A 72,089-nucleotide genomic window follows, 5' to 3' on the forward strand; every position below is an offset into this window, starting at 1 on the left:
TTATGAGAGGGAAGATTTGGCTGATATGATACAAGAAGAAACACGAGTCAATTGAGAAGATGTAGGAGATCCAGGATTAGAATCAGATTCAGAATTTAAGTGAGCTTTGGAGGACTTGACACCAATAAGGCAGAAGGGACAGGTAACATTCCATCAGCAGTTCTAAAATCATGGGGGAAGTGGCAACAAAACGACTATTCACGTTGGTGATATCATCCACACAATTCCGAAGATTGGAAGAGCTGACGTGTTCCAGAATATCGCACAATCAGCTTAACAGCTCATGCATTCAGGTTTCTGACGAGAACAAAATACAGAAGAATGGGAAAGCAAATTGAGGATGTGTTAGATGACGATCAGTTTGGCTTTAGGCAAGGTAAAGGCACCAGAGAGGCAATTCTGGCGTTGTGGTTGGTAATGGAAGGAAGACTAAAAAAGAAAAAAAATCAAGACACGTTCATAGGATTTGTCGACATGGGGGAAAAGCGTTCGACGACATAAAATGGTGCAAGACATTCGAAATTCTGAAAAGAAATAGGGGTGAGCTTTAGGGAGAGACCAGTAACATACAATATTTACAAGAGCCAAGAAGGAAAATAAGAGAGGACGACGAAGAACGAAGTGCTCGGATTAAAATGGGAATAAGACAGGGATGTAGTCTTTCGCCCCTACCGTTCAATCTGAGCATCGAAGAATCAACGATGGATATAAAAGAAAGGCTCATTAGTGGAATTAAAGTTCACAGTGAAAATGTATCAATGATACGATCCGCTGATTACATTGCTATCATGAGTGAAAGTAAAAAATAATTACATGATCTGCTAAACAGAACGAATAGTCTGAGTACAGAACATGGACTAAGAGTAAATCGAAGGAAGGCGAAAGTAATGAGAAGTAGCTGAAATGACGACAGCGAGAAACTTAACATCAGGATCGATGGTCACCGAGGAGGTGAAGTTAAGGAATTCTGCTGTAAAAAATTCAAATGTGTGTGAAATCTTATGGGACTTAACTGCTAAGGTCTTCAGTCCCTAAGCTTGCACACTACTTAACCTAAATTATCCTAAGGACAAACATACACACCCGTGCCCAAGGAGGACTCGAACCTCCGCCGGGACCAGCCGCACAGGCCATGACTGCACGACTTAGACCGCTCGGCTAATCCCGCGCGGCAATTCTGCTGCCTTTTTTTTTTTTTTTTTTTTTTTTTTTTTTTCATCAGTCTACTGACTGGTTTGATGCGGCCCGCCACGAATTCCTTTCTTGTGCTAACCTCTTCATCTCAAAGTAGCACTTGCCACCTACGTCCTCAACTATTTGATTGGCGTATTCCAATCTCTGTCTTCCTCTACAGTTTTTGCCCTCTACAGCTCCCTCTAGTACCATGAAAGTCATTCCCTCATGTCTTAGCAGATGTCTATCATCCTGTCCCTTCTCCTTATCAGTGTTTTCCACATATTCCTTTCCTCTCCGATTCTGCGTAGAATCTCCTCATTCCTTACCTTATCAGTCCACCTAATTTTCAACATTCATCTGTAGCACCACATCTCAAATGCTTCGATTCTCTTCTGTTCCGGTTTTCCCACAGTCCATGTTTCACTACCATACAATGCTGTACTCCAGACGTACATCCTCAGAAATTTCTTCCTCAAATTAAGGCCGGTATTTGATATTAGTAGACTTCTCTTGGCCAGAAATGCCTTTTTTGCCATAGCGAGTTTGTTTTTGATGTCCTCCTTGCTCCGTCCGTCATCGGTTATTTTACTGCCTAGGTAGCAGAATTCCTTAACTTCATTGACTTCGTGACCATCAATCCTGATGTTAAGTTTCTCGCTGTTCTCATTTCTACTACTTCTCATTACCTTCGTATTTCTCCGATTTACTCTCCAACCATACTGTGTACTCATTAGACTGTTCATTCCGTTCAGCAGATCATTTAATTCTTCTTCACTTTCACTCAGGATAGCAATGTCATCAGCGAATCGTATCATTGATATCCTTTCACCTTGTATTTTAATTCCACTCCTGAACCTTTCTTTTATTTCCGTCATTGCTTCCTCGATGTACGGATTGAAGAGTAGGGGCGAAAGGCTACAGCCTTGTCTTACACCCTTCTCAATACGAGCACTTCGTTTCTCATCGTCCACTTGTGTGTGTCTTATTACGAATATCTTATTACGAATATCAAGTAACGTATATGGAACGACAGTTGTGGCAGGTAGTATGTCGTTCGTAGGAGTGGCGCCACAGTAGTTAAAGGGACGGAATAGTTGTGCGTTCGAGGCAGCAAGAAACTATATGAAATCATCAGTGTAGCCAAGTATACAAAATTAAAAGTAAAAGACGCTCAAAACGTTTGATTATTGATTACATTACTCTTGATTATCTCTTGGTTGTTGTACATATTGTATATGACCCGTCTCTCCCTATAGCTTACCCGTACTTTTTTCAGAATCTCGAACAGCTTGCACCATTTTATTTTGACGAACGCTTTTTCCAGGTCTACAAATCCTATGAAAGTGTCTTGATTTTTCTTTAGCCTTGCTTCCATTATTAGCCGTAACGTCAGAATTGCCTCTCTCGTCCCTTTACTTTTCCTAAAGCCAAACTGATCGTCACCTAGCGCATTCTCAATTTTCTTTTCCATTCTTCTGTATATTATTCTTGTAAGCAGCTTCGATGCATGAGCTGTTAAGCTGATTGTGCGATAATTCTCGCACTTGTCAGCTCTTGCCGTCTTCGAAATTGTGTGGATGATGCTTTTCCGAAAGTCAGATGGTACATCGCCAGACTCATATATTCTACACACCAACGTGAATAGTCGTTTTGTAGCCACTTCCCCCAATGATTTTAGAAATTCTGATAGAATGTTATCTATCCCTTCTGCCTTATTTGACCGGAAGTCCTCCAAAGCTCTTTTAAATTCCGATTATAATACTGGATCCCCTATCTCTTCTAAATCGACTCCTGTTTCTTCTTCTATCACATCAGACAAATCTTCACCCTCATAGAGGCTTTCAATGTATTTTTTCCACCTATCTGCTCTCTCCTCTGCATTTAACAGTGGAATTCCCGTTGCTTTTAATGTCACCAAAGGTTGTTTTGACTTTCCTGTATACTGAGTCTGTCCTTCCGACAATCATATCTTTTTCGATGTCTTCACATTTTTCCTGCAGCCATTTCGTCTTAGCTTCCCTGCACTTCATATTTATTTCGTTCCTCAGCGACTTGTATTTCTGTATTCCTGGTTTTCCCGGAACATGTTTGTACTTCCTCCTTTCATCAATCAAATATTTCTTCTGTTACCCCTGGTTTCTTCGCAGCTACCTTCTTTGTACCTATGTTTTTCTTCCCAACTTCTTTGATGGCCCTTTTTAGAGATGTCCATTCCTCTTAAACTGTGCTGCCTACTGCGCTATTCCTTATTGCTGTATCTATAGCGTTAGAGAACTTCAAACGTATCTCGTCATTCCTTAGTACTTCCGTATCCCACTTCTTTGCGTATTGATTCTTCCTGACTAATGTCTTGAACTTCAGCCTTCTCTTCATCACTACTATATTGTGATCTGAGTCTATATCTGCTCCTGGGTACGCCTTACAATCCAGTATCTGATTTCGGAATTTCTGTCTGACCATGATGTAATCTAATTGAAATCTTCCCGTATCTCCCGGTCTTTTCCGAGAATACCTCCTCCTCTTGTGATTCTTGAACGGGGTATTCGCTATTACTAGCTGAAACTTGTTACAGAACTCAATTAGTCTTTCTCCTCTTTCATTCCTTGTCCCAAGCCCATATTCTCCTGTAACCTTTTCTTCTACTCCTTCCCCTACAACTGCATTCCAGTCGCCCATGACTATTAGATTTTCGTCCCCCTTGACATACTGCATTACCCTTTCAATATCCTCATACACTTTCTCTATCTGTTCATCTTCAGCTTGCGGCGTCGGCATGTATAACTGAACTATCGTTGTCGGTGTTGGTGTGCTGTCGATTCTGATTAGAACAACTCGGTCACTGAACTGTTCACAGTAACACACCCTCTGCCCTACCTTCGTATTCATAACGAATCCTACACCTGTTATACCATTTTCTGCTGCTGTTGATATTACCCGATACTCATCTGACCAGAAATCCGTGTCTTCCTTCCACTTCACTTCACTGATCCCTACTATATCTAGATTGAGCCTTTGCATTTCCCTTTTCAGATGTTCTAGTTTCCCTACCACGTTCAAGCTTCTGACATTCCACGCCTCGACTCGTAGAGTGTTATCCTTTCGTTGATTATTCAATCTTTTTCTCATGGTAACCCCCCTCTTGGCAGTCCCCTCCCGGAGATCCGAATGGGGGACTATTCCGGAATCTTTTGCCAATGGAGAGATCATCATGACACTTCTTCAAATGCAGGCCACATGTCCTGTGGATACACGTTACGTGCTGCCTAGGTAGCAAAGTAACCAGTGACGGACTGAGCAAAGAGGACATCAGAAGCAGACCAGCACTAGCGGATAAGGGCATTCCTGGGCAAGAGAAGTCTATCAGCACCAAAAACAGCCCTTAATTTGAGGAAGAAATGTCTGAGAACGTACATTTGGAGCAAAGCATTGTATGGTGGTGAAACATGGACCGTTGGAAAACAGAAAAGAAGAGACTCGAAGCATTTGAGATGTGGTGCTACAGAAGAATGCTCAAAATTAGGTGTGCTGATAAGGAATGAGGAGGTTCTGCGCAGAATCGCTGAGGAAAGGGATATGTGTAAAACACTGAGATGGAGAAGGATGGTAGGGAAAAACCTCCATCGTACTAGAGGGAGCTGTAGTGGACAAGAACTGTAAAGGAAGACAGAGATTAGAATACATCCAAAAAACAACTGATAACGTAGATTGCAAGTGCTACTCTAAGATGAAGAGGTTGGCACGGGAGAGAAATTCGTCGCAGGCCACATCAAACCAGTCAGAAATTTGATGATGCAAAAAAAATTACTTGTCAAATATCACAGTATTTTAAAATGTCTGCACACTGGAGACATCTGGAAAATATATTGGCTATGTAAAAGTACGCAATGTTTATTTCGATAATCACGATGTTTTCTGCATGTATCACGGTGTTATTTTCCACACCTTTACGTCAGACTGGTGTCTATAAAACATTACTGTGAACTCTAAAATATATCTGAAGGGAGCGGACGGCGAAGATAAGCTACCATCAGAAAAAATAATCAGTAACAGTTACAGAAAATAGCTGGGAGCTAGATCAGTTTAAGTATAAAATGTTGCCCGCAGAGTAAGACTGAAATTAATTATTTTACCTCAACTATGATGCTTGTCAAATGCCACAATTCGTCATAATGCAATAAAGTGTAATTTTTACATTGCAACTGTATCTAAATATGTAAACTGTATTCAATGTGATTATGTGTATTGCCACCACCTTACGTTTTTTCTCAACAATTTGGGATTGGTGTGAAGGTAATGTATCCCTAGAGAAAAATACAACTAATGATAGGTATTATGAAGGAATGAACCAACTGGTACATTCGGAACTGTAGCTTGCTGAAACTGTAGGCAAATACACCAACATCTAATAAACGTATTATCGCACAAGCGCAACACGACTGTAGGAAGAAAGGGCTTGTTAGATTCTTTCTTAAGGTATAGCACTAACTGAAGAGCGATATGTTTTGTTTATACACATTCGCGAGACGCTCAAAGGTAGTGACAGAGAGACACCTCTGACGAGAGTGTCAAGGACGATATGGAAAAAATAAGATTATTTTTAATTATTTCACTATATGTAGGATTTCACAAACTTTTCAAGCCAGTTAAATATTAATGCTTCTAGATTGTCTCTATTATTTAAATACACGTAGCTTGCTTGTTGGTACTACCAATACTACCAGTACTACCGGTAATTCTACCATTTACTAAGTCGTTTCTGTACTGTACCGAAACTACCGAACGGCAGTTTTGGTAGATTGAAGCGGTATTGTCACTCCCTCTCGCGTATCATATCCGTGACACTACCGCCCCTGTTTCGCATTAATACAAGACTAGCTGCCCTTCTTTGAGCTTTTTTGATATCGTTCGTCACTCCTATCTGGTGCGAACTCCGTACAGCGTAGCAAAACTATTAGAGGACGGACAAGCTTGATGTAGGCAATTTCTTTAGAGGATTTGTCTTCTAAGTTTTCTGCAAATATAACTGAAAGTTGTGTTATAATTCAGTTGTGTTATAATTCCCCATTAATAAGTAGAAAAAACAGACTGGTGCGCTTCAGTGAAAAAGCAGTTCTTTGATTTTGAGACTCGCGGTTTAAGGTGCCATGTCACGGATTACGCGGCCCCTCCCGCCGGAGGTTCCAGTCCTCCCTCTGGCGTGGGTGTGTGTGTTGTTCTTAGTATAAGTTAGTTTAAGTAGTGTGTAAGTGTAGGGACCAATGACATCAGCAATTTTGGTCCCTTAGGAATTCACACACTTCTACGTCTTGCGTTATGGCCTCTGTAGGACCACGGGTAGCCCCTTCGTGGACTGCATTTTTCTCTTCTTCTCCCAGAACTTCTTCATTCTTTCATTTCTTCTCTCCCGCTCTTCTTCCGAGATCTTCAGCGTCCTTTTATCCTGCCAGCTCCACTGGTGACACTCTAATCTTTTCCTGTATTCTCCTCTGTCGTTGAGCTCCGCCACATTGGTCGTTGTATATTTGTTCCTCCAATTTTCCTTTCCTTCGACCTTGATCCCCAATTCCAACCAGTCCTTCCGAAGTTCAGCAACCCACTTGGTTCCTGCCTTTCCCCTTGTCCTCCCTGTTGTTTCCCACACTCTCTTCGTCATTCTGTCCATACTCATCCTAACTACGTGTCCAGCCAACCTTGCGCTTTTCAGTCTGATTTCCTCGGATATTGTTCTCATGTTCCGATACAATTCTTCCCTAGGTATTCGCATCCCTCTCTCCACCTCTTTTAGGTCCTAGTATTTTTCTCAGTATTTTTTGTTGTGTCTAGACAAGACAGCCTAGACACAAGGAGAGGAAGCCCAAAGGCACGTGCTTAAACTCACGCAGGCTGGCGTGAGGTCTGAAACAGGATACGTAATGAATGCTATAAAGAAAAGTACGTGGCTTCTGGAATACTTAACTTTAATCCATAATTGTATAACATCGCTCTTGATGATACATGCTTCATAATATTAATTAGCAATTGAATACGGCGCCTTGCTAGGTCGTAGCAAATGTAGCTGAAGGCTAGGCTAACTATCGTCTCGGCAATTGAGAGCGTAATTGTCAGTGATCCCCTTCTGGCAAAGTCGTCTGTACAACTGGGCGAGTGCCAGGACGTCTCTCTAGACCTGCCGTGTGGTGGTGCTCGGTCTGCAATTACTGACAGTGGCGACACGCGGGTCCGGCGTATACAAATGGACCGCGGCCGATTTAAAGGCTACCACCTAGCAAGTGTGGTGTCTGGCGGTGACACCACATTTTTCTCTCATCTTTCTGTAGGTGTTCTGCCCCATTTCTTTCTAGTGGAATCGTCTCAACAGCATATAATACTGCATTCCTCGATGTTGCCTTGTAGTGGCTTATCTTTGCCTCTGTGGATATATTCTTTTTATTGTATATCTCTCTCGTCATACAGAAGGCTGACCTCGTTTTCTTTATCCTCTCTGTTATTCCCTCCTTGCTCCTGTTCCTTCTTGTTATAAATTCTTCCAGGTATTTAAATTTGTTCACCATTTGCACAGTGCGTTCCAGTGTTTCCCAGTCTGCAGTGGTATTTAATGTCTTTATCTTGTTATAGACGACCCTCAGTCCCACCTTTCTGGCTTCCTTGCTCAAGTTGTCGAGTTGTGTCTTTGCGTCTTCTTCCGTCTCACTATTGCTATGTCATCTGCAAAGGCCTGGCAGTCCACCTGAGCCCTGTTGTCCTTTTTGTCCTCCCCCCCACCCCATGGGTCTTTGGTATTCCCATTTCCTCGTTTATTGCTCTCCACTGCCTGATCACTTCGTCAATTGCTATATTGAACAACAATGATGACAATCCATCTCTCTGTTTAACACCAGTCTTGATCTCAAGTGCTTCTGACGGTGCTCCTCTGAATCTCGCCCTTGCTTTAGTGTCTGTCAGAATTTCTTTTATGAGTTGAACATTGGTAATTTTGAAATGACCAATAAAGAAAACCTCGTGTGGTTCGTAATCTCACCCTGCGCTGGTAGTGCTACGTTGTCGGAGGCCAGCGAGCGCTCCACCCTGTAGCTGTATCGGGGTATGTGAGAGAAGAGGGTGTGACGCGAGAAGCGAACGCCCTCGCGACGTTGCCGATACGAGCGGGGCGATAATAACTATTCAGGCGCAGCCGCATGCACCTCTGGGAAGTATTCGCCAGGCAGCGGCGCAATTTCTCTCGCGCAAGAAAGAGCTATGCGAGCCGCAAACTTAAATTGCCAAAGTTTTACCAAGACACGCTGCAGCTAAAAGGTTTTGCGCGCTATGATCCCTGCCAACGGGTAAGGAGTTCTCACTTGACGTAATGTTTCTATAATTAAAACCATAACTTCCCCACCTCTTAATTACACCGTCGGTGGATCTGTCACCAGTTATTCTTTATTAACGCTTACTGAATGCCTTGCCCTTTGTCTTATTTAACTTCGAAGTTTATAGCGGGGACATCTGCATAGAGGATAAGATATTTCAGTAGTTAGCTTGCAGTCTGCCAACTTGTCAGCAAAGTTTTCGTCGGGCATCATCTCTTCCTAGTAAATGGTGCGATTCTTTCTTTCCCAAACTTTATCTTCGTTGTTGTAAAATAACTTGTCATCTCAGTAGGTGTTGAAGCAGATATTCCTCACACACATTTGATTTAATTTTTGTTAATAGTCGCATGGGAGTAGTAATGACTGATTGTTTTATTTTCATTGCCAGTAGTTGTCTGCGGCAGCAGAACAGATCTAAAGTAATCTGCACCACAAACACGATACGAACTCCCTCTTTCGCCATGTGTCTAACGGTGCGAGCGCCACAATAACCCCAAGGCACTACTTTCAAAAGAATCAGTGTCAAGTACATATATCGTTTCTTTGTTATCTGCAACTACTACGATTACTCATCATTTCACAGTTAAGTACCTGGCATAGAGTTCTTCGAACCACCTTCATGATATTTCTCTGCCGTTCCACCCCCGACCAGCCCACTGGAAAAACGAACACTTAAATTTTTCAGTGCGAGCACTGATTTGTCTTACTTTATTCTAATGTTCATTCCTTCCTATGTATTGTCACACTCTGAGGACATATTTGGTGACTGAAATTGCATGAAAAGATCCTGCAGCAAAAGAAATAGCTTTTGCTTTAATGATTGCCACCCCAATTCGCGTATCTTATTCCTGGCACTTTCTCCCCTATTACGTGATAATACAAAAAGAACTGTCCTTCTCTGAACATTTTCGATGTGCTCCGTCAATCCTATCTGATATATGTCCTACACTGCACAGAAGACGGCGGACAACTTTAGTAGACCTGTCGAATTTTCTAAGAGTTGTACCAACAAATCGCAGTCGCGGTTTGCTTTGTCCACAACATTAGCTATGCGATCGCTTCATAGTAAGTAATCCGTTGAGTTTACAACCTTTAGATTTATGTTTCTTATCCTTTAACCGAAATTTACCCGATTCCTTTTAGTAATCGTGTGGAAGACTTCCCTTTTCATTTATTTATAGTCAATGGGCACTTTTCGTACCATAACTTCTCTAAACAGCTTTGCAGTTTGTTTTGGTCATCCGATAACTTCATAAGACCGTAAATGACAGCATCATCTGCAAACAATGTAAGAGACCTGCTCACGTTGTCTCCTAAAACGTTTGTGTAGATTAGAAACAGTAGAGGGGCTGTAACACTTCCTTGCGGTAGGCCAGATATCACTTCCTCTTTACTCGATAACTTTCCGCCAACCGTGACCTTTCAGATAGGAAACCGCCTGTCCAGTCGCACAGCTGAGACGATACTCCATATGCACTCAATTTGATTACACGTCTCTTGCCAGGAAAGCAAAGGTGTCAAAAGCCTTCTGGAAATCTAAAAATATGGAATCAGTTTGACATCCCTATCGATAGCACTCATCACTTCGTGAGAATTAGAGCTATTTTAGTTCCACAGGAACGATATTTTGCCTACACACAAAACAACAAGTTGTGTGTGATGTTTAGTGTGTGTGAGACTCTGCACAAATGGACCATAAGGAAACTGTAAGTTCAAACTGTTCTAAATTTCACCACTATCTTCACAAATAGATCGGCAACCAACTAAAAATCGCGTGTTTTCTTATATATTGCAGTAAAGTCAACGAAATGGAGCAGAATCTCACACGTCGACAACATCACATTGGAAGTACATAACAAACACAAAAAGCGCACTTGAAAATGGGAATCATTTCCCTAAACGCGTCGTACGAAAAATAAAATAAAGAAAATCGTGAGTGGTAGAAAACGGTTATTTATAAACAAACGTAACCAACAAAATATTTGCACACTCTGAAAGGAGAAAGCTGGTGATGGGAATTTCATGAGAAGATACTGCCGCAACGAAAAACGCCACTATGACACCGGCCGTGGAAGACTACGTTCTTATAAAAACGCCTTTGTTGTAAAAACTGCCACTCCAATTCGCTTGTCGTATCCGTGGCAGCCGATCCCATATTTCGCGAAAATACAAAACGAGCTGCACTTCTGTCAAATTTTTACACATCATCCGGTAATCCTATGTGATGTGGATCCTGTATCGCACAGCAGTGCTCCAGAAGAGGACGGACAAGCATGGTGATAGCCTCTTTAATTGACATGCTACAATTTCTGAGTGTTCTATCCATGTGATCGTTCCACTGCAAGTTATCCGTAATTGTAACCCTTAAGTATTTATGTGAATTTATAGCATTTAGTGTTTTTTTCATTCCACTGCAAGTTATCCGTAATTGTAACCCTTAAGTATTTATGTGAATTTATAGCCTTTAGTTTTTTGTGGTCTATCGTGTAAACGAAATTTAACTGGTTCCTTTTATTACTCGTGTAAATAACTTCACACTCTTCATTATTTAGAGCTAATTGCCTCTTTCCGAACCATACAGATATCTTTGCTAAATTATTTTGCAATTAGTTTTGATCATCTGATGACTTCACAAGACGGTAAATGACAGTATCATCTACAAACAATATAAGAGCACTCCTCAGGTTGTCACCTAAATCGTTTATGTAGAGGCAGCCACGGATCTACGATATTTCCGAACTGAATCAAAAACTTTATAGTGGCGCCCCCCCCCCCCCAATCCCCCCTGGAGGGGTTGAGATAAGACGTCATTGTTTCAGAAAAATTGATATTTCAAAAATATGTTATTTTATATCGCACATCTTTCAGAAGAGCATGATATACAAGACATATATGTTCGAAGAGATGCAAGACATTTTATTGGGTCTTAGCTGTGCGAAAGTGCTGTGCCGCGCCTCTCCACACAGCTTTCTTCTATTGTACGTCACTGTGTTTCGCTCTGTACACTTTAAGCGTGTATGTTTTTTAATGAAAACCATCGAACCTAAATTCAGGACAATGAAAATTAAAATGTCCTCTGGTGCCTCTCCTGCTACCAGTCGGTCGCTTTGACGTCCCACCACCCTCCCACTAAAAAATAGTCGCAATTAATACTGGGCGGGACTATTTGTGACCGGGAGAATAAGAACTCTTCAGAAAATGTGCACTATTTATTGTCTATTACCTAATAGTTTTCTTTTTTGTGTGACATAAAATTAAATATAGCAAACGTAAAACCAGCAAAGACAAAAGAAAAGCAAGACAGTACATATTTCTTCAATCCTTAGAGCCCAGCAATTTTTTCCCTCCAATCTTGCTACAGCTTTACACGGCTTGCTTTCCTTTCTGCAAAATAATCTCTTACCGCATCAACGTCGTCAAACGTTTTGCTACATGAAAAATCAAAATGTCGTTGTCTAATACTGAAAAAGCTGCAAACACGAATAGTACCCAGGACTGGTGTGGTTTCTCGATTTCATTACGTCTTTTTCGTCACTGTCTGCTACATAATACGAAATAGTCCTTTCTAATATTGCAGCAGTTTCAACACACACCAAATAAGAGAGAGTAATTTGGCACAAATGGTCATTTTTATGCATCCTATTTACATAAATAACATGACAGAATATAACTCACGAAGTACCAATATCAAACGCTTATTTGGCCTACTACGAGTAAACAGTTTTATGTTAGGAAATAGTTTGACATTCCATTCGTATGCTCCTGTTTCTCAGGCACTAGATCGAAAAGCAGCAGCAGTAGTAGTATTAGTAGTACGAAATTTTTATATAAATGTGTAAACGTCATATTCTTCCATTCAATTTGTGTCATGTCTCCGTCTCTTCCCCTTCCTCCTTCTAACAAACAATCTTGTCATCATTAATTCTATAATTAGTCCTGCCACTGTCAAAACGTATTCTCCGGTTAACTTCACTAACCCTGCCGGAATCACCGATTTAGTTATTTCGCGTTTATTCTTCGTTTATTACGTGTTCGTACAACGCGTTTTCCGCGCTATCCCAAGAACAGATTTCAGCGGCTGCTAATCAGGGATTCCACAACTGGCCCTTTATAGTGTGGTGACCTGCCAAGAATTTTTGTCAAAACTTAGTTTTCTTAGATACACCGAGAAGATAATGTGTAATCTTTCTTACCTGTTATTCATTTTAGTCGTTTATTTCCACTCTGGTAGTCTGAATCCAAGGATTTCGCCAATAATTTCATCAACGCTTAACATTCGCACACCCAGTCAACCACATAAACAAACAGCGATTGGCATTCACCTGTTGGGGTTTATTCGGCTCAGCACGCATAGTTCCGTTCCCATTTGGATGCGGGAGTTTTTTTATCTCTGGATGCGTCGGTGATTCCGCTGGCGGAGATACAAAGTACATTACTCAAGCATTGAAAAATCAACTTATCATTCGTTTAGATATCAGCTTAGAATGTGTTAGAAATGTTCAAAAAGTAAAAGGGATGCGTTTCAAAATCATATGAACAATGTAAAGACCAACGTACGCTGGATGCTACGCGCTTTGGGTATTTTTTTCTAAAAGAATATGAATCTGGCGCCCCCCGAAATTGGCGCCCGGGGCAGATATCCCGGTTTGCCATTGCTATCGCACAGTGGAGATACTGATTGCGTCTTGCTGCTGTTGTACTTTACATACGGTCAGAACCTCTTTGGGTTTTCTACCAGATTTAGAGACAGAGCATTGTTGTGGAAACCATTAAAAAAATTTCGCAGTAAAGTTCGAACTAAATTTCGAGGTTCTGTAAAATTTCGCCAATATTGAGGGCTTTGTGTTTCATTTAAATGTGGCATGCTTTCTTCGTTGTTTCTGCAACAGTGTTCTGACCTGATTTCTGTACCAAGCGGGATCAGTGCCCGCGTTAACGTATTTGATACATATCTCTCAACTCCTATCGCTACTATTTCTTTGAATTTAAGTCACACCGGGTCTACGCTTACAAATTCAGATTGGAAGGAGTGGAGACTGTCCCTTAGGAAAACGCTATGCTTCCGCACACCGTAACACCTGACAGACCATTCAGTCTGAGTAGTGATTCTGGGCGTGCCCTCACATGCCGAGAGATAGGAATATTGTCGAACATCATTGTTTTGGTGGTTTAGTGATGTGTAGGGACATAATGCATGGGCTATCTGACTGAAATCTTGCGCCGTTTTGGCGCTAGCACAATTAGCTGCTGAGTGGGGGGACCGGACCCCACCAAGGAGTAAAGAGTAATTTTCTCAAGCTTCGCTCACATTACTTTATTATATCAACGGTAAAAGATAAACAATGAATGAGTAAATGCAACAATCATAGGCCAGTCACAACAACCGCTGAGTGGGATTCATTAACTTATAAGGAAATTATTTTTAGAAGTTAATTTAAAAATATACCAAGACAGCAATTACAATCAGTTAAGAAATATGTAAAATTAGTCAATTACTCTGAGCAAGAACTGTTAAGAGAAAGCAAAACTGACACTTTGGGCAGCTATACAAAGTTCTTTGATCCCAAATAAATTTAGCAAGGCCAGAGAAAAAAAGATAGAAATTAGTAAGTCACATAGGAACATACATCTAGTCTAGTGTCTCAGCAGATATACAAGGTGTAACTTAATAAATTAAATCCATCAGGGTGGCCTTGTAGGCCCATATTAGAAATTTGGTATTTAATACCAAAAACGAATTATTGGAAAACAAATACAGGATAACAAGAACTTGGATGAGCTCAACGAGTAGGATGAATCAGTATATCCAGTGGTGATAAACACACAGAGAGAGAGACTTCAGAGATAACGTATTCTCAGACAACAAATTAACTGATAAAAGCTACCGTCAAAAATTTAGTTGATACAACTATTAAACGATAATAAGACACATGTAGTAAGTGGGTAAATTAAGCACATTTCACATGTTTGTATTGCACACCTCTTTTTGATGAATTGATTAAATTAATTTTATTTTAATGCGAATTAAATAAATAAATTAAACATTAATATAAAATTAATTAAAAATTAAAATAAAGGAAATTTAATTACTTCGTATTACAATGAAATTAATTCATAAAGAAGGGTGTGTAATAAAAACATGCCAACTGCGCTCAACGTATCCACTCTCTACTAATACAGGCTGCAGATGTATCACGGAAAAAATATTCAGTGACAATGACACTACAACTGGCGACAGTTTCAGTGGATCAGATATAACAATTACATTACTTTATAAAGAATGTAGCGACCAGTCTCGGAAAATAATTTTGTTATCTCGTTGCAAATCGATTTTGACTGATATCAGTCATCATCGGTGCATTTTTCTAACCGATACATGCAATAAGTAGAAGTACTGTCATCGCATGTGTCGGTTATAAAAATGCACCGATGATGATGATATCAGTCGAAAGTGATTTGCAACAAGATAAATAAATTCTGTTTCCGCGACTGGTTGCTACATTCCTTATGATTTTATATACCACGGTTGCTGCACAGTAAGGGAACCTTATATTACAGCTTATTCCATTCAAGCTCAAATACCTCATAGGCGTCGCTCTAATTACAGACCACCGGAACTGGAGTAAGAAAGATAAAATTTTTACTGTATGTGTATTGATATGTTATAACAATACTGAAACAACAGTTTATTGTCAAAGTATTGTCTTACAGAGATATTTTATATTTATTTTTAAATAATTTTTTCTATCACTTTTTACTAGATTATCACCCCTAAGTCTTTAAAAATCAAGTTATTAAAAAATCATTGTTTCAGTGTGTAAAAGAGACCCTTGTGATTAATTCATAAAAATTTAAGACTTCTAGGTTCACGAGTACCTGAGATAATGTTGCTGGAAGAAGTAAAAAGCAAACTTACGGGAAACGGAGAAAGAAGATAAAAACATTCCTGATCCATAGTTAAAACCCCCTTCACAGTCATCATAATCATCTTCAAGTCTTCTTTTGGTAAGCCTCTGCACCTGTCTTGCTTTTTTCACTAATGTCTTGATGATATTGTCAGCATGCCTTAGTCTGTGGTGATCTAAAGTCAACACAGCACGTACTGTGCGGAAACCAACACGCAAACCCAACTTTTGAAGGACCTGGCATTTAGTTATATTCCCAAGATTGAAGGTTGCCACAGCATCATACACACCAAAATGTAGTGTATTCATTTCGACAAACACTGTTTTTGGGAGACGATGCCATATCACACTATTCAAGCACTCGTTGAGATTCTGCGTTTTTCCATTAAGACAATACATCAGAGGACTTATGTCAGCCATCTCTCTGAAAATGGGCTTTATTTCTTCCATGATGGCTAATGGTAGACTGTGGTGCTGAATGTATTTCTCTCCAGTAGTTAGGCACCTATTGTATTTACACCAGCTCTTTTCATCTTTGGGGCACAAACCATGTTCTGGAAGCTCATCTGTGGATGCAGTGTGGAAACACAAAGCCCATATAGCTTTCCTCATTTCTTCAAGATTGCCTGTATTTTGCCTGATTGCAAGGCCATAACTATTCTGAAAGTGATCTATTACAGAATCAGTCAATCTTCCTTTTCCATGCAAGGTTTTCCCATCATATAGTTTTTTCCCATTTATAACTGATTTTAACCCTCTCAACCAGGCACCCATTCTCTTCTGTACATGTCCTATACATTCAAGTTTGCTTATATTTACACTATTCCCACATGGTTTGCTTTCCAAAACTTCTTTGAATGCTTTAGAGTTACCATCTCCCAGATACATGACATAGCGAACATTATACCACTCTGACGAGGGATGAAATATTTTTTTCACCCCAGCAACCTCCAGCCAACACTACTACCATAATAATTAGCAACACAGTCATCACTATGTTAATTTTCAGCCTGTCTATGCATCTACAGTATTTAGACATTATTGCAACACTAATAACCTTGCCAGTGACAACACTAGTTGCTGTTACATCACCATTGTTGGAGGTGTGACCCCTTTTTTGCCACCTGGCATCAAAAGCTGCTGTGGAGTCACGACCGCCATCATTTTCTCTCACTGCTTCTTCCACAGCTACCTACATTGACTTCTATGCTACATCTTCAAGTGCAGGTCATAGTACATAGTTGTAAGCATCAAATTTTGAAGGTACACTTGGAAGATTTACAACACCACATAGCATATCACCATTTACTTCGCCCTGACCAACTGCTCTAAATCCATAAACTAATTTAATATTTACACTATAAAGTTCCGTTTTCTTGTACCCATTATTTACAGTTACTGAAACATAGCTTGGAAACTACAGCTATTCTTACAAACACTGCATATTAAATTAAAGTTGACAGCCAGGACAACATGGGATTCTACTTTCAGAGTAACGTTTCCTTGACATTTTTTGCAGTACACACTGTTTTCAAGAACTTTGCACAATATACTCGTATCAATAAGTTCAAAAACTTCTTTCCCTTTATGAAGTAAAATATATTTCTCTTCCAAATCTCTTAGTTTTTTTATGAGAAGGACTGTTTTCATTTGGAGTAAGTTCGTTCGGCAAATCAGAAATAAGTGGACTCACATTTTCCAACAGCGATGATGGAGAACTGCTTTGCTTTACTAATGAATCATCATTTCTTTTCTTTTGCCAGTTGACACGCTTTTGAACACTTTTTCTCTAGCTCTATGCATTTTCACTGCGAAAAATGAAGCACTAAATACGAGATAACTCGACAACAACAACTTTCATATAGCACACTGTTTACAAACAATCCCGTCACAAAGTCAAAGAGTTACTTGAGGAAACCAGAGGGAAACATTTTCGGACAAAAAGTGTATAAAGAGTCGTCGCTGTAAAACGCTCTATTTGAATTCATGTCACATAAATGTACTGCCAAACAGTTTATGGTCAGCCACGAGAGACAACTAAAGCGCAATACCCGATCTCACACATCTATAAAAATAAAATAGTTATAATTCTAGTAGAGCTATGTATGATACATCATTTTAAAGAGGAAACTTGACGGAATACAATAGTCAATAAAACTAAAATCGATTTTTTAACCTAAAATCCGATTCCCTATCCCCCTAAACCTTTCCAGTTTAAACTTGAGCTTTACAATGAGAGGTTCACTGCTATAACATATAACAACATACCACTCAGTTACGGAGGCGCAGTTTCAACCTTCAGATGCCAGGCTGCACGGCAGACGGCTCTCTTAACACTCGCTTTTTGGCGCTGACGTGTATACGAAAATGACAGTACCCTATACAGGAATAAAAGCACAGAGGTATTGAAGTACGCTCTTGTCTCAAGAAGTCAACTGATACAAGAAAGTCGATCGTGTAAAATGGGCCTTGCGGGCACCTCGGACTCCTTCCGAAGCGCCACTGGGATGTCCACGGCTTCTGCTGCGGCGACGGCGCTGCCGACCAGAAGATGTTGCTGGTCCCACACTTCCTGCAGCTGACCGACCACTCCGCCGACCGTGCTTGCAACCAGTTCGGCCACGGCGGCGCGAGTAACAATCACGTGTTCGCGCCATACCCACGCTCGCAATGTGACACAACGCTGAAAGCAACTCTCTGAAGGTGGAGAAATCAACCGTGCCATTTGGCATGACACACGCTGAGCAACCGCATCGTTTAACGCAAAACTGAAATTATTGTTTATGGAAATATCAGTATCAATATATTGTTTGCTACCCCACCGTGAAATAAGATAAGGAATGTACTATCCAAACAAATGTTAGCCACATTTAATTCTAATAACACTCTTTCCCATATATTCAGCCTTAAAATGTGTTTTAACCTTACTTTGTTGCTAACCAGTTTGGCTTCTGGTACTTCATTACGTTGAAAACATCCCCTGAGAAAATGCTGGTATGCTGTGAAGAAGGGCACTAATTCCAACAAACGTATGCACATAAACACACGGTCCAATCACCTTAATGTGACCACTGCTTATGTTCGAGGTGCAGTAACCACTCACAGATGCCAGGTTCCGCCAGCAGCAGTGCAGGGGACGTAAAGCGGCATGCATAAAACAGCGCAGTCGTTGTCCTAATGCGGAAACGGAGCGATTCATTCATTTCCAAAACGGCTAAATTTGTATTTGGAAATTTGTGGTAAGTTCCTATGAGACCAAACTGCTCAGGTGGTCAGTACCATGGCTTACGCACTATTTCATTTGACTTAAACTAAAGACAATACACTCACACAACCATGCCCGAAGGAGCACTCGAACCTCCGACGGGGGAAGCGGCGCGAACCGTGACAAGGCGCCTGAGACTGCGCTGCTGCCCTGCGCGACACTAAATTTGTAAACAGTTCGTGTGCCACCATGGTTAAAGCATACCGTGCATGGTAAAATTGTCTTATACAACTGGCGCCAAGGCAAATGTGCAGCTCCACGAGCCATAGAAGACAGGAGTGAATAACGGCTACAGTCATGTGTACGACCGAATAGACGGGTAAGTGTTGACCAACTGACGGTCCAGATGAACCAAGAGGCTACCAACGACCATTCAGCACGTCTCTGCAGCAGGCGCTTGGTTCATGCATACATGCTGACTGTTGTTCATCGGTGACGAAGGCTGAATCTGCACGCCAACACCACAACTGAACTCCAATGAGCGGTGACAGGTGCCCTTTTCAGATTAATCATCTTTTATGAGGCAATGGACAAATGGACGTTGGTGTGTACGGCGTTAAACACCCTGCAACAATTGGGGCGTTAAACAGCCTGTAACAATTGTCGGAAAAGTCCAGGTTGGAGGGCATTTCCTGAGTGATCTAGTCATTCAGGAAGGCACTATGGATCAACACAAGTATGCACATACCCTTGTCGATCACGTCAATCCCTATATGCATCAAGTTTTTCCTTGGCACCATGGCATCTATCGGCAGGACAATGCAACCTGCTACACAGTTTGCAGTGTACGTGTGTGGTTCGAAGAGCGCCAGGATAAGTTTGCCGTACTGCCACGGCCATCAAACTCACCACATGTAAATCCAGTCGAGAACGTGTGGGATCACCTCGATTGAGCTATTCGTGCCATGGATCCACAACAGAGAAACCTAGCGAAGCTGGCCATGGCTTCTCATCACTGTCAGTACTTTCCATAGCTTTATCGACTCCCTTCCTAAACGTCTCGCAGCAGTCCACGCGGCGAAAGGTGGTTATTCAAGCTTTTGACTGGTGCCCATGTTGATGCGAACGGGTAGTGTAATAATATTATTTCCGCAATATACAGTCTTAAAATGTGTATTAACTTTAATCTGCTGCTTGCCAATAAGGCTGCTGTACATTGATAAAATTCTCCGAAGTAACTCTGGTAAGCCTGTGTGAACAGGGGCGCTATTCCACAAAAACAGTACAGACAGGAACGCATATAAATGGACTAACGAAGAAAAATCTCATCCTAAATAATTAATGTAGATCAATGAAATTTTTGGAATACGTTTGTCTAGGTTACATATTTAAATGAACAACATTGTAAGATCGTAGGTTAACGCACGCGCGAGGTGCTGCTAAATTAATAACCGGTGTAACAGCCAGAATTTTTAATGCAAGCATGAGAAAATGCCTACATTGTTCACCTACCCGATGATAGTTTGTGGGATGGTTAGATGAATGTTGCACTTAGTCGGTTAGTACATGGAGGGTTAATGCTTTTTATGGATGATACTGCAGTTGTTCCTTCAATGACGTCCCATATGTGTTCGACTGGAGACAGATCTGGTAATCGAACAAGTTAAGGCAAAATGAAATGTGGCATCACAGAAGAAACATCCAGCATCTCATAGCCCTATTACAGGACCTCGTTCAAACTCAACGAGTTGTTGCTAATGGGGTCTTTTTCGCCTTAAAGGCATTCTTGACTAATGTCAACTCACCATGTCCAATCTTAAACTAACGCTTACCACCGTTACAGCGTGTATTTAAAGCTAACCTGATTTGCACCCTCGTAGTGGCCCTATTAGCGCCACTCTCATGCGACTGGCGCGAAACTTGAATGGACACTTTATTTCAGATGTACAAGCATGCCTACAAACGTTGGTTTATGTCGCACGACTCCTTCTTGGTGAAGCGCTTTTTTCCCGTCTGTGTATTTTTCTCAAGATAGCTTGAGTGAAATTTCTTGTCTTAAGACCCATTCTCTCTAACACCTTCATACTCCCTGCGGTCAAATTATTACATACAAGAACCGTATCATAAGTTGTGCGTCTGACGGCTGCAGTAGACTAACATGTAGTTTTAGGGAATCTTTTCTATATGAGTGTATTTATCGACTCATTTGGATTCTGGGTTTTCCACGCACACACTTTTTTAGAAGTTCAGCATCGGTCATAAAAATAAAAAAATAAATTTAAAATTGACATTTTCATTTTTATCAATTTCAAAAACGTCTCCCCCCTAAAGAAGCCACATGGAAGAAGGTGTAGCTGTCATTGCACACAGGTTTTGAGCAACATCACACAGGATCCGAATCCACAACAAACCAGGTTCATTAAAAATAGAAATGTACTTAAGTAAGGGAAGGCGGGTAAGATGACGTACTTTTTGTTGTTGTTGTTTTCAGTCCGGGGACTGGTTTCATGCAGATCTCCATGGTACACTATCCTGTGTCAGCCTTTTCATCCCCGAATAACTACTGTAAGCTACATGCTTCTGAATCTGCTTACTGTATTTATTTCTTGGTCTCCCTCAACCATTTTTACCACCCACACTTCTCTCCAGTACTAAATTGGCGATTCCTTGGTGTCTCAGAATGTGTACTATCAACGGATCACTTCTTTTCGTCAAGTTGTGCCACAAATTTTTTGTCTTTTCAGTTCTATTTATCACCTCCTCTTTAGTTACAGCCGGCCGCAGTGGCCGAGGGGTTCTAGGCGCTTCAGTCTGGAACCGCGTGACCGATACAGTCGCAGGTTCTAATCCTGCCTTGGGCATGGATGTGTGTGATGTCTTAAGGTTGGTTGGGTTTAAGTAGTTCAAAGTTCTAGGGGGACTGATGACCTCAGATGTTAAGTCTCATACTGCTCAGAGCCATTTGAACCATTTTAGTTACATGATCGATCCAACTGATCAATACTCTTCTGCAGCACCACATTTAGAAAGCTTCTATCCTCTTTCGCTCTAAATTGTTCATCATCCACGTTTCACTTCCATACATTGCGACGCTCCAGGCAAATACTGTCAGAAAATGTTTCCTAATACTTAAATCTATACTCGATGTTAACAACTTTCTTCATAAATATTTTTCTTGCCATTGTAAGTCTACATTTTATATCCTACTTCAGCTAGTTATTTTACTGCCGGAATAGCAAAACTAATCTACTGTCTTTAGTGCCTAGTTTCAAATCTACTGCAGTTGGCATCAGCTGACTTCATTCAATTACATTCCATTATTCTTTGTTTGGCTTCTGTTTACGCTCATCTTATATCCTCCTTTCAAGACACTGTCCATTCCGTTCAGCTGCTCTTCCAAGTCCTTTGCTGCTTCTCACAGAATTACAAAGTCATTGGCAAACCTCAAAGTATTTATTTATTCTTCGTGAACTAGAATTCCTACTCAAAATCTTTATTTGGTTTCCTTTGCTGCTTGTTCAGTGTGTAGATTGAATAATTTAGTAATAGACTACAATTCTGTCCTGCTCCCTTCTCAACCACTGCTTCCCTATTATACCTCTCGACTCTTACAGCTACCACCTGGTGCCTGTAAAAGCTGTAAATAGCCTTTCGGTCCCTGTGTTTATGTCTCCTGCTTTCAGAACTTCAAAGAGAGCCTTCCAGTCAACTTTTTCAAGAGCTTTATGTAAGCCTACAGGTACTATCAACGTAGGTTTATCATTTTGTAAGATAAGTATTAATGTCAGTATTGTCTTGCGTGATCCTACATTTCTTCAAAAAATGGCTCTGAGCACTATGGGACTTAACATCTGAGGTTATCAGTCTCCTAGAACTTAGAACTACTTAAATCTAACTAACCTAAGGACATCACACACATCCATGCCCAAGGCAGAATTCGAACCTTCGACCGTAGCGGTCTCGCGGTTCCAGATGAAGCGCCTAGAACCGCTCGGCCACACAGGCCGGCTCCTACATTTCTCCGGAATATAAACTGATCTTCCCCGAGGTTTGCTTCTACCAGTTTTCCATTCTTCTGTAAAAAATTAGTGTGTGTGTTTTGCAATCGTGACTTATTAAACTGATAGTTACTATCAGCAAATGCTTTCTTTGAAATTGGAATTACTACATTCTTCGTTAAGTCTGAGGGTATTTCGCCTGTCTCATAGACTTTGCATACCAGGTGGAAGAGTTTAGTCATGGCGGCTCTCCCAGGTTATCAGGAGTTCTGATGGAATATCGGGTACTACCGGGGCTTTGTACCGACATAGGCCTTTCAGTTCCCTGTCAAATTCTTCTCGCAGAATCATCTCATCCTCACTACATCCTGTTTCATTTCTATAATATTGCCTTCATCTCCCTTGTATAGACTCTCTATATACTTTTTCCACCTTTCGGATTTCCTTTCTTTGTTGAGGACTGGTTTTCCATCTGAGTTCTTGCTATTCACACCTGTGGTTCTCCTTTCCCCAAAGACATCTAAAATTTTTCTGTAGGTAGTATCTTACTTTCTTCCAATGATATGTGTTTCTAAATCTTTACATTTATCCTCTTCCATTCCCCCTTAGCCATTTTGCGCTTCCTGTCGATCTCATTTTTTAAACGTTTGTACGCCCTTTCGCCTGCTTAATTTGATGTATTTTTAAATTTTCTCCTTTCATGAATTAAATTCAGTATCTCTTGTTTTATCCAAGGATTTCTACTAGACCTTGTCTTTTTATCTATTTTATCCTTCACTATTTAGTCTCTTAAAGCTACCCATTCTTCTATTACTCTATTCCTTTCCCCTGGTCTAGTCAACCGTTGCCTTATGCTCCCTCTCAAACTCTCAACAGTCTCTGGTTCTTTCAACTTATCCAGGTCCCATCTTCTTCATTTCTTACCTTTTGCAGCTTCTTCAGTTTTAATCTACATTCCATAACCAATAAATTGTGATCAGCGTCAACATCTGCCCCTGAAAACGACTTACAATTTAAAATCTGGTTCTTATATCTCTGTCTAACCACTATGTAATTAGAAAACTTCCAGTGTCTCCAGGTCATTTCCATGTATACATACTTTTTTTATGATTCTTAAACCAAATGTTAGGGATGATTGAACCATGCTTTGTACAACATTCTGCCTGGCCGCTTCCTCTTTCATTTCTTTCCTCAGTCCATATTCACCTGGTATAATTCCTTCTCTTTTTTTATTACCGCATTCCAGCCCCATCATAATTAAACTTTCGTCTCCTTCTCTTCGTCATCTGCCGATCTAGGTAGCATATAATCTTGTACGACTGTGGTAGGCGTGGTCTTCGTGTCATCTTGTGTTCGATAGTGCGTTCACTACGCTGTTCATAGTAGCTTACCCGCATTCCTATACACCTGCATTACCCTAATCTGGCTTTGTATTCTCCCGACCAGAAGTCCTGTTCCTCTAGCCACCGAACTTCACTAATTCCCACTACATCTAACTTCAGTCTATCCATTCCCTTTTTTAAATTTTCCAGTCTACCTTCCAGATTAAGGGATCTAGTATTCCACTCTCCGATTCTTAGAATTCAGATTTGTTTCTCCTGATGACGACGTCCTCCTGACTATTCTCCTATGATCCAAATAGGGGACTACTTTTTACCTCCGGAATACTTTACCCAAGAGGATTCCATCATCATTTAACCATACAGTAAAGCTGCACACCTTCGGGAAAGATTACTGCTGCAGTTTCGCCTTGCTTTCAGCCGTTCGCAATACTAAAACAGCAAGGTCGTTTTAGTTGATGTTATAAGGCCAATTGCTAAATTATCCAGACTCCTGCCCTTGAAACGACTGAAAAGGCTGCTACCCCTCTCCAGGAATCACAAGTTTGTCCGGCGCCTTAACAGACACTCTTCCGATATGGTTGCGCCTACTGTATGGCTATCTGTATTGCCGACGAATGCAAGCCACACCACCGATGGCAAGGTCAGTGATTCAGGGAGAGATGGCGAACTTAGGCTTCAGAATTTTTCCCACGGATTAGTAAGTGGTTTAAAAATCTGAAATTTAAAGGGACACTTATTTTAACCTTTTGGGTTCAATTAAAACTATTTAAATGCTGTTGAGCCGTGCGTGGCTCGCGCTCATGGCATTTATTGCTCGTCATCTTGTTTTTGTGGTTCTGTAGCCTCGTTTTTTTCTGCAATTCGATTTACTGGCCTCACTAGGTTGCTGGTTTGCTTGCCTGTCAGTGGCTCGCAGCAGCGCTTTCTGATAAGTGTACTGTCATACCATCTCTGGAGCGACCGCTAGTATTTCCGGGTCGTCGTGTGTCTGGAGTTCAATTGCGTCCTCAGTCGGGACGCAGCTGCAGTGAAGTCGGGTACGGAGCGCCAGTGAGGTGCAGACAGCCAGTACTCGCCGACCGCAGGCGACGCACATGAACTGTCCGACGGAAGGAGACTGGAGCGGGACGACCGTTGGTTGGTCGTTCGGTCGCTCGTCAGTTGGTCATCTTGCTGGACGTGGGTCGGTTCCTTCCTTGTGTGGGAATGTCGTGGCCAATGTGCAAGAGTTGCCTCTGCGTGGTTGGGTCCGAACCAGTGTGCCCGGGTCGCCGTGTCTCCTAATTCCGAAAGGACATCGAGTTGAATCGGGTTGAAGCTGCAGTCAGCTTCGGATAGCCAATACTCGCCCGACCGTTGCCGACACACCTAACTTCAGTGGGAACGAACTGAGTTGTTCGTTCGGTCGGTCGTGTCATCGGACGACGTATATTTGGTCGCCGGCCGCTTGTGGAAATTCTCTGTGTGTCGAATTGATTCTTCCTTGTTGTCCCACAGTGAAAGCTTTTACGATTGTCCGAGTTCTTGTGCAAATGTGTTTACGTGGAACTGTGTGTAGCTTCTGTGATTTCCACTGACCCGACGAATGCTGTCTGCGTACTGGAGTAGTCAGTCGGTCGGTCGAAATAGAGCAGCGAGTGTGTCGGGTGGAATAGACTAGGCTGTTGGTTGGTGCTTCAGCCGTTTGTTCAATGTTACGCTTGGCTGCCTGTCTCACCTAAACTATGGTTAGAGTTTCCTCCCCAGGCCGACCCTTGGAACACTTCTGAGTGCCACTGTTCTGCTGTTTGTGATTGTGATTTTCTTTTGTCACAAGTACTGTGCTAGGCCTTCAGCCGTGTATTAATATTGTCTGCCTTATGTGTAGTACATGGCCTTCAGTCGAACATTATAACAACTTTAAGATTAGGCTTTCAGCCGTGTTTCATTTAAAATTCTTGTTGCTCTGTATTTAAGCCTTCAGCCGCGTTTGTTTCAGAATCCGTGACTTTAATATGTAAATCCTTGTCTGTAAGGTTTCTCTTTAACTATCTTGAATTCTTGAAACGGCCTTCAGCCGTGTTCTGTAAATTTTTATCTTGAGATTGTCTCTAATTATTCTTGAGTAATTGTTTGGGCCTTCAGCCGATAAGATACTTCAAGTTTTCTTAAGATGTTTTTCTGTTGTACTGTGTAACAGCTTATCTTTAAAGTCTCTCTTTTATTATGTAAAGAACATTTTTTTTAAATTGGGCTTTCAGCGGAAGACTTGACTTGAATTTTCCTTAATATGGCCTTTAGCCGGAATTAGGTAAACGCTTGGCTTTTAAAGAATTTCCAGAATGAGATTTTCACTCTGCAGCGGAGTGTGCGCTGATATGAAACTTCCTGTCATATCAGCGCACACTCCGCTGCAGAGTGAAAATCTCATTCTGGAAACATCCCCCAGGCTGTGGCTAAGCCATGTCTCCGCAATATCCTTTCTTTCAGGAGTGCTAGTTCTGCAAGGTTCGCAGGAGAGCTTCTGTAAAGTTTGGAAGGTAGGAGACGAGGTACTGGCAGAAGTAAAGCTGTGAGTACCGGTCGTGAGTCGTGCTTCGGTAGCTCAGTTGGTAGAGCACTTGCCCGCGAAAGGCAAAGGTCCCGAGTTCGAGTCTCGGTCGGGCACACAGTTTTAATCTGCCAGGAAGTTTTAAAGAATTTCCATAGCTGATCTGAAATATTATTTTGTCCTTTAGCTGAGAAGATATTGCAATTTTACTTAAGTAAGGCCTTCAGCCGTTACTCTAAATCCTTATGTCTTAGAAGGAATCATTTAAATTTATTTTGTCGTGTTAAAGAGATAACTGTGATTTCGTTCGAGCAATAAAGTTGTGTGTTCTTGGTATAATGAGTAGTAATTGATCTTGGCCTCTTCCCACAACCTAATCCGCTGTGTAATGCGAAACACCAGATTTCAGCTGTTATGCCTTCTTGGATACGAAAAATATTTCTCCAAAGAGAAGTGTAGTTTCCTCATCTTACCCCTTTCCCCCATTCGTCACCTTACACCTTGGGAAGGTGTAAGGTGACGAATGGGGGAAAGGGGTAAGATGAGAAATATATAAACGTTTACATGAAGAGAGAAAAATTTTGTATTAGAAATTCGAGGAAACAATTTCGCTTACCAGCCTGTGACATGAGATATAAAAGTCAACGATGAACCGCTAAAAACGCAACAACAAATTGTTCACAATGAAACTCAGTTGTGATATATTATCACAAGAAAAATTTAAAATGACATTAATTAAGTAAGCAATATAATTTCTACAGAAAAATCGCATTTCCAGAGCGTGTCTTTCGCTTCGTCATCATCCAAGCCAGAACATGCAACACGTGCCCAAAATTTACACAAGAAGCACTGATACCAAAACTCATCCTTCCCATTTTCTCTCAAACAATCCAGTCTTCTTCATCTTATTCTCGTATATTTTCTATCACAGCTATCGCCCTCCATACATGTAATCTCTTATGATAATTCATCAGACGATGAGTAGTCTAGTTGATACTGTTTAGTTTTCTTTACTTTTCTAGGTGTTTTCGATCCCTTGGAACACTTGGATTTCTTTGAAGCTAATGTTTCGAATATTCTTTTCAATCTTTTCTGTTATTTTTCTTTCTTCTTGTTGTCAAGAAGTCGCTTCACAGGATTTCCAGAAATGTGGCAAGAAGGAAGTTTCTTCCTTGGCTTCCTTCCTGTTTTGTTGCTGGCCATCGGAAGTAGGGAGCCGCGGTGAAAGTGTCGAGAAATCTGAGGGCTGTGGAGGAACAGGTGAGGAAATGGTAGGCTGTGGAGGTGGGGTTGCTGACATCGTGGCCTCCAGACGAAGGGCTGCAGAAACGAGCTGCTGACCAGCGACAAAAGCAACCTGTTTATTATTTTGAACAAGACCAGTAATGCGTGAGGCTTGAACGTCTTCGTCTGTAAAAATGTTGCTGTCTCAATGACAGCGGCTCTAAACCCATTCACAGTAGTATGAGTAACACTCACTCAGATGTATGCTTTGCCAAATATTCCAGCAGTCTCCTGGTTTGTAATCACAGCTCCTGGATTAGGCACTAAATAATCTTTGCAGCCCTGACAATAGTCAGTCTTCAGTGGACCATAAACACAAACCTCGAATGGCTGCAACATGTATCTTGTATGAGTTGGAAATCCAAGGAGGCATATCCCACTGTTCCTACAATAGTCAATGGACTTTGTTTGCTTGGGTGAACACGACTGAGCATCATCCACCATGAGCCACAAACCACTCCAATAATATCTGCGGATGTCCAATTAAAAAAACAAAAAAACAAAAAAACAAAAAAACAAAAAAAAAAACGGGATTCATCCTTACCCTGGGAAAGACGAGAAAATGTGGAATGCAAGTCCCAGCAGCATTCATACGGTACAAAGCCGTGACTGTCACTCCTCGTTCAGCAGAACAAACTTTAATCCCACGGCGGGAACCGATCAGTGAGATCACTTTAGTTCTCGTTGACACTGTGGAAAACTCTGTTTCATCGTTGTTGTAAATATTCTCGACCTTGAACAAATACTTCAGTCTAAGTTCTTTAAGTATTTCTTGAAATTTCGCTAGATTAGCTCAACTGAAGATCACGAGTCGAGTTACTGACGTTGCGTCTGGCTTCATCGGAATTAGTTTGCAGATACTTTGAAAATACTTTATGAAGTTCTTTCCAAAGGCTTTCTTATCTTTATTCAACGAATGGTTCATTCCTAGTATTTCTGTAAACGAATATTACAGTTTCCCAAACTGTTTTTTTTTTTTTTTTTTTTTTTTTTTTTTTTTTTTTTTTTTTTTTTTTTTTTGTTATCCCAGATGCTCTTTTGTCCAGATACATATCGTCTCAACTCTTAATTTAAAGATGTATTATTTTTTGAAGCTTTTCTTTAAAAAAAATTTTAATACGATAGTCCACTTATGACTTCCTCGTTGAGGCTACATGCGTTTCCAGTGTCCTCGTAGTGCTAGCCCTGGCACCTAATGTTGCTTTATTGTTCCATTTACTCTAGAGGTTATAGCCCTTTCAGACCGGATACGCACAATTGTGTGGGTGCGGTTTTTTTCGTTCCAGCATCATATTATTCCGCTATGGAGTTGAGTCCTAAGTCACACGAGTGTATAGGAATCGCTGTTTCGTATACAACTCGATTTATGTCGATATCTCGGTACAGACGCCAGATATTGTATCTTAATCTTTGGTAATTTTCAAGATGGCGGGTCGGAAGTGTGTCTGTCGAGGTAAATGTTTATTGTGCTTTATTTATTGCGTTTTGACATTTGGAAAAATGTGTTTTAGATTCCGAAAGGTGTACAGAAGTAAACAAAAATATGTCCGCCACAATTATTTGAATACTTTCGTAGCTACAATGACTGTAACATCCACGGGCACAATTGTGCGTGTTGGGACTATTTTACCGGCATATGGTCGATTTCGGTCGATGTTTGTGGTTACCATTCGGAACAGATTACGGAATAGATAAGTCATTTTACTATTGTATTTACGCATTTATTTCACAGTTCGTTTGTTTGTTTCGTTTTAGGGCTTACTGACGAGGAAATTCTAGCCATATTAGATGACTCTGAAGTGGAATTCTTCAGTAGTGATGACTAATTGTTAGATACAACTTGGACTCTTCCAACAATCAAACCTAGAGTTGGAGAAAGCTCTGAATCTTCTGACGAGGAGGAAAATTGTAACAATGCTTCTGCAACAGTACTACCAGTTGCTCCAGAAGTTCAGGACAATTTTCCCAGTCAACACAGTAGAAAGAATTCTGAAAAAAAAGTGGAAACACATCGTCGTTTGTCCCTCGGAGAAAAAGCATTCACCTACAAATTTTTCGCGCACTCAGAGAGTGAGGTAGGACAGGAAATTAAAACTCCAATGAGCTATTTCAGCGAGTACTACCCAGAAGATTGTTTTCAGTTAGCATCTGACGGCACTAACAGTTACTACTTTTCGAAGAAAGGGAAGTTGCTTCATACAAATCCTCAAAAGATAAAAAAGCTGTATGGCATGTATGTACTTATGGGATGCATTAGATATCCTCGTACATGTATGTACTGGCAGAAGTCACTAAGTATGCCAACTATTGCACATTGTATGCCTAGAGACGGGTTCTTCACTCTCAGAACAGCACTGCATGTTGTGGACACTAACAACATTCCACGTGAATCAGAAACTAATAGATTGTGGAAAGTACAACCTGCAATTAATGTTGTACGTAGTGCTTGTTTGAGACTTCCACGCCGATCTGAAATTGATTATTCCACTGATGAGCAAATGGTACCATTTACTGGATGCTGCACATTGTCTCAGTATGTTCCAAACAAACCGCGCCCTTTGGGAATTAAAAACTTTGTTTTGGCAACAACGAAAGGTCCAGCAAACACACCATGTGATGAGAAGCGGCTAGACGGATATCATCACTGGCCAACTGTTGATGATTTGCCTTCAGCTCGTTGCTGCGGGCAAAAAAATTGCAAGAAGAGGAGGAGAACAATATGTCTGAATGTGTTTGTCAAAAGACAGTAATTGCTTTCGTGAATATCACTGCAAGAAATGACATAAATACGTAAGATAATCCCGACCCACACAATCGTGTGGGTTCAAAATTTGTATCAAAATTAAAAAATAAAATTTTCTAAGCAATTGGTCCACGATTCTATAGTTACAAAAATGCATTTATTTCAAAATTTTCATTTCAAGTTTGGGTGGGGGTCTGAAAGGGCTATCTTGTACTTCATCCATAGCTGTATTTATTACCTCCTTTTCCCAGTTTCCTCGGTCGCTTCTCCTATCATAATTTCTTGTCATTATGTTCATAAAATCTAAAACATTAATAGTGAAAGCCATACATTAGGTTTTCAGATTAAATCAACTGCATCTAAAATTCAGTAGTTAAATTCATTTGAGCTATTAATAAGAAATGGCTTCTCCAAAATACGTTGTGTAATATGACGAACTAGAGAACTAATTGTGGTCTTACCCCACGCCGCTATTTCCATTTAGAACTAGATTATTATTACCCTAGTTTATCATCGAGCATCTACACTATAGATTTTTCTTTAATTACGAATTTATTTCGAGAATAGTTTATGGAAGAGCGTAAACAGCTTGCCACTTTCGAGTAATTCCTTACCCTGAGAAGTCCAAAAATTACAAATGCACATAAACAAAACACAGCTTTGTTGCTTTGTTGCTACTGCTCGGTAAAAAATCAGTCCCAAAATCCCTTTCGGCGAACTTCGTAACTAATCGCCTGATTCTCAGAAACATGGACAAGTGCTGCTATCTATGAATGTGTCAAAGAAGTAACGTGTTCGTCATCTTATCCACTTCTTCATCTTACTCCACCTTCCTCTATCTGATTTTTAAGATTCTGGAGTTCTGCAAAGTTTGGTATTACTGCCGTTAAGTTGTATTTTTGAAAAAGCTCTGTAAAACATGGTGTTTGAACTATTGTTAATCTCTTTAAATTATTGAGAGGTGGAATCACTCTTTCCTTTTTTTACAGTTGTTCATCACGTTAATCATGTCTCTGTTTAATTGAGCTCAAGTGATAGGTGTTTTCTGGTATGAGGCGGTCTAAAAGGATTTATTATGTATTTTTTTCTAACTTGTACTTTAATAATGCAGAAGGCAACGGAAGCCACGGCAATAAAGACGCACGAAATGAATACGCAGGACATTTGGTATGTAATTGGAAAATGTGTCATAATGATCTCTCCATTGGCAAACAATTCCGGAATAATCTCTCATTCGGATCTCGGGGAGGTGACCATGAGAAAAATATTGAATAACCAACGAAAGGATAACGTTCTACGATTCGGGGTGTTGTATGTAAGAAGCTTGAATGTGGTAGATAAGGTAGAAAATCTAAAAAAGGAAATGCAAAAATCAATCTGGATATAGTAGGGGTCAGTGAAGCTAAATAGAAAGAAGGCAAGAATTTCCGATCAGGTGAGCGTATGTTAATGTCAAAAGCAGCAGAAAATGGTTTAACAGGAGTAGGATTCCTTATGCATAGGAAGGTAGGTGAACGGTTCAGTGATAGGCTTGTTCTGATCGGAATCTACAGCACACCAACACCAACAATGATCGTACCGGTACACATGCCGACTTCGCAAGCTGAACATGTAGAGCTGGAGAAAGTATATGAGGATAATGGAGGGGTATTACAGTATGTAAAGGGAGGCGAAAGATCTAATAGTCATGGGGGACTAGAATGCAGTTGTAGGGGGATAAGGGACTGGAACAAGGAATGAGAGAAGAGGGAGACTGATTGAGTTCTGAAATAAATTTCAGCTAGTAATCGCGAATACTCTGTTCAAGAATCACAAGAGGAGGAAGTATACTTGAAAAAGGCCAGTTGATATGGGAAGATTTCAGTTAGATTATGTCATGGTCAGACAGAGATTCCGAAATCAAATATTGCATTTTAAGGCGTATCCAGGATCAGACATAGACTCAGATCACAATATAGTAGTGACGAAGAGTAGGCTGAAGTTTAAGACATTAACGAACTACCTATTGGATTCTGTCTCGGGTTCTTTGGCCAACTTTCGTCTGATGATTTTACTGACGTTTCGCCAACACAAGTGGCTGGCATTGTCAAAGCTTCACCCTACAATGCCGGAAGTGAACTGGAGCCGTGCTCGTGGACACAGACTATATGTACCTGGCGCGCCAACGTCCGAGGGCTTCCCCGCGGTCATTTCCGGTGCGGTTCTCTTCTTGCTACCTGTGACAGTCGTTCGCTGTAGCACGGGAAGCCAGGATTTGCCGACATGGAAGATCTGGCTGTAAAGCAGCACTATCACACCTATTTGTTCAAAGAAGCTGTAGAAATACAAAAACAAGCGAATAGCTTCAACAAGAAAGTGGAAAGCATCCGAACGTTGAGCGTTGAGCGTGCCGAGTTTCTGACTCATAGCGTGGAATAGCAGGTTCGAGAGTCTTCCCGTACATGCAAAGCGATATCTAGCATGTCAGATATTCTGAGCTTGCATCTGAGAGTTGACCAGTGAGATGGCACGACGCCACCTACGTCACATGTACGCCATCTCCATTTAGCACGGAGTTGTGGGACGCCATATTGGCGCTCGTTTCAAGGCTATATATATATATGCCGTTTGTGAGCACCAGTAAATTTAAAATCACTCCAAAACCCGTCATTAACTGTGTGATTCGATGTTATAAAATAATGAGAAACATCGTATTCGTGGCAAAAGTCGTCGGCACACGGACCGTGCTGTCGAACGTCAACGTTGAGTGTGCTGAGTTGTCATCTTGCATCACCATATTTTACGATTTTGACCAAGTAAGCCCTCAACGCAGCACCATATGCAGAACAAAGATCACAACCATTTGTTGCTCCGGTCCAGTTGTGCTTAAAAAAACATTAGTAATTGCTGTGAAGTACATAATGCATTGATTTTTCCTTTATCAGGTGTGCCTGGTACAGGGAAAAATGTTTGCGTTCTTCATCCAGTAGACAAAAAAATTGTTCAAATGGCTCTGAGCACTAACTAACCTAAGGACACCACACACATCCATGCCCGAGGCAGGATTCGAACCTGCGACCGTAGCGGTCACGCGGTTCCAGACTGAAGCGCCTGGAACCGTACGGCCACACCAGTCGGCTCCAGTAGACACTTTGCTTTTTGTGACGACGACAGAGAATAAACTAAGAACTGTTTCATTGTTAGCAAGATAATATTCAGAAATTATCACAGGAACTATACTACTGGAATTGTTATAAAATATTTAATATCAGCAAATTAAAGTCTGAATTGATGAAACTCGTCTGTAATGTAACTTCATACAGTGCCTTCGTTTTCTTTCCTCTGTTAGTCATTTGTGTCAGAATCACATCTATGCAACAGTTTAGCCGTCGATATGATCTGCAAGTTATTAAGAGAATTAATGATTTGGTATGTGGCGCTACGTCCTCTTGCCACGACTGTGTCCGTTTAATCGCCTATTCGCGTGTTGGGTAGCAATGGCTATAGAAACCGTTGCAAGCGGTTCTTTGAGCGACGAAAATGAGTAACTTCAACATTTTTTAAATACTTGCAGTGCACCTTGGCAGCTAAGATTTTGACAGTGCACTTCTTTTGCTGTGTCCTTCCTGTGGAAAAAATTTCAGGGTAGGGTTCGGCATGTAGGGCTGCACCATTCCCTCGTCAGTAGCGTACTGCGATAGCCTGTGTCAGTCGCATCGTCAGGGCCACCTCCTTAGGATATCTGTTGTGGTTTTCCGAGGCGTCAACAGCCACAATCTTGCAGCTGATTGTAACTGATCGTTCACCGTAATGCTAAATAGGGGGTCACAAAATAATATTTCAGAGGTACTGTCACAGTGTTGTTCGCTTGGAAAAAAGTAATCTAAAATGTTTGACGTTCATAAGTCGCAGTTTGCTGTAGAAACCTCGCGGGAATTCCACAGATTTAGTGGAACACACACGTAATTTGTTCGGAAGATCAATGTAGTCACTGTTACTAACGTTGTGAATAAGCCTCTGCTGGCGTGAAGGGGCTTGAAGTATTTTACAGGACATAAACATGGGCAACGGCAGGTAGCGGAAATGTGTAATTTGAGACCTTCTGTTATTTCCTTCTCATAAGGTCATTCATTTAGTGTTACGAAGTTCATTGTTATGTTTTTGATTTGTTGTCGATCCTCTGTATCTTAAGTCATCAAAATATTGTTAGCTGTAAGATGTCGCATTCCCTAAAGCACAAATCGTTCTATACTATAAGACAACTGAAAACGTAACGATAAAATAAATTTTCAATAAGGTTTTTACTCCACCAATGTACATTGCGAGAACACAGTTTCATCAACAGTTCTTTAGTCGTTATGTATGGTCCTCCATTACGAAGTCAATAGAAACACATGTCTGCGGAAGTTAGAGTGCATTCTTAATTAAAAATTGCAAAATTTGTGATGCAAAATACACAAAATTAAAGAAGAATATATGTAGATTTTGGTTAAAACTTGTAGCAGACCTGCAAATGGTGCTAATCTGAAAGAAGAATATATGTAGTACATATTTGCATTTTGTGTTCCTGCACAATGAAATATAATTTGTTAAAGTATGAAGCCATATGGCTATTAAATAATTCATTTATATTTTGTATCTTCTAATAATATGACGGATGAACGGATGAACGGAAAGAGCCGGCCGGAGTGGCCAAGCGGTTCTAGGCGCTACAGTCTAGAACCGCGCGACCGCAACGGTCGCAGGTTCGAGTCCTACCTCGGGCATGGATGTGTGTGATGTCCTTAGTTAGGTTTAAGTAGTTCTAAGTTCTAGGGGACTGATAACCACAGATGTTAAGTCCCATAGTGCTCAGAGCCACTTTTTTTTTTTTTTTTTTTTTTAACGGAAAGTTTCCGTTTGAGGTCGTTGCTACAGGATATATGCAACGTAGCGTTAACTCCAACGTGGGTATATAAGCCTAGATATTGAGGCAAGGGACCAGTCTGTCATTCGTCTCTTCCCTACGTGTGTCCAGTGAATTCAAAAACGTGAACAATGACAACGTTATTACCAAATGAGTCCAAACAGCACCAACGGGCTGTTGTTCTTTTCTTGGCTGCCGAAGAACAAATACCGGTAGACATCCATCGGAGAGTAAAGAATACGTATGGCGCAGCAAGTAAATCGAAAACCACATTTGTGGAATGGTGCGTCAAGGGCGCTACTGCTTCATGATAACGCACGTCCCCATATCACAAACATCGTCACGCAGAAGTTACGTCAACTTAGGTGGAAGACATTCAAACACGCGCACTATAATTCTACTTTCTGCAATGCGGTTAACACACCATCGGGCCCTTAAAAAAGGGCTCAGAGGGTCGACGATTCCCCTTGGACGAGGACCTGCAGCAGGCTGTTGCGAACTGTTTCACGTAGCTGGATGCGATAATTTACCAGACGGGTAACTACAACCTGGTGCGTCGATGGGATGGTTACCTCAATTTCTCTCGATGGTTTTGCCTGATTGACTGTAGAGCCTCCGAACGAAAGTTTTTTGACTGCGTCTTGTCAACAATTAACAAGACTAGACAATATTATTATTTTTCTGAAGAATATGTAAGGGAAATAATTGCTGAACACTAAGTTGAACTATATAAAATGTAATTTACTTCTTATATCTATGCTACTGAAATATCCACGCCGCTTGTGATGTTCTTGAATTAAGTTATTGCTTTGCGTAAGCGGTTATTTTGCTTTGAAACAAATATTTTATTTCATAATTTCGCGACTAGCTAATTTCGCTCCCTTGCGCACTGTCAAGCGACATCACAGCAAAAATTGTTATGTCTGTGGTATTACACAATCCACACGCACACATGTGATGGAAGCAACACGTCTCTAATAATAGTTTAGCGCAACCACAGTAGGTACGGGCACAAATATCTGAGATGTGAAGTTCATATGTAAAATGGAAAGAAATAAAAACAGTATACACAAAGAAACAAAAATATGTGATGTTCCTGACACTTGTAATCTCATCTTCGAAAACCATGCATGAAAACAGCATGTGACAGTTACTTCATTGTGAATTCATTTACAACGAAAAATAGCAAAATTGGTAGGTACAAACTGCCAGTTTTGACCAAAATCTATATACCAGTATCTCTCCTAGGTGTCGTCAGGCACATTTTCTCTGCAGTTTCGACAGGTATTTGCAATTTTAATTTTGCAACGTGTATCTGGTGTCAGCCAAAAGAAATAATGCTCATCACATGTTTCATCGACGCCCAGCTTCGACGGAATGTGTCGATTTGTTCCTCGTTACAAACAAAATTATTTCTAAAGCAGAATTTTACGTATCCATTAGACAGAGCGGTGCCAAATTAGTCAAGTGCGCCATTATTTTTACCGATATATACTAAAAGCGACACCAAAACAGAAGGAATAACCGGGTACTCCAACAGCGACTGAGCAGCTCACCTCTGTAAGCGGTATCAGCCAGTGTGTGTCAGGGCGATGGTGTGGCTACTTCAGTACTGTTTATTCCTCGTGGTTTACTGTCCCTGTTAAGACACATAGGTAAAATGAATATCTCAGTGGACTATTTTCAGGCCCCTTTGTCGATTGGGCACGTAAAATTCCACTTTAAAAAGCTTTTTCCATCCAGGAGACGTGACTAAAATGGTTCAAATGACTCTGAGCGCTACGGGACTTAACTGCTGTGGTCATCAGTCCCCTAGAACGTAGAACTACTTAAATCTAACAAACCTAAGGACATCACACGCATCCATGTCCGAGGCAGGATTCGAACCTGCGACCGTAGCGGTCGCGCGATTCCAGACTGTAGCGCCTACAACCGCTCGGCCACTCCGGCAGGCAAAGACGTGACGAGTAGCATTTGTTTGGGCTGACGTCAGCTAGACGTTGCGAAAATAAAGTTGCAAATATCTGTCCAAACACTACAAAAATGCGCCTAGACGACTATTGGGAGAGACAACCACTATATTCTTTCAAATATTCTGTGAATGTTCCACCATAATGTAGCAAATTGCAATTAATAACGTTCCGTAACTTCTACACATGCGGGTTTCTGGCATGTTAACAACGCAACGAAGGTCCTTCGATATCAACTGGAACCCTAGTGCGGAAAATGCGAGTCCGAAATGCACGTTTGCGCAATAGGAAAGCTCTTGAAAAGTCAGTGGCCAGATATTAATAACTTGTTTCATTCATTTTACCGTTGCGGATTCTACGATTCTCGTGTAATAGTAGATAACGGGTTCAAAAAATGCGGTAGTAAATACAAAGCCCTTGCCTCTCTCGAGCGGCGCAGTAACTGAAATCTCTAGTTTCAAGCGTCTGAGAGGCTTCGCACTCGAGCGTAGGAGGGTTCGGCGAGAGACAAACGACCCGGCCAAATAATCTAGTTTCTGTGACTCGTTAGCGGATGGGAGATGGCTTTTACGGGCTTTTGGCCTGGCGGCCGTTTTAATCGATACTGCAGAAAACCAATTACGCGCTTGATTACGCTTGTAGCCGTCCGAGCCCCGACTGTTTACAGTCTGGAGGAAGCAAAGCGCGGACGGTGGCCCACGGAGGCGAGACGAGACGAGGAGCAGAACAAACAGCGGGGCGGGAGGCGGTGAGCGGCGGCCGCTGCACCGGGCGCCGTGGGCTGGAGGCGCCGAGCCGCGCACAGCGGGTAAACAGCGCAGGCGGGCCGCACCGTCGCGGCGCCTGCTGAGAAAAAGACGCGCCGGGCAGCAGTGTACCCCAGGGAACTGAAGCCTTAGTACGAAACCTGTAGTCGCCACGAAGGACTGCGGCCGAATTATCGGGGACATTGAAGTGTAATGATGTGGAGCAAAAATACACCACTCTACATTAAAATTGCTACACCACGAAGATGACGTGCTACAGACGCCAAATTCTACCGGCAAGAAGAAGATGCTGTGATATGCAAATGATTAGCTTTTCAGAGCATTTACGCAAGGTTGGCGCCGGTGGCGACACCTACAACGTGCTGACATGATGAAAGTTTCCAACCGATTTCTCATACAAGAACTGGTGAGACGTTGTTGTGATGCCTCGTGTAAGGAGGAGAAATGCGTACCATCACGTTTCCGACTTTGATAAAGGTCGGATTGTAGCCTATCGCGATTGCGGTTTATCGTATCGCGACATTGCTGCTCGCGTTGGTCGAGATCCAATGACTGTTAGCAGAACATGGAACCGGTGGGTTCAGCAGGGTAATATGGAACACCGTACTGGATCCCAACGGCCTTGTGTCACTAGCAGTCGAGATGACAGGCATCTCATCCCCATGGCTGTAACGGATCGTGCAGCCATGTCTCGATCCCTCAGTCAACAGATGGGACGTTTGCAAGACAACAACCATCAGCACGAACAGTTCGACGACATGTGCAGCAGCATGGACTATCAGCTCGGAGACCATGGCTGTGGTTACTCTTGACGATGCATCACAGCCAGGAGCGCCTGCGATGGTGTACAGCCGACCGCGATGGTCTCGCGGTTCTAGGCGCGCAGTCCGGAACCGCGCGACTGCTACGGTCGCAGGTTCGAATCCTGCCTCGGGCATGGATGTGTGTGATATCCTTAGGTTACTTAGGTTTAAGTAGTTCTAAGTTCTAGGGGACTGATGACCACAGCTGTTAAGTCCCATAGTGCTCAGAGCCATTTGAACCATTTCATGGTGTACACAACGACGAACCTGGTTGCACGAATGGCAAAACGTCACTTTTTCGGATGAATCCAGGTTCTGTTTACAGCATCATGATGATCGCATCCGTGTTTGGTGACATCGCAGTCAACGCATGTTGGAAGCGTGTATTCGTCATCGCCATACTGGCTTATCACCCAGCGTGATGGCATGGGGTGCCATTGGTTACACGTCTCGGTCACCTCTTGTTCGCATTGACGGCACTTTGATCAGTGGACGTTACATTTCAGGTGTGTTACGACCCGTGGCTCTACCCTCTATTCCATCCCTGATAAACACTACATTTCAGCAGGATAATGCACTACCGCATGTTGCAGATACTGTACGGGCCTTTCTGGATACAGGAAATGTTCGACTGCTACCCTGGCCAGCACATTCTCCAGATCTCTCACCAGTTGAAAACTTCTGGTCAATGGTGGCCGAGCAACTGGCTCGTCACAATACGCCAGTCACTACTCTTGATGAACTGTGGTATCGTGTTGAAGCTGCATGAGCAGCTGTACCTGTACACGCCATCCATGCTCTATTTGACTCAATGCCCAAGCGTATCAAGGCCGTTATTACGGCCAAAGGTAGTTGTTCTGGCTACTGATTTCTCAGGATCTATGCACCCAAACTGCGTGAAAATGTAATCACATATCAGTTACAGTATAATATATTTGTCCAATGAATGCCGGCCAGTGTGGCCGAGCGGTTCTAGGCGCGTCCGTCTGGAACCGCGCGACCGCTACGGTCGGATGTGTGTGATGTCCTTAGGTTAGTTAGGTTTATGTAGTTCTAAGTTCTAGGGGACTGATGACCTAAGATGTTAAGTCCCATACTACTCAGAGCCATTTTATTTGTCTAATGAATACCCGTTTATCATCTGCATTTCTTCTTGGTGTAGCAATTTTAATGGCCAGTAGTGTATTAGAGAAGTTCGCAATATATCGCACAATAATTTCATTGCCAAGAAGTTTAATAGGTAACAAAACAAAAGGCATTACAAATGAATTTGCATCTTTTACCTACTTTTTTACATAGTCAGCAACACTGTCAACATATTTCTCCGATCGTGGTTTCAAACCGTCCTGTTCGTACAAGTGCGTTTGGTTAAAGTATAGGCACCTACGGACTGCTGATTTCATCTCCGCATCGTCGCTAAGCGTTGGTCGGCCAGGAATTTCATCACGGGACACAACAGATGAAAGTACGACGATACAACGTCCAGACAGTATGGTGGACGCTGGAGCCCCTCCCATCCTAATTTGGCGATTCTTTCACGAACATGAGGGTAAGCATTGTCATGAAGAAGACACCATCAGCATTAATGCTGCGGCGTTTGTGACGAAGGGTGCGAGGCGACTTAACGAAAGGATTTATGTAGGCTGCAGCATTCACAGTGGTCCCATGATCAACAAAGTCCACCGAAAACACATAACACATATCCAGAGCACTGCCACAAATACTTTCCTGGCACTTTTAATTTTTTCGTACTGCAGAACCACCGTGCCTCCACTCCGTAGAGGGCTGCTTGGTTTCAGGTGTGTAGAGGTACTCGCACAACTCATCACCAGGGACGATTACTTTCAGAAAGTCGCGCCCTTCTGTGGCGTAGCTAATAAACGCTTGTCATCAGTCGCTGGCCCTTGTGGTTATCTGTCAGATTCTTAGGCACCCAGCAAGATCTAACTTAACGAAATTTCAACTTGTCGTGAATAATATAGTACACCGAACTATAGCAAATGTTGAATTGCTGCGATAAGGTTCGCAGTTACTCACGCCGGTCGTTCAAAATTGCTGCCTCAATGGCTCCGATGTTCCGCGGGACTGCAGCTGTTACCAGCCGCCCAGAGCGTGGCGAATCACTAAGGTTCATACGGCCCTCTTGGAAGAATGCACACTATTTACAGAGAGTGCTATGGTCCGTGCAGTCGTCCCCATACATGCCACCCATGTCCCTCTGAATTTCACTCGACTTATGCCATTTAGCCCACAAATATCGAACTACACGTTGCTCCTCTTCCCAAGTAGGCGAGAGTAACATGAGCACCATGTTGGTTTCTTTGTTCAGGCCTCTGTCGCTTGAGCTGCACATGAAAACAAAATACCCTTTTTAGCTCAAACATCAAACCATATCGTCGTGAAATTTCAACATTCCAGCTGCAATTCCAGGGGAGAAAAAAATTATTGTCCGTTACTTTCTGGTCCTCTCTTGCAATTTGTTCAGTAGTTACCCCATCGTCTGTTTCTTTTACTGTCTACAACGATGGTCGTTGGACTGGAACATAAATGACCAGGTGACAGGCAAAGACGAGCATGTCCACTAAATTCAGTTTTTCACAATCAACTTAAAACTTATTTTAGTTATACATACCAATCAGAATAACACACTGCAAACATCTTTACCTTTGTTCCAAAACGCAGTTCATATCTGTAAATAAAATATACCATTACAAACCTTTAAAAAGTACATTTAAATACGGGAATGTTCTGATTTGCGTGAACCATTTGGACATGTACGACTTTGAATGATTTTCAAAAGGACTCTTTTTTTTTTTCAAAATAACTTATATCTTACTGAATAATTCCTGCTATAATATATCATATTACGTATTTGTAAGCGTTTCTTATGCGGTACCATGGAAAAAATTATTTATTGGTTACTGTAACATTGATATTCCTTTTCAGAGTTTTTCCGGAAGTACTGATTTTCTTGTTGCTTCACAATTACTTGAATTATTTCAAAGCACCAAGATAGAAAACAATGATGTAACATCGGCACTATGTGTAATTAAAAAGGTTCATTTATGTAACTGTTACACTTAAATATGTAAATAAGGAACATCTTCTAATAATCAGAAGCAGTTTCCTCTACATCTGTGTTTAGCAACGTGGGTATGACTTCAATCATGGTTGTCAGTGCTCTCCCTTTCGCCAGTCTTCTCGGAAATTAGTTTACATTAAACCATTGTGATATCTCCACAAAGGGTGTTATTAGGAAAGAGACATGTATCAAGCTATCAGGCATCATCCAACTGGAAACTAATTACATGTGGGGTACCACAAGTTTCTATTTTAGGTCCCTTACTTTTTCTTCTGTATATCAATGACCTTTCATCAGTAACATTGACAGATGCCAAGTTCGTTTTGTTTGCCGATGGTAGAAACATTGCAATAAATAGCAAATCAAGTGTAGTCTTAGAAAGATCAGCTAATAAAATATTTGTGCACATTAATCACTGGTTCCTAGCCAATTCTTTGTCACTAAACTTTGAAAAAACCACACTACATGCAGTTCAGAACTTGTAAGGGGTGTCCCACGATTATATGCCTAACATACGATGACAAGCAGATATAAGAAGTGGACAGTGTTAAATTCTTGGGCTTACAGGTTGATAATAAATTCGACTGGGAAAAGCACACCACAGAACTGCTGAAGCGTCTTCAGAAATCTCTATTTGCAATGCGAATTGTCTCAAACACAGGGGATATAAAAATGAAAAATCTGGCATACTATGCTTACTTTCATTCCATAATGTCATATGGGATTAGTTTTTGGGGTAATTCATCAAGCCAAACTAAAGTTTACCGGGCACAAAAGCGTGCAGTAAGAGTTATATGTGCTGTGAACTCATGAACATCCTGCAGAAGCCCGTTTAGGGAACTAGGGAGACTAACTACTGCTTCCCAATATATTTATTCTTTAATAAAATTTGTCATTAAAATATATCACTTTTTTAAACCAACAGCTCAATTCATGGAATCAATACTACAAGTAAGAATAATCTTCACAAGGATTTAAAGTCACTTAGTCTTGTACAAAAGGGAGTGCATCATTCAGGAACACACATTTTCAATAACTTGCCAGGAACCATAAAAAGTTTAACAACCAATGAAATTCGGTTTAAGAGAAGCTAAAGGATTTATTGGTGGTCAGCTCCTTCTACTCCATTGATGAATTTCTCGATAGAACCAACTTCTGCACAATTTCAGTGCAGTAATGTGTTCATTGTAAATAAGTGTGTTTGTGGATGTGTGTGTGTGTGTGTGTGTGTGTGTGTGTGTGTGTGTGTGTGTGTGTGTGTGTAAGTACAATCTAACCTCTGCACCATTTCATTGCAGTAATGTGTTCATTGTAAATAAGTATTATAGTAGTTGTATTACATGTTTATTACTTCATAAACAAATAAAAAAACTGTTTTTATTTTAAATTCAGTGCATTAGTATTTGTAAAATGATCCTTTCATATAGTGTTCATTACAAAATGACGATCATTACCCTTGGAACCTGTGGAATGGTACATTAGCTTATTTGTTTGAGTTGTAAATATTTGTTATGTATTGTTGTTTTTCTAACATGTTCTATATCCTGGAGGACCTCCTCACTACGGATCAATTGGAATGAAAGTAAATCTAATCTAATCTAATCTAATACACTGGAGGCTACCTTCACTGAGACACACCACTTGTGGCTCACGAGAAAGCCAGCCGGAATCCTTGCGGCGAGCGTCCGAGACCCACACACTGGAGCCATTCTTCAACCACACAGGCGGTAGGCTGGAGGACGCCCTCGCCTCACTTAAGAATGAAAACGTTATGAAAAGCCTATGGACAATGAGAAACGTGTCAAAAACTGATGGACGCCTCTAAACATTAATATGAAAGCTTAAGAAATCTACAGGTACTGGGAGGAGCGTACACAAAAAACAAAGAATTCGCATAGGAAGGCGTGTGAAAGGAGTCAACCTTCTTGAAAAGATGTTTTCCGGGCAGTAAGGACGTTCCTTATAAATTATGGACCCTAGCAGACGAAGCACATGTACGAGTCTGACCAGGTCTTATGAAGAGAGAGCGGTTACAGGGAAGTAATCTGTGGCTGGATTCACAACAACATCGTAATACAGACTAACATCGGAAGAATGTGACACCAACGCTGCTGAAACCGTGAGGAAGACGCCAGCTCTCGAGTCACACACCAGTCCACGCAAGGTAGGAAACTTCCACCCTGCACAGAGACGTGTGGTCACGAAACAGCAATCAAATGGGCAATGCAAATCGAGTTTGCCAATGACAGCGCCGCTAGAGGATAAAATTTCGAAGAACCATTGAGCTGAGATACGGATGAGGAGGAAAGAGGATTGTCAGTGTGACAGCGTGGAAGCAAAGGGACATGAGGTCCCTTCTATCCAGCGCCAACATCCGCTTTCCGGCGCGGTGATATCGCAACATTGGCCACGCGACCCACAACGCGCAGGTAACGCGCAGATCGTACCTGAGCCTCACAGCAAAAGCCGAGCTACGCCGACGAGAGCAGCCGACTCACGCCGCACAGCAGTCCGAGGTGAAGCGCCGTACCGACACAGAGCCTGTCGTGGTCACCACTACACAACGAGTGATGACTAATAATCGTGAGATGATTCGTCCACCTTCAGTTTAACAATTGTGTCGTGCCCACGCCCAGTCAAATCGACCCTGAGATTCGTAATTTTCTTTTGTTCTGTGTAAATGGTACTGAAATAAAGTTCTTTAATGTTTTACGTCATCCGCGCAATCTGTTTCATTCATACATCAACCCCTTGATCCCATAACCTTTTGGGTTCCATTTCATTTATTTATTCGGGCTTTTTAATTATTAGCACCCAGCGTGGAGCGATTTCATAAGTAATTTTCATGTTATGTGATGCCACATACAATTTCTCAAGTTTACGACATTTTGGCGTCCAACGTGAATCATCGATCTGACTCCACACCAACGGTTTTACTAGTTTGAGAATTTCTAAATTTTCGGGCAGGAAGAATTAAGGTCCCATACCTTTACTAGAATAGGTTAACATCGAATTGTAGAGCGAAACCGAAAAGATACGAACAGAGATCACCTACAGCCTGGAGGAGGTGAGAAAAAGAGTAAGAAACGAAGGTCGAAATCTTGGAAATGTAACCTTGAAGATGATGACATCTCCGCGCGCATAGATGAGGAAAGTAAATCGTCCAAGAAACATAAACACAAATGTCAGTCCTCGAGCAAGAAGTGTCTGCATTGCGACAAGGTAATGTCCCTGTAACGCTGGTCATATCAAAGAATTTTCAGGTCATATTCCAGAAGCAGGGAGTTGACTGATCACTGATAAGTTCACTCGAATGCTCAGTATCCACCCGAAGGCGTACTTATAAAATTAAGAAGCGTATCTTGGTGCGAAAGAAGTGGCTGAATGTAGAGCTCTGTTCGTTGCGCGGCAGACGCTCGACTAAGAGGAGGCTGTCCAGTTTGAGGTAACAATTTGGAAGAACAGTAGTTAGAAGGATTTCTGCACATACTAGAACCTGGCCGCACAGGGACCAGTATGCGCCACAGTCACGTCAATCAAAAAAATGGTTCAAATGGCTCTGAGCACTATGGGACTCAACTGCTGAGGTCATTAGTCCCCTAGAACTTAGAACTAGTTAAACCTAACTAACCTAAGGACATCACAAACATCCATGCCCGAGGCAGGATTCGAACCTGCGACCGGAGCGGTCTTGCGGTTCCAGACTGCAGCGCCTTTAACCGCACGGCCACTTCGGCCGGCCTTCACGTCAATCCATGGGAACACAGGCTGCTCACTTTGTCGTTCTCGCGGGGTACCTGGATGGCAAAATGACAGGTGAGGAATGATGTAGCATAATGAGCTCACATTTTTCTGCTCGCGTACAACGTACAGTCGTTGGGGCACTGTCGAGAGAACAGTTCCTCGATATCTTAAGATCCTTGGCCAACATCTAAAAGCAGGAGAAACAGAGGGTTGCAGACGTTAATTCTATGAGGACACAAAATAGGTCGCCACAAGTGTTTGTGCAGCGAAATGGTAGGCAGAATTGGCGCAATAACGGACGAAGGAGAGAAGAAGAGAAAGGCGAGAACGAGATAGATGCCATGGTGCACACCAGAAAGGGCAGGGCAGGAACCATGTGCCAGTCCATAGACGCCACGTGAGTTGAGTGGAAGCGTCGCATAATGAGAGAGGCGTGAGAGCAATGGAGTTTCCCAACGCTGGCCCCACCTTTGCCAGAGGTGCGTGAGATCGCACAAGTGAATGACCGAAGACAATATCGCAGGGGACGCCTCAGTAGAGAAGGGACATCCATTACGCAATGTGCGTTACCAGCAAACACAAGCGCAAGACGACATTGACCTGCACTATAATGAACCAGAACTGCTGGAAAAAGTAGACGAGCGGTGTCTCCTCATTGAAATAACCGTGAAAGGGATTAAGACGAGGGCATTTCCGGATTCTGGGTAGGAAGTGACGGCAGTTTCGACGTATTTTGACGCAAAACTGCTAGAAAGTGGAAGTAAATTAATGGAGATACCCGTAAAAGGCATCTCACTGATTCCCCCTTTTGGGACAAAAAGGAAAAAGGTAGGCAAACAGGTCTTGATGTCGGCTAAGTAACGGAAGAAGTGGCTTCCAAGTGAATGCAGTTGTCTTCTGTGGATTGTCGCTCGACTTTATAGTCGATAATGACATACTCTCGAGTAAAGCTGTGATCATGTATTGGAACACTAAAACCGACGTCAGTTTGTTGGAAGATCCGGTGGCAGGGGGTGCAGAAGGCACGAAGGGCACACTTAATTTAGTAAAACGCGAGGAGGACGGTGAAAGTTCCGTAGGAGGGCCACGGGGGCTAAAAGGTGATATATTAGAGGGAACAGGGATTCCAGATGAAGCCAGTTTGCCGTTTGCAAGTCGTGACGAGAATTCTAGCTCGCAGCCAGCGAAAGAGATTCTGACATGATCCGATTTGTCGTTACAAACGCTCGCAGAAGTTCTATTAGGATATAGAGGACCAGAGGCCGTTAGTGAGTACGCACCCGTGACACCCCAGGCCTCCCATGCTAGCACGAAAGAGACTCTCCAAAAGGAACATAATCATATGCAGGGAGAGACCACGTCAAATGCCGTGATGACAAGCGCGCCGAGATACAGAAAAAGGTTGAGGCTGCCTCACAACAACAGAGAAGCTCTTGTAGTGTGTAGAACGCGGAAGCCTTTGCAAAGTGGCTGAGGGGCACCGTGAGGTGCGTTACGAAAGTACGAGTGTAGTATACCCCCACCGGCCAGTAGCAGAATACATTGTCGTTCCGTCTACGGCAGAAAAATTTACAAAAATCAGACTGTTTTCGGAGGACCGAGGGGGGGTTTCCCTGCGTCGAAGTGGCAAGATAAAATGTCTCACTCGGAAGCAGGGGACACTGCAGACAATCCAAATGCCTGCACAATTTATGGCGATGAGTGCGAGATTGGGATATTTAACGCCCACAGCCTGTGAGCGTTTCTGGCTCAAGCAGTAGCGGTATCGAAAATTGTGAATAACTGTTAAGAACACACTGTATTTTGTGAACTGTTACGTATTTACTGTGCTCATATAGTTGCTTATATAGTCATTTTTGTGTTTGCCTGGACTGTGGGACACTTGGTATGCGTGTGGAGAGGTGTGTGCGCGCCTGGGTTTCGAGCCGAGGCCCACGAGAAAAACAGGCCATGGCGCGTACGTCACGAAGGTAGTCCTGAACTCGCTCGCTCGCTCAGCTCAGCAGACAAAATGCGTTTCTGAACCTGTTAACTCGGAGCTGGACGCGTAAATACCAACGAGAATTGCGTCTTTCACTGGATTCTGCTATTATGACGTATTTATTATTAACAGTACTACAGCAAAATTTAGTTCAAGATCAATACTCGATATAAATGGTATAACGGCGTGTTTACAGCATTTAGTCTCTTCTATTTAGCAGTACTCATTACATGCTGGAAGTGGTACCTTATGCAACTGATAACCATTTTAGCATGATTTTGTTTTATTGTACGCCAATACAGCCGTAACTAATTATAAGTAGGCCCATGGACATCCCATAATTATAGGACTAATAACAGTAAGATTCCATAATAGTGGATTCCAGCAGAAGATTCAGGTTTCGTTTGTACGGACACGCCTAGTTACGAGTTAACAGGTGTAGAAACGTAGTTTGTCTGCTGATTTGAGCGAGCGCGGGACTACCTTCGTGATGTACGTGCCGCGGCCTGTATTTCTCGTAGGCCTCGGTTCCGAGCACTCTGTCGCAACGAGCAGCATGAGATTAAGAGGAGCCGCCTGTATTCGACAGCATGATACTTCCCTTAGTGCAGGATTATCATGCAGCTCACGCAAGCGCATTGCCATTTCTATGTACGTTATTTTGTTTGCTTGTTTCTTTGTTGTATGTACTTGATTGTAATACCGTGCGATGGATCCGTGTTCTATCGTATTACCACGCGACATCTAATGGCACCTGTGTGAAGGGTAAAAGCCAAACGCGCACCAATATTTGATGAGATTTCTGTTGCAGCATACAAAGGCGCATCAAAGCTACTTTGCAGTTGGCGGATAAGATATTTTATCTTTGCAAAGTAGTGAATGATAGGTGAATTGAAGCATGTTGAGACTATTTTACATGTTATAATTTAAGGGTAGGTTAAAATCACAAGCGTTTACAAAGTTAGATACATACAAGATTCGCTATTTACAAGTTAAGAGTAACCTTAAACAAAGCAAGATATACGAATTTTTTTATTTTTTACATTCGAGTCCATTCACATAGCTCTCACGGCTGACAATGTGCATCCTAAAAAAAAAAATAAGGCCTCCCATGTACCAGTTATGTGCACATTTATCAGTGATGAATACATTATACATAATGATTGTAGGTTCTGTGCCAGCAGAGAAGGCACCAGTGTCATTTTTGTGTGTGTTTTAAGTTAGGAAAACAAACTCACTGAATAGAAACATGGTGAACTTTTGGTAAGACCGTTAAGGCGTTACCAATCCAGTCCTATCTGACGTGGTCCAAGGTAAGCTAGTGTTGCATGTCAAAAAAACTTATTGTTTTGCATGACCAAGCATTCGAATTGACACCGATTTTGTATGCATTTTATAGATCGCTTTGTTGAATATTTCTACTCTGTAAGGTCAACTTTTGTGTCACTTGCCACAATTCTAAGTTTGTTTTCCACGTTGGCATTTCTGACATACAACTCTATTATAAACATTATTGTGGTGTACAGCACACTTTTGTTTCACCTGTCTTAACTCTATATGTCGTGTAGTTGTATACTGTTCTCAACTATCACGTGATTAACGGAATTATTGTGTATGATATATTTTTTATTTTTACACGTCTTTATTTCACGTTTACTCTGCATGCCTTATGTACATCGCCGGCCGGAGTGGCCGAGCGGTTCTAGGCGCTTCAGTCTGGAACCGCGCGACCGCAACGGTCGCAGGTTCGAATCCTGCCTCGCGCATGGATGTGTGTGATGTCCTTAGGTTAGTTAGGTTTAAGTAGTTCTAAGTTCTAGGGGACTGATGACCTCAGATGTTAAGTCCCATAGTGCTCAGAGCCATTTGAGCCATTTTTTTGTACATCCAAGATGTTATCATCACATTCAATGTTACTTGTGTTCCTCATGTATTATTTGCTTGTCTTGATCTTTATTTCTTTGTGCGTGTCTTGTACCTATTTATTATTTGCATCGATGTGTGTAAATAAATAGTCGACTGGGCTTGACACCAGAGGACCCAATTGAAAATATAATATCCCCGAAAATATAATATCCTTACCAAATTCTATATTAGTGAGTGAAGTGTTAGTGTTACTATTAGGAACTGAAGATTTTAAGATTTCTTTTTTCAATTTCGAAGTCTGTGTGCAACGGGCCAAGTGAACGTAGATGGACCATTTGCCATGTTTCTCAATCTTCCATTGCACAAGAATCTGTGTGGTACCTCCGCTGGGGGCCACTTTCGCATAGCGTCCCAGGAGAAAGCTGGAAGATCTCCACGCGGCGAGTGTCCGAGATGCAGACACGAGAGCCGGTCTCTGTGAACGAGCGGTTCTAGGCGCTTCAGTGCGGAGCGGCGCTGCTGCTACGGCCGCAGATTTGAATCCTGCCTCGGGCATGGATGTGTGTGATCTCCTTAGGTTAGTTAGGTTTACGTAGTTCTAAGTCTAGCGAACTGATGACCTCAGATGTTAAGTCCCATAGTGCTCAGAGCCATTTCAACCATTTGCAAACACGGGAGCCATTTTGCAACCACACAAGGGATAGGCGGGAGCCCCCCCCCCCACCCCCCCTACGCTTAAGAATGCACACGTTATGAGAATGAAAAAGTCCCAAAAACCGATGGCCGCCTTGTAGAGCCATTAGGCTGGAACTTCAAGATTGCACATGCGAAAGCATGTGAATTTTCTGGCCTGGCAGCAGTCATTTTACCTGCCTTAAAAACCAAGAACGTGTCGACAATTCCAGCACACCATAGGCGCTGGGAGGAGCGTACAAAAGGCGCGAAGGAATCGCACAGACAGTCGTGTGAAAGAAGTCAGCCTTCTTAAAAAGATGTTTTCTGCACAGTCAGAGAGCACCTTACAAATTTCGGACGCCAGCAAACTGTGGGAAGAAGTACATATAACAGTCAGTCCGAGCCTCACAAAGAGACAGTGGTTACAAAGAACTGTTATGTGGCTGCTGTCAAAACAACTTCGGTATGAAGAAAAACGTCGGAAGAATGTGACACCAACGCTGGTGAAATCATCTGAAAGACCTCAGTTCCCGAGTTACACACCAGTCCACGCAAGGTAAGAAATTTCCACCCTGGACGGAGATGCGTAGTCATGAAACGGCGGCTGGACAACGGACGACATTGCAAACTGAGTCTGTCGATGAGAACGCCGCAAGACGAGATAATTTCGAGCAACCGTTCAGATGAGAGAGGGATGAGGAGGGAAGAAGTTAGCTGGTGAGACAGTGCGGAAGCAAGAGGACATGGAGCCTCTTCCATCCATCGTCAACATCCGCCTTCCGACACTGCGATATCGCAGCTTTGGTCGCGCAACTCACAACGGGCAGGCAATGCGGAGACCGTAGCTGGGCCTTGCCGCAAAGCCGCGCTACACCGATTGGAGCGGCCGACTCACGCCACACAGCAGTCCGAGACGACGCGCCGTACCGACGCGACACCTGCCGCCGACAGCACTACACGACCAATCGTCACGAATAATGGTGTAATGTTTCTTCCCCTCTTCCATCCCTTTAGTAACTGAGTCGTGTCCACGCCCGGTCAACCTGACCCTCAGATTTGCAATTTTGTTTTGGTTTGTGTAAACTGTAGTGAAATACACTCATGCTCATATATTAAGGATAATGGTGATACATGGTGGAACAACGCTCTGGTGGGCGATTTGCGGGTTTAAATCACCTTGGTGTATGACCATGCGATGCATTTGACCTGCGGTCGTCGCACAGTGGCGCTGGCAGCAGTCCACATACGATGAGGTGTGTTGGTGCATGTCAGAGTACGGTGCAGCGAGTAAGTGTGCAGACGTTTTCAGACGTGCTAATGGTGACTGTGTGTTGAAAATGGCTCAAAGGAGGCATATTGATGACGTTATGAGGGGTAGAATGCTAGGGCGACTGGAGGCTGGTCAGACACAGCAGGTCATAGCACGGGCCCTCTGTGTGCCACAAAGTGTGATCTCAAGATTATGGCAGCGATCCCAGCAGACAGGAAACGTGTCCAGGCGCTACTGTACGGGACGTCCACAGTGTGCAACACCACAAGAAGACCGATGTCACCATGTGCCCGCAGACGGCCACGGAGTACTGCAGGTAGCCTTGCTCGGGAACTTACCGCAGCCACTGTAACATTTGCCTCCAGCACACAGTCTACAGACGATTGAAGAGACATGGTTTATTCGCCCGGAGACCTGCAAGGTGACAGGAGAGCTCGTTAAGCCTGGTGTCAAGAACACAGTACATGGTCATTGCAACAGTGGTCCCAGGTTATGTTCATGAACGAGTCCAGGTATAGTCTGAACAGCGATTCTCGCCGGGTTTTCATCTGGCGTGAACCAGGAAGCAGATACCAACCCCTTAATGTCCTTGAAAGAGACCTGTATGGAGATCGTAGTTTGATGGTGTGGGGTGGGATTATGATTGGTGCACGTACAGCCTTGCATGTCTTTGACACAGGAACTGTAACAGGTCAGGTGTACTGGGACGTCATTTTGCACCAGTATATCCGCCTTTTCAGGTATGCAGTGGGTCCCACCTTCGAATGATGGATGATAACGCACGGTCCCAATGAGCTGCCATCGTGCAGGAGTACCTTGAAACAGATGATATCAGGTGAATGGAGTTGCTTGCTTGTTGTCCAGAACAAAACCTCATCCAGCACGTCTGGGATGCTCTCGGTCGACGTATCGCTGCACGTATTCAAACCTCTAGGACACTTCAGGAGCTCCGACAGGTACTGCTGCAAGAATGGGAGGCTATACCCCAGCAGCTGCTCGACCACCTGATGCAGAGTATGCCAACCCGTTGTGCGGCCTGTGTACGTGTGCACGGTGATCATATCCCATACTGATGTCGGTGTACATGCGCAGGAATGAGTGGCGTTTTGTAGCACATGTGTTTTGGGACGGTTTTCTGAACTTATCTCCAATACCGTGGACTTGCAGGTCTGTGTCGTTTGTGTTCCCTATGTGCCTATGCTATTAAGTCCAGTTTTGTGTAGTGACAGGTTGTGTGGCACCACATTCTGCAATTATCCTTATTTTATGAGCATGAGTGTAAATACATTTCTTTCATGTTTCGAATCACCTAAACAATCTGTTTCACCCGTACACCAGCCCTTTAACCTCATAACCTTTTATGTTTCATTTCACATACATACCGATATCAAGTATTGGCTCCCAAAGTGGAGCTATTTCATTAGTAATTTTCTCAAGTTCACCACACCGTCAACATCTTCTTGTAATCTGAAATTAGATGGCTGAGAACATCGTGGTTAAGTAAATTTTCGTAATGGTGTAACAGGGTTGCGGAAGAGCCTTTCGCCCTTGTATCACTCAATATCAGTATAAATATTTCCCATAGCTACTTCGTTTCAGCCGGCCACAGTGTCCGAGCGGTTCTAGGCGCTTCAGTCCGGAACCGCGCGACTGCTGCGGTCAAATCCTGCCTCGGGCATGGATGTGTGTGATGTCGTTAGGTTAGTTCTGATTTCGATGGGACTGATGATCTCACCTATTAAGTCCCATAGTGCTCAGAGCCATTTGAACTTCGTCTTGTTTTGATTATGTGATCTAAATTTCGTAGACCAACATAAAGGGATTTGATGTCTGTCGCTGTCCAGTGTTCATCAAGTTTTCTTACTTCATCCACTGACTGATAGCCTTCATTATATTCCTCTTTTACTACAAATATTGACCTATTTCTTAGAAGTTTCTTCACTCTACCGGAAACGCGGTCAGCAGGTAAGTAACTTTGTTCTCGTACTTTAAACATAGCTGCGCTACAGCAACGGTTCCACGTAAATCAGACTAAGAGCAGCCGACCAGTTGCAAAGGATAAAGTAATCTTTACCTAGGTTTCAATAGATATAAATCTATCTTCTTCAGAAGACGGCCTGGGGACAATGAACATCGTAATATATATTAAGGTATGAAACATGAGTCAAGATGTTTTTTTTTTTACTTTATTGTTATTTTAAAACCTGTACAACAGGCAGGCTGTCAGCAGCACACTACGCTGCTCCTCAGCCAGAGAAGACACAAGCAGCAAAAACAGGGAGAAGACACATAAGTCACAGAGCGGTGGGCAATAAAACAGGAGACACATAGAGACAATCACGGAGCCGTTCACACTCGTCGATAAACCACACTGCTAGCTGATGAGACGACGCACAACCACTGAAGATGATGATGGCACTGGTGAACGATGGAGGGGACGGTGAACACTAAACACTAAACACTAAACACACAAAACACTGATGGCGGCGACCTCCGGCGCGCGAATGTCCACGTAACGTGTGCGAGTCCGGGGACCTGCCAAGAGGGGTAGAAGGGGGAGGTGGGGGAGAGGGGAGAAAAAGGATGCCAATGGCTGAGGAGTCGGGGGCAGGAGGAGAGGAACAGGGGAGGGGAGGCCCCGGGGAGGAGGGGGCATGAGTCAAGAATGAAGTTTAACATATATTAGGAAAATATTGTATTAGAAGATGTGAGAAAGATTCTTGGTACTTACAGTATTATAACAACATGAAGTGATATGTCCTTATCGTTTAGGCAAACATCTGCATAGTTACATTAATCATATAAAATATAGCCCTGAAAACAGGGTTTGTCAGACAAATAAAATAGGTACATAGAAGTTGCAGAGCGCCTAAGCGACTGAGTAAAATCGGCCAGCGTAGTAGCACAGCGGCCAGGGAAGGTGGCGCTCATGTCACGAACTATGTGCCGATAGGCGTACTGAAGTAACATTTGAAACATCAATATTAAATGCGTTCTTAAATAGAGTGATAATAAATAAAATGGCAAGCATTTAACACTCCCGTTATGACATTGTGGGAGGTATAGGAACAATAACGTAGATACATACATCAAAAAGACAGGTGGCGCTTCCGCCGTGAGTTACATGCAGTGGTCTATATAGCCAAAATATAAAAGTTATATTACCATATTAGTGAAGCCCATAGAACGTATATAAGTCAAAACATCAAGAACAATCAGTAATGGCTTTTAAGAAAATTACGAGAGCTGGTCTACAATCCAGTTACTACGTAATATAGAATAAGAGAAAATTACATGAGGGCCGCTGTAGTGGCAGCCATAGATCGTGAGAAGAACACATTATATAAACGGTAGTAAACTGAAAGATTTGAAAGTGCATTATAGCTTCCTGAGGAAATAGACTACTGAGGTTACTAGCATTAATGTTATATATTAAACAGTACGGGTTTAAAGCCTTCGAAAAATTGTTTACAGGCAAGGTTCAACTGATCATTCAGTATATTGCCGTCTTTGAGCTCTAGATGTTTAAAAATAAATAGTTCTTCCCACAGATCTAGTCTCCGTCCTTTGTCCTGTCTATGTAGGATAACCGTCTTCTAACTGTTTAGGCGTATGGCCGGTTATCAAGAGGTGTTCAGCAAAGGTAGAGTTGCGAATATTCGTTCCTTTTTTACCTAAAAGATGTTCTTTATATCGTGTTTTCACACCTCTGCCGGTTTGACCAATATAATAAGAAGGGCAGTTATTACAGGTTAGCTTGTAAATACCTGAATTAGAAAACCAATCGCTGGCAATCTCTACTGACTGTACAAGATTTCTTTTTAAATTGTTATCTGTAGAAAAGGAGACGTTACAGTTATATTTTTTATTTAGAAGACGTTTAATCCTATACGATAAGTTACCCAGGAAAGGGATGGAAATAAATTTTTTAGTTTCTGTGGTATCCGTGGGGAGAATATTTCTCAAAGTCGAACATTTTTGGGAGATTTTCTTATTGAGCAGGTAATCGATCATATTCTGGTTATACCCATTATTAACCGCAATCGCTTTGATGACATTCACTTGCCCGCATCTCGTGGTCGTGCGGTAGCGTTCTCGCTTCCCACGCCAGGGTTCCCGGGTTCGATTCCCGGCGGGGTCAGGGATTTTCTCTGCCTCGTGATGGCTGGGTGTTGTGTGCTGTCCTTAGGTTAGTTAGGTTTAAGTAGTTCTAAGTTCTAGGGGACTGATGACCTAAGATGTTAAGTCCCATAGTGCTCAGAGCCATTTTTTTTGACATTCAATTCCTTTTTTTGATCCGCAGGTGATAAAGGAGTGGTTACCATTCGGTGAATGGCGGAATGAAAAAATGCCAATTTATGAGCTTTTGGATGGGTTGAGTCAGCAGGAATGACATTATCTGAATATGTTTCCTTGCGGAAGATATTAAAATGGAAGGAATTATCTTCTATAGAAATTGTTAAATCGAGAAAATTAAGTTCACGTTTATCATTTTGAAGTTCTTTTGTGAAGGAAATTTTTTCATGTAAACCGTTGAAAGTGTTAAAGAGATGCTCTAACTCATGATCAGTGCCATCAAAAGCAATGAAAATGTCATCAACATACCGTGCATAATAGCGGATTTTGTGGCGTAATTCTGAACTTGAATTGAAGAACGTTGTTTCCAGGGCGTTAATGAAAACCTCTGTTAGAATACCGGCGAGGGGGCCACCCATTGCTAGACCATCTGGCTGTACATACATTTTCCCGTTAATTGTGAAGTAATTGTATTTTAAAATGACCTTAAGCAAACCAATGAGTTCGGCAATCTGAGTTTCACTTAATTTTTTATGTTTAAGAAGATTCTCTTTTACAAGGTCTATGGTTTCATCAACCGGAACATTTGTGTAAAGGCTGACGATGTCAAAGGACACCAGTCAAGTGTCAGGTGTACAACTTATAGATTGAATATTGTTAATTAATTCCTTACTGTTTTTTACAGAAAAATTATTTTCAAATGTGAAAGCATCTTTAATTTTAAAATGGAGGCGCCTAGCAAGTGTGTGATGTGGACTGCCTATACCATTCACTATAGGGCGGATCGGGTGATTTTGTTTATGCAGTTTAAACTGACTTCTGAGCACTGGTGGTTTAGGGTTCATATTTATAAGCCCTTTCTTTTGGAACTTATTGAACAAGCTAACGGAATTCGTTAAAGTACGCCGGATTTAATTTTGCAGTTCAGTAGTAGGATCTACAGTAACCTCAGTGATGTCGTTTTCCTCAAAAAACTTTACAGTCTTCTCTATATATTCATTTTTATAAGCCACGACCACGGTGTTCCCTTTGTCACTCTTAGTGACTAAGGCGTCGTGCTCTCTAAGTTTATGATTAATGCTTTTTATTATACTATATTCGCCCGATTGCTTATTAGGAGATAATTTAATTTCTTTTTCTATTATGTTGTTACATTCGTAGGCACATTTGACTTGCTCCGTTTTCTCTAATTTCAGAGATTCTAAACCGATTTTTTGATCTACAATGAGATTACAAATAACTGGATATTTATCGAGTTTAGCAGGCAAGTTATATTTAAGGCCTTTACACAACAAGTCATTTTCGGCCTGCGTAAAAGAAATATTGGTTTTATTTAGTACTCTATCGTAAAATAGGTGCTTAACACTATTGTCTGCTGTATTATCACTTTTATTTGTGGTCCTATTCCTAAACTTTAAAAGCATTCTTTCATGTCTGGCCTTGATTATTTCTTTACGATTAGAGAGCCATTCATTAATACTATTCCACAGGTGGTCAATTTGAAAATTACAAAGATCTTTAAAGGCTTTAGTTAAAAATAGGTGTATACAGTAGGCTTCACTATTAAGGACATCTTTTTTCTTGTACAAATTTACTGTGCTCTCGGAAATGACTAAATGCACTAGCTTCTTTTTAATAGAAGGCACTCTGTTACACTGTTTAAAATTTACGTACGCCTTCACATAATCAGGGATAATGTCTTTCTCTAGGCTCTGGTGATTAAAGTCAATAGCCATACCTGCTTTCACAATTTTTAATTTGATGTTCATATACCTGGATGCAGCTTTTGATACCTCGGCAGGCAAGAATTTCAGTACTTTAAACATAGCTGCGCTACAGCAACGGTTCCACGTAAATCAGACTAAGAGCAGCCGACCAGTTGCAAAGGATAAAGTAATCTTTACCTAGGTTTCAATAGATATAAATCTATCTTCTTCAGAAGACGGCCTGGGGACAATGAACATCGTAATATATATTAAGGTATGAAACATGAGTCAAGAATGAAGTTTAACATATATTAGGAAAATATTGTATTACAAGATGTGAGAAAGATTCTTGGTACTTACAGTATTATAACAACATGAAGTGATATGTCCTTATCGTTTAGGCAAACATCTGCATAGTTACATTAATCATATAAAGGAATTGAATGTCATCAAAGCGATTGCGGTTAATAATGGGTATAACCAGAATATGATCGATTACCTGCTCAATAAGAAAATCTCCCAAAAATGTTCGACTTTGAGAAATATTCTCCCCACGGATACCACAGAAACTAAAAAATTTATTTCCATCCCTTTCCTGGGTAACTTATCGTATAGGATTAAACGTCTTCTAAATAAAAAATATAACTGTAACGTCTCCTTTTCTACAGATAACAGTTTAAAAAGAAATCTTGTACAGTCAGTAGAGATTGCCAGCGATTGGTTTTCTAATTCAGGTATTTACAAGCTAACCTGTAATAACTGCCCTTCTTATTATATTGGTCAAACCGGCAGAGCTGTGAAAACACGATATAAAGAACATCTTTTAGGTAAAAAAGGAACGAATATTCGCAACTCTACCTTTGCTGAACACCTCTTGATAACCGGCCATACGCCTAAACAGTTAGAAGACACGGTTATCCTACATAGACAGGACAAAGGACGGAGACTAGATCTGTGGGAAGAACTATTTATTTTTAAACATCTAGAGCTCAAAGACGGCAATATACTGAATGATCAGTTGAACCTTGCCTGTAAACAATTTTTCGAAGGCTTTAAACCCGTACTGTTTAATATATAACATTAATGCTAGTAACCTCAGTAGTCTATTTCCTCAGGAAGCTATAATGTACTTTCAAATCTTTCAGTTTACTACCGTTTATATAATGTGTTCTTCTCACGATCTATGGCTGCCACTACAGCGGCCCTCATGTAATTTTCTCTTATTCTATATTACGTAGTAACTGGATTGTAGACCAGCTCTCGTAATTTTCTTAAAAGCCATTACTGATTGTTCTTGATGTTTTGACTTATATACGTTCTATGGGCTTCACTAATATGGTAATATAACTTTTATATTTTGGCTATATAGACCACTGCATGTAACTCACGGCGGAAGCGCCACCTGTCTTTTTGATGTATGTATCTACGTTATTGTTCCTATACCTCCCACAATGTCATAACGGGAGTGTTAAATGCTTGCCATTTTATTTATTATCACTCTATTTAAGAACGCATTTAATATTGATGTTTCAAATGTTACTTCAGTACGCCTATCGGCACATAGTTCGCGACATGAGCGCCACCTGCCCTGGCCGCTGTGCTACTACGCTGGCCGATTTTACTCAGTCGCTTAGGCGCTCTGCAACTTCTATGTACCTATTTTATTTGTCTGACAAACCCTGTTTTCAGGGCTATATTTTATATGATTAATGTAACTATGTAGATGTTTGCCTAAACGATAAGGACATATCACTTCATGTTGTTATAATACTGTAAGTACCAAGAATCTTTCTCACATCTTGTAATACAATATTTTCCTAATATATGTTAAACTTCATTCTTGACTCATGTTTCATACCTTAATATATATTACGATGTTCATTGTCCCCAGGCCGTCTTCTGAAGAAGATAGATTTATATCTATTGAAACCTAGGTAAAGATTACTTTATCCTTTGCAACTGGTCGGCTGCTCTTAGTCTGATTTTGTTCTCGTAATAATAGTTATTAATATTAATGGTACGCAGTATTATTACGAGAGAGCACAAAAGCACAAAGTGATCCTAACATCTGCTCTGCCCAGGAGAGACTGGCATTGACTGGAATGGGATTACGCGACTGCATTCAGCGTGCTATGGGCTGTAGTGTCTAGTTCTTTACACGAAATGTATAGGTTGACAGATTTGTCTTCGGTATGAGCCATGTATTTTCACAGGTTTGTATCATGGGACATGTTCGAATTCTCTTAAACTTTGTGATGTATTTGAATTCTGATTATCCTATATGTATCTTTCTACTTCGTATCTCATCTTTTTTTTAAATTGTGGGCATGTTCAACTTTGCTCGTCACTTCCTCATTTACAGGCCTATATCGATGACGTCTATCTTTTAGAGGAATTATTAAATTTATACTCACACATTGTCGCGTTTTAAGAGGACGACACTCTCCTGTGTAAAAATCAACATACAGTCTATGGGTAGAGATATTCCAAAGCAATGTTCTCTCTGTTCATCCAAAAGGTCCAGAGGGCCGTAGAAAGAGGCTCCCACGTCGATGCCATGTACTTTAGACTTGTGGAAGGCGTTCACTGCAGTTCGCATCGGCCAGTTTCTTGCTTTTTTTAAGTTGTTCTGATTGGCGAGATGCTGCAGACAATGAGTCTCTCTCTTCTACTAGCCACTTCATCTCAGTGCAGCACTCTGTTCCAGTATTTGTCTTCGTCTACAGTTTTACACTCTACAGCCCCTCTAGTACCATGGAAGTTATTCCGTTATGTCTTAATATATGTCGATTCTTCTTTCCAGTGTTTTCTGTATTTTCTTTTCTTCACCAATTCTACTGAGAATCTACTCATTCCTTATCTTTTCATACTATATAATTTTCAACATCTTTCTATGCAACCAAATTTCAAATGCTTCGATTCACTTATGTTTAGGTTTCACACAACCCATTATTCATCACCTTGCAATGCTGCGCACCAAATGTATATTGTGAGAAATATGTTGCTCAAATTAAGGTCTATGTTTGATGGTAATAGACTTCGTTTGACTCTTTCCCTGTGACAGACTGCTTTTTATGTTCTCCTTGCTTTGTTTTGTTCGTCATGTGTTATTTTCCTTTCAGAGTAGCAAAATCCTTCAACTTCTTTAACCTAATATCATACGTTGTTACAATAATGTAGTAACACTATGTGCCGATATAGACTGATTGCCTAAGCATTATGCACTACTACTTTCGTTCGCTCGAATATCTCTGATGTATGCTAAAATGAAAACTGCTGATACTATCAATAACGATCACGTAGAATTTTAGCTCTTCGAACACTTTAGTTTCAGTAAAATAATTCGGTATAAGACTAATGCTTCCTTTGAACCTATGTGCGCTAGTCTCACTCCTACTTTGGTCTATAGCGGCGATGTAAGACTCACAGATACACACATTCATTCTTACATGAAAACAATACAAATATTAAATCGTAATGACTCATGCATATATATATATATATATATATATATATATATATATATATATATATATATACACATATATTAGATAGAGAAACGAATTCTCTAAATTCTACTGAATCGTCGTCTGCCCATGCATACACTGTGTCTCTTGCTTTATGGAAATAAGAGTGTATAAACCAAAGTGACGCTCTGAATGAAGATTGACACAGAGCCTCTGTAGCGAACTACTGGTCGTGTATTAGGTCATGGATGGATAAATCATTATGAAATATTGAATTATGGAGTCACTTTCGTGAAAAATGAAATATCAGACAGAACCTATAACACGTAATGTCTATGATGAGAGTCTTACTGTCTAGAGTAGGATAGTAAAACTTGAACACTGTTTTCGTTAAATACATTTGGACTTGAACTGCTGAACGTGGAAGTATCTCTAAAACACTTCCTAATTTTAAAGTTACTAATTTTTCGCACGATCAATAAAAAACTTCCATTCTACTAAACACTTTGCTGTTAAGAAAATATAGCGTCACTGCCAACTTTAATAGTTTGCTAATGGCATTTAAATGCAAGGTAACTTAACATGGCGTGAAAAATAAAATGCATTTCGCCTAATTATTAATGTTTTGGATTAATGTGTTTCATCTTCACAGTTCCTTACATCCACCTAACTTTAATGTACTGGGGAAAAGGCTGCTGCAAGATAAATGTTATCTAGCACGTAGAAATCAATGTTCAACGACAGAGATAAATCTCTGCAATTTTTTCTTGGGTCACCTGGAATCATAGGCCATAGACAACATCGGCCGCGCACGTCTCTACCTCTGCTGTGTTAAGTTCTGAAACTAACGCCTATATCACGTGACTCGGGGCAGAAGGCCGAGTTTCTGTCATTAGAGCTATGTACAGTGGAGCCAAGAGTTAGTTTTTCTCGCCTATAAGTAAACAAAGCATTTACGTTGACAACTGAACGAACTGTAGTGCCCACACCGAACCCAGGGTTATTGTGCTGTTCGGCCCCCGGTGGACCCCCCTGGGGAACGTCTCACACCAGACGAGTGTAACGCCTACGTTTGGGTGGTAGAATAATGGTGGTGTACGCGTACGTGGAGAACTTGTTTGCGCAGCAATCGCCGACATAGTGTAGCTGAGGCGGAATAAGGGGAACCAGCCCGCTTTCGCCGAGGCAGATGTAAAACCGCCTAAAAGCCATCCACAGACTGGCCGGCTCACCGGACGTCGACACAAGTCCGCCGGGCGGATTCGTGCCGGGGAGCAGGCGCTCCTTCCCGCCCGGAAAGCAGTGCGTTAGACCGCACGGCCAACCGGGCGGGCAACTGTTGTATTACTATTACACCTGTATTAGTACAGTTAATCTAATTTCTCCAAAATTCCTGATGTTAATGCTGTTGTTACCGTTTTTACAAGTGGCCAGGCGATATGTATTGATAATTCTTTCTACAAGCAAAAGAATTACGCTTAATCAGTGAATACCTGATTTTGTTGTCTTTTATGTCATCGTTTCCATAGGAGTAGAAGATGAAAGAACAATCTGGCGGGCAGCATTTGTTTTCCGACGAGCCCTCAACAATACGTGTGGAATGTTTTATTATGCTTTTGTAAAAAATGAAATCCGTCTCTATTAATAGCGTCCTATTTTACCCAAATTAAGCGTTGCATTTTAACATTGTCTGTAATGCTGTATAGATGGAATGAAATAGCAAGTTAAAGCAACCGAAACTTGTGCATGACAACGTTTTTACAATCATATCAATAACAGTATAAATAAAATGCACCGTACAGCTAATTTTCAGAAGTAGACGACGCTTCTTGCGCATCTCTCTGAGTTGGTGGTTCACTCTTTTTTTTTCCTTTGCGATCTAAGTGCGGAGGAAAATCAAAAATATATGGTGTAGCATCTGGCTTCATTTTCCTTCAGATAAAGTTCTCTGTATCAGAACATTCAGGCTAATTTGTTGGTCACTGTAGATGAATAGCGAACTTTGGGCAAGTTCAACTTTTTTTACAGGTGCAGATAAATTAGAGAAATCGAAGAGCTCATGTCAATTTAAAATGTCAATGGTGACTGATTTACTCAGAATGTTAAAGGTAGAACTTATGGTTCATTTCACTCTTTTCCCATGAAATTTTATTGATTTGCACATGTTCGTCTTGAACATTATTCTGATTACCAATGTTTCTATTACGGATCACTTTTGTATGTTCTAGTATTTTTCCACGTTGCTTAATTTGCTTTGTATTGCACACTTCAGATTTAGGAGGTCTGTTTTTCAAGTATGTGCATTGCGCGTTTCTGAAGAAACAGTCTTCACAGCGTGCACATAAACACAAATGTCATCTTTTTAGGAACTGCGGCTGCCTGCTGTCGCCCTGTGACATTAGCGCACAGCCGCAGTCACGGCCTGACCGTGCGGGTTGCTGCTGTTTTCGCCTCGTCAACACACTAGAGTCTGCCAAGGGTAGTTCCTAGCTCAGGCAAATTTCTGTTCATGCGGCCTGAATAAAGGAAAACATTTCTGCAGTGGCAGACAGGTCAAACTAAGAAGGTCTTTGTTTAAGTTGTTATCGGACGAGTGGATAATGAGTATGTGACGAATAAGAGAAACGGCGTAAGACATTTTGCGTTTCTCATTTTCGCCCAGAAATTTGCAGTCTCTAGTAATCACTTGTAATTGAGGACAGTTTTCACAAGACTAGACTACTAAAAAATTTGCAAAAATGATTTACCTATGTTCTTGTGTAATTGTAAATGAGACGAATCAACTGAAGCACACGGATCACATCAAATTTTACTATTTGCCTGTTTAATCCTGCAGATATAACTGTGAAATTTTCCTAAACTCGACGCCTACAAAAAACAAGCTCTGCCAATTATGAACATCTACCACTGGTGGTAGGCATTTATTGTTAGTTTTCAACACAATAGCTGATTAGCTCCCAGTCAGAGGTCACACGTACATATCCCCTGCTCGAATATTTAGTATCAATGAAAAGGATAGAATATTTAGTATCAATGAAAAGTAATTGAGAAAACTTAAAGCCGTAACCGAACCGCCAATCGTGAGGCCCCAAGCCACCAAGGTAGCTGTATTATTCTGGACAAAGACTGGCGTGCGTACACCTAGGTCTAGTTCTGCAGTATCGTAGCGTATCGATAGCGCCGGAGTCGGTCCTCCTAGATATCTGCGGACGCTGCGAACCGCGCTTTGAACATCGCCACCGATTAAGAGCCTCCAGGCAGCAGACCAATGAAGACCGCCTGGACAGTGTTACAAACCGCGGGCACCTTGGCGCCAGTCTGCTGTTCAGATAACTTCAGTGTCACTACTTGGTGCCGAACTTTACACCTTACACAGGATTGTTGATAGCTCTACCGGCAAACAGCAATCTACGTGGATAACAAAGCCATCCTTGCGCAAGACTCGAAGGCGTCGAACATAATTCATTAATACAGGCGGCACTCAGAACTGCCAAGCCTTGGCTGGAACAATGGCGTATTACAGTAAACGTCGACAAACGCGAATCTGTTCTGTTCACGCGCAGGGCGAAGCTACTGCGCAAACATTAACAATGTCGACAGGCACAGGCACGCCCAATACGTTCCCGAGAGAAAGTCAGATACCTCAGTGTCTAGCTGGACAGTAAACTTACATGGGGGTACCACATAGAATACGTTGCCTACAGAGCGCACGTGAGGCTCAAACAACTCTACCCAATGCTCAACAGGGAAAGTACACCGAACAGGAGTGTGTCGAAGTCCGTATACATGACACTGATTAGACCTCTGATGACGAAGGCAGAGCCCGTCTCGGGATACGCAGCTCCTACACGCGTGCGACGCCTGTAGATCATACAGAACAAAGAGCTACGCGCCATTAGCGACGCTGCACGCTACACCCGCACCGTGGACCTTCACAATGAATACCACCCTGAAGTCCTCTAGGAAGTATTCAAAAGACTCACTACACGACTATACAGGAACTTGAGACACTTGAACAATCCTTTCATCATTACTCTGGGAAACTAGATCACAACCATAGGTGGAAGCATTTATCCCTCCGTAAGGGTCCGCAGCTCGTGGTCGTGCGGTAGCGTTCTCGCTTCCCGCGCCCGGGTTCCCGGGTTCGATTCCCGGCGGGGTCAGGGATTTTCTCTGCCTCGTGATGACTGGGTGTTGTGTGATGTCCTTAGGTTAGTTAGGTTTAAGTAGTTCTAAGTTCTAGGGGACTGATGACCATAGATGTTAAGTCCCATAGTGCTCAGAGCCATTTGAACCATTTGAACCTCCGCAAGGCACGCTGGGGAGACAATTTACATTTATAAAGCCACACAGATAGACTACGGCGCTAAAGACACACACAAATGGCCACTGGACTGGCTAGATGGTGCATCAATGTGCAGCGAGGTTGTGCCAGTGAGGGTAGCCCTTCACTCAGCACTTGATGTAGGAGCAGCAGCGAATGGCTGTGGTCTCCCATCTGGTCCATGGCAGCATTATTGAGGCAGCTGGCTGTTGCCATCATCTCGACCTGGTAGCAATTGGGAGTATGCCGCACTGTCAAGTGGGATGGACATGACATCTGGTGGGAGGGAATGAGACACCGGTGTGGATGCACAGCCCCCATTACCTCCAAACAGTGAAGTCTCTGCCCCTGTCCTGCCTCTCAAACCGGTAGTTCAGTCTTCCCTTGCTTTACATGATGAGACAGTGTTGCATTTGGTGTCCAACCCGTCTCCTACTGATGATTTCCTCTTTTTCTCTGTACCAATGCGTAGCTAGCGATGTCCTCGTCTGCATCGTGGTGCACAACTGCAGGAGCAACCGTCCGGATTTTGACCATCTGGTTTTGCACGCCGTCTGTAGCGTGATGTATCCACCTGGGGCATCCATCTATGACTTGTTGCGCCGGTTCGTCTGCAGGTCCTTTGAGGGTGTTCCTGTAGGCTGTCATTTACTCGGCGCCAGGTCATCCGCCAGGCTGTGGAGGAAGTGACGTGACATCAATGGCGGACCATCCTTGTCCGCAGGCCGCTTCACCCGTGGTGACCGGTTTATGGGAGCCATGGTACGTGGCGCAGCTGTTCTGCCACTTCTATTCTCGTCGTACTGAGAAGGTGGCAGGCAGACTCCCATCTGTCAGTGAATTCATTTGGCGTTAGTGACAGGGCCTCCACTCGGCAGCTTTCTGGGCCACTTGCCGGTTCATTCCCCTTCAAGCTGCAGGGTGTTGTCTCACGATGCCCCGTATGATGCATCGATAGCGGGTTTGACAGCTCCCAAAAGCTGCACGGTCCCCGTACTATGCGTCAGTGCCAAGATTCTACACAGATCTGTAGAAACAGTTTCTTATGAATAGAACAACAACCCAAAAGTAAGCACTTTCAATATATACATGTATGAACGCATATATTATTACTTGAGTGATCGTAATAAAAATGGTAAAAAATGTGTTACGGTATTGACTAAACATGACATCCTTAGCAATTACAATTGTCTTACAGTACGGTATAAAGTGTCGCTGGTCTCTGGTGAGGATTGTGTTAGTACCACTTTCCGTTATGCTTACCCCTAAGCTAGCTCGCACTGCACCCATTCTCCACCCAACATGCTCATTCCACACAACACTTGGTGTTAACTTATTTCATTTACCCAACACCTCTCTACTCATAGATTATGACTACTCTACACGTTCTTAGTACTTCCAGCGGCGTTGTCACCAATTTCCAGAGTGGTCTGAAACCTCGCTGCCATTCCTCTGCATAGACGCTCTATCTCATGGCAACTGCTCTTGCATTCACACATCTGAAACTTACAAACGTCATTACTTCCTGCTTTTTTGTTGGTTTACATGTTACAAAAATACCTTCAATTTCCTCTTGTTGGATCTCTGTTGTAGTTAAATACAAAACGCTAAATTACTTCTCCAACACAGGTTTGTCCTCATCCTCACCAATGGTCCCCTTCTTACCACGACCCTCCTTTTCATCAACCTGACTCGCGCTGTAAGAGCTTGTGCCTCCTAACGTATTTTGTTTACGGCGCTCTCTTGGCGAGAAAGGCTTCATTGCACAATGGACGATGCCCCAGAATCACATCAGACGTAGCGTCTCCACGCATCTAATGTGTGGGCAGCCAGCACCACTCATAACACACCCGAAAGTCGAGACAAACACGGACAGTGGCAAGGCCGCATTTTCGTCATCGCTAAACAGCGAAAAGCAACGTACACTTACCTCTTGGGCAGCGCATAAGATACCGCGGAAAAAGGACAGAAATAGTCTCACAGGCCATAGTGATATTATGGACGACACTACTACGAGAATTGCATAGGTGAATTAAATGTTCACAATGCGATTGTAACTTGAGTAACATTCTTATGTTCCTTGGAGCTTGATAATGGGCAACGACTGTGACGTCCAAAGACATAACACCCATTTGTCACAAAGGTAAAAGCAGTTTCGACCCTGAGCTTAGTTCGGTCAACGTGCAGGCGTCGTCATGCCACAAAAAAGGTGTCAGTTAAAACGAGGAGCAGTCTCTTGTGACGAATTTCTATTCAATCCTGTTTTGGTTTTCAAGCAAGCTGTGAAATGATGATACGATGATGTAGCAATCAAGGTACTCTTCTGACCGGGCTGCTCAATGAGTCTTACCATAAGCTAATAAATGACAGTTACAAATACATCTATAACAGAAATTCAGTAAACGGATGATGTAGACTTCGCTACACAATGTCACCTATAATTTGGTAACCCATTGAAGTTCCAAGTAACAAGTGATTGTAGCGTTACTGATCTACTATGAACACCTATTCTAAAACTTGTTTCACATGAAAGATTTATTGAGTACCAAGAGATTTCTTCGATTTCAAGTTTTCGAGTTCCAGTGTGTCCGTGTGGGCGATCCTGTGAATACGGACAGGTCCACTGTAGATTGGGTACAGCTGCTTCTGCTTGTTAATCAGACGGAAACTTTCAACTAACACCTTTTGACCAATGCGTAATTCCCTTACTCGTGCCTTTCTATCCCAGATCTCTTTTCGTTTCACTAGTGCTTCACACAGCGTTTTGAATACCAAGTCAACTATTTGCTTGTGTTGCACTTCTCAGGGGAAGTCTACACCTTCTCGAATTAGATCTCTGGGTTGACTGTTCTTGAGAACAGTCACTAGTGCTATCTTTGTGACCCCATGTGGAAACTCATTCATCACGTCCTGGAAGTCACATAGGAAAACACCCCAGATGGCGTGTCGTTTCCGGCAGAATTACGCAGCAAAGGATTCCCAGGCTTTTCACTGTTCTTTCTGCTGAGAACGATTGGGGATACCTGTGTGAATTCTCTACAAGACCCAGAAGACTCTGTACACTGCCTGTGCGGTTACATTTTCAGGAGTGGTGGTAGGGGAGGGTGGGGAGACGGGTGGGGTTTAGGTGACATACTTAGATGTCAGTTACACTACTACCAGGATGCAGCTATATCCTCTTGCTGTGTGCACAAGGGGACCCATTCAATCGGTTGCTCTGCTTCTTTCAGATCGCACAGTCAACGTGATGGCACATCGCGGTGATGTTCGCCTCCCTGGTATATGCGTAACTGTAAAATCTTACTCCTTTAGCATGATTGACCATCTCGTGAGTCTCGTATTGTGGATATTTACCATGAGTAAGGACTCCAAGGACTTGTGATCTCCCATACAGGAAGAATAGAAATTTTTCGAAGCCAAACACAACCGCCAAATCTTCCATCTCGGATACCGAGTAGCTTCTGTCAGATTTGCTGAGACCACGGCTTCCAAAAACGATGGTTTTATACACTACGTTCATCCGTTGCTGAAATCTCTGGAAGATCACTACACCCAGACCAGCGTATGAGCTGTCCATTGCCAGGCAAAATTCCTCAAGAAAATCGGTGCATTAACCAGTATGGTATTGACAGTCTAGAATTCATTTTCCGCCACATCGTCCCATTGCCACGGCACCTTCTCCCCGGTGAGTTGGCATAATCGCGGTGTAGCTAGTACATATGAACGTATGCCACAAATTTCTTTTTCCCCCATATCTCTGCAGTACCTCATTAGTTATATCATCTACCCATCTAATGCTCAGCATTTTTCTGCAACTCCATATTTCAAAAGCTTCTATCCTCCTCTTGTCTAAACTGTTTGTAGTCAATGTTCCGCTTCCGTACAAGGCTATATTTCAGACAAATACTTTTAAAAAATTTCCCAGACACTTAAAACTTTATTCTATGTTAACAAATATCTCTCCTTCGGAAGCGCTTTTCTTGCCATTGCCAGTCTACGTTTTACATCCTCTCTACTTCGGCCATCATTAGTTATTTCGCTGCCTAAATAACAAAGCTCATCTATTGCTTCTAGTGTCTCGTTGCCTAATCTAATGCCCTCAGCACCACCTGATTTAATTCGACTACTTCCCGTTATTCTTGTTTTGCTTTTATTGATGTTCGTCTTATATCCTCGTTTCAAGACACTGTCTACTGCGCTCTACTGCCCTTCTACTTCCTTTGCTGTCTCTGACAGAATTACAATGTCATTCGCGAACCTGCAACTTTTTATTTCTTCTGTCTGAACTTTTATTCCTACTCCAAATTATTGTTTGGGTTCCTGTACTAATTAATCAATGTACAGATTGAATAACATTGGGGATAAACTACAACCTTGTCTCATTTCCTTCTCAACCACTGCTTCCTTTTCATGCCTCTCTACTCTTATAACTGCCGTCTAGTTCCTGTACAAGTTGTAAACAGCCTTTCTCCCCCCGTATATGCGAAGTATATTATGTGATGAAAATATAAACTTAAAGCTTACAATTCAATAAAAGAATGTTAAGATTACTCCAAAAACGTTGTTATCTACAGCGTGTAAGCAAGAAATGTTATACAAGCACTGAATAATATTTGTCCATCAACAATGGGCGTATGTATTCTAGAGATTTATGCTCGTTGGCTAGACACGTGCACAAAGTGAAAGAATTAAACGGGACGAGCGAAACGCTTCTGACAAAAGGAACTGGAATACAAAACTACCGATCCCGCCCGAGGTGGGCACAAATTACATGAGGAAAACGAAAAACACGAGTAACGAAACGTGTTCGGTATTCCGAGTCGCTGCAGGATCCGCCCGCAGAGAGTAACGAACTGAAGTACAAAAATTTCCGATTCGGAAAGGAAGTGGGTGCAGAAAAGAAAGACAGAGCTAACGAAACGTATTGGTGAGTACTCAACGACTAATTTTAGTCTCTTGAAACACCCGTAGCTAAGTAACGACAACGTATGTATTGCAGCAACCTTGCTCGCAGAGAAACCAGTGTGTTGGCTGAACCGACTGAAGTACCTACAGCAGTAACGTTTCTAATTACCTTGTAATAGCCCTTCCCACACAGCACTATATAAGTTGTGTGAGCTGTTATTTTACAAAAAGTTTGAGAGAGACCGGGTTACTAATGATCAGTTTTGGCATTCAGAGTGTAGGTTTGGTCTCCGAAACATACCATTATCTGTGTACAATGCAATGCGCGTTGCAAATCTCTTCTGTTTGTTGACACAAATCTGTAATAATTTGTTGCAGCAAGGTAAACTCACGGTCGACAGTGCCATTTGAGCGTGCAGTCGGTGACAGATTTCGCGAGATCCCTCGCCTAATCGCTATGCTCAACTGCAAAGCGCTGCTGTTCGTTTGGAAGATAACAGGCTAGGGGACACAACGCTACCGACATTGTCAATTACATGTGTAACTTGTGTATTTTTCACGAAACAAAAGCTGATAGGGGAACAGTTATCTTCGAGAGTCACAGCCAGTAGTAACAAAACGCTAGTTTTTTTCTGCATGATTTAGGTCTCGCAGACGGGTTTTAAAAACAGTATTGCGATTTTCCCAGAATGTTTTTAGCAGATTACGACCGATACATTCTTCTCTCCATCCCTTTTATCATAGCTTCAGTGAACGAAGGCAGCAATAAGAATTGAGATGTTACAGTTTGCGGCACATTATTCAGGAATATCTTATGCATTAGAACGGAAAAAGTGCTTACGTAACATCTTGCTTACATGATACGGATGACAGGAAGCAAATTATCGACAGTAGTCAGTACTTGTAGTAACTTTGGTCAGAAAGGATAGAGTCGACATCCACTTCTGCCACGGTCTAATCTAATTATATTTCACTCGAGTCGGCAGTGGGAGGATATCAAGTTTCAGTGGAATTCCGAGTAACGGGTAGCCCGGCGCTCTTCACTTGGCACTGAGAGAGGTGAAGGAGGACGTTCGGTGTGAGTATCGAACACGAACACTTTCGTACGTTAAACAAAAAAACAACCCGCCAGAACATTCGCAGCCAGAAAGAAAACAGGCACATCTATCGCTTATACTAAATTCGGACATAATTTCCAGAGAACAGGCCTCAATTTCAAACTCTGTACAGCGAAACCGAAGATGTTGAGTAGCTTGTAATAAGCCTGAAATTAAAATTCTGAACTTTGTTCTTACTAGTAGCAGTTGTACTGTGTCAAAATAAGAAAAAAACTGGACAGATGTGACTAAGACTTCGACGATCTAGCACAGACTTCATTATATATATTGATAATAGTATATAATAATTTCTCGAGGCTCCATGGCTGGGAGGTAGTTTCTCCATTGGACACCACTTCACCGAGCTACCCAACTGGGAAAAGAAGACCTATAATATACGAATCACGTGTTGTTTATGGCACCTCTTCTTGCTTGGCTCACCAAGATCCGCTCCAGCAACCTCTTGATCTCCACACACGCCCTTTACCGCTAGATCACCAGGACCGACGTATTATGAGACGGATTGTGTTTAGATTTTGAAACGTGAATTTGAGAGTATCATTGTATGTGACATAATTGGCAGTATCTCTCAACTGCATTGCCTTAGGAGCTTAAAGTATTTACCTCACCAAGGGACTGTAGACCTTAGTGAGTGACATAAATTTTAATTTGATACTTCTGTCCACTCCTAAGAAAAAGGAATCTTAACAGACGAAAA

Source organism: Schistocerca serialis, chromosome 5 (genome assembly GCF_023864345.2).
Source record: "Schistocerca serialis cubense isolate TAMUIC-IGC-003099 chromosome 5, iqSchSeri2.2, whole genome shotgun sequence".
In the NCBI taxonomy this organism is placed as follows: domain Eukaryota; kingdom Metazoa; phylum Arthropoda; class Insecta; order Orthoptera; family Acrididae; genus Schistocerca; species Schistocerca serialis.